Source organism: Mytilus galloprovincialis, chromosome 9 (genome assembly GCF_965363235.1).
Source record: "Mytilus galloprovincialis chromosome 9, xbMytGall1.hap1.1, whole genome shotgun sequence".
Taxonomy (NCBI): Eukaryota; Metazoa; Mollusca; class Bivalvia; order Mytilida; family Mytilidae; genus Mytilus; species Mytilus galloprovincialis.
Window position 1 is genome coordinate 56,154,918 of NC_134846.1, and position 72,089 is coordinate 56,227,006.

At 32.2% G+C, this 72,089-nt stretch overlaps 2 protein-coding genes and 2 long non-coding RNA genes across 6 annotated transcripts in view; all 4 read right to left on the minus strand.

Moving 5' to 3' along the window:
* Positions 1–3,587, minus strand: part of LOC143045372 (uncharacterized) — a 6,614-nt gene extending 3,027 nt beyond the window's left edge. The window contains exon 1 of the long non-coding RNA XR_012968939.1: positions 3,431–3,587. This is a non-coding gene — a long non-coding RNA (uncharacterized LOC143045372). The remainder of the gene's footprint in view (positions 1–3,430) is intronic.
* Positions 3,588–6,082: 2,495 nt separating this feature from the next.
* Positions 6,083–9,288, minus strand: LOC143045371 (uncharacterized). The gene is made up of 3 exons (XR_012968938.1): positions 9,130–9,288; positions 7,692–7,806; positions 6,083–6,315 (listed from the first exon to the last, which is right to left on the minus strand). It is a non-coding gene; the product is annotated as an uncharacterized LOC143045371 (long non-coding RNA).
* A 1,788-nt stretch (positions 9,289–11,076) lies between these two features.
* Positions 11,077–14,679, minus strand: LOC143045370 (uncharacterized). Its single transcript, XM_076217828.1, has 3 exons — positions 14,523–14,679; positions 13,728–13,842; positions 11,077–11,326 (listed from the first exon to the last, which is right to left on the minus strand). The coding sequence occupies exons 1-3, from the start codon at positions 14,580–14,582 to the stop codon at positions 11,139–11,141; spliced, it is 363 nt and encodes a 120-aa protein (XP_076073943.1). The 5' UTR covers positions 14,583–14,679; the 3' UTR covers positions 11,077–11,138.
* Positions 14,680–21,265: 6,586 nt separating this feature from the next.
* Positions 21,266–34,443, minus strand: LOC143045373 (U3-aranetoxin-Ce1a-like). Of its 3 annotated transcripts, none has more exons than XR_012968940.1 (3): positions 23,911–24,065; positions 22,668–22,794; positions 21,266–21,500 (listed from the first exon to the last, which is right to left on the minus strand). XR_012968940.1 is itself a non-coding variant. In XM_076217831.1 (3 exons), the coding sequence occupies exons 1-3, from the start codon at positions 34,331–34,333 to the stop codon at positions 21,286–21,288; spliced, it is 402 nt and encodes a 133-aa protein (XP_076073946.1). In that variant the 5' UTR covers positions 34,334–34,443; the 3' UTR covers positions 21,266–21,285. The 3 variants fall into 3 exon arrangements, 2 of the variants coding, with proteins under 2 accessions (XP_076073946.1, XP_076073945.1); XM_076217831.1 differs by lacking the exons at positions 22,668–22,794; positions 23,911–24,065 and adding exons at positions 33,877–34,003; positions 34,274–34,443; XM_076217830.1 differs by lacking the exons at positions 21,266–21,500; positions 22,668–22,794; positions 23,911–24,065 and adding exons at positions 31,857–32,131; positions 33,877–34,003; positions 34,274–34,443.
* Between the last annotated feature and the right edge of the window lie 37,646 nt (positions 34,444–72,089).

Consider the following 72,089-nt stretch of genomic DNA (forward strand, 5'->3'; position numbering starts at 1 on the left):
CTTTTATGAATTGAATATAATAAGACAGTAAGGAAGAGATTTATATCATTATACATAGGATCATGTATTTTATAGCCCAGTACTAAAGTTTTAAAATTAAAAATATGTGACCCAATTTTGATTTTGCTTACAAGTACATATATTTTCTTCCAAAATTCATGAAAGAATTGACATTTGAGAAAAAAGTGTTCGTAATCTTCAGACACATTACACAAGTCACACATACTTGTTTCTTGTATGTGCCATTGTAGTAATAATTGTTTACATGGTAGGATGAAATGGAGTAATTTCCATCTTAACATTTTATATTTGTTATTAATTAAATAGGTAAAAGTAAATTGAAGCACATTATTTATTGGAGTGATTGATTCTAGATTGAAGATGTTTTTCCATTTGGAGAACCCTAGTGGTCTCTCCTCATTTTTGTTATTTAAACAGTTATATATATCTTTGGATGACATGTTTTCAATTAGTTCTGTTTTTTTGTTAACAATCAAGGACAAGTTTAATTTTGTTTTTACAGAAGTTTTCAAAGATTTGTCAGATTTTAATGTACTAACCCATTCTTTTGGAATACAATTTTTCAATTTTAAAAGTTCTGAGATCCAATTGGTTTTTTAGGTTAGTTTCTCCAATATAAGTTTTTGTGATATGTGCCCTTTTTGGTCAATTATATCATTAATGAAAATAATACCATCTTTTATCCAATTTGGGTAAACTAAACATTTTCCTTTAAATTTTATATTTTTATTACCCCACAACATTTGCTGCCTAATATTTCTAAAATTTATGATAGGTGTATTACTTGTTGGTGTATTATATGCTTCATACCAGCTCTTTAATATGTTCAAGTAAAATGTGGGTAGAACATTACTTAAATTAGGTAATGATTTTATGTTGTCAGGCATCATATGAAATATAAGGTTGTTTTTACCAAATTTATTGAAATAATATGTTGGAATGACTTTCCAATTAGCAAATTCTTTTGCCGTTAATCGTTTAACCCATGAAATATTTAGTGCATTTAAGAAGCAATCAATGTCTGTCATTTTTAGACCTCCATTTGTGTAATCTTTGGTAAGTGTTGAACGTTTTACCTTTTCTTGTTTATTATTCCATATAAAATTATAAACAAGTTTTTTAAAATCTTTTATGTACATTTGGGGTATTGAAACAACCGAAGCCAAAAAAGTAAGATTAGGTAAAATAAGCGACTTAACAACTGTTATTCGTCCTATCATGGTTAAATTTCTTTTTTCCCAATCAAGTATTAATTTTTTTGTCTGTTTCATTGTTTTTTCAATATTTAATTTGTCACATTCACTGTTATCTAATCCAAAGTAAACACCTAGACTTTTAATTGGTTCTTTGCTCCAGTGTATATTTTCAATTTTTTCTTTACAATGTTTAAGTCTACCTAACCATATACCTTCTGTTTTAGATTTATTCAGTTTCAAACCAGAAAGTGTTTCAAATATTTCTATTAGGTTAAATGCTTGGTGTATTTCATTTTTTGAACTGAGAAAGAGTGTTGTGTCATCAGCCAATTGGGAAATTTTTAAACTGTGCGTTTTTTCATCAAGTTTAATTTGAAACCCTTTAATGTTTGAATCTTGTCTTACTCTACAGGCCAGGATTTCAACTGCCATAACAAAAATAAGAGAACTTAACGGACATCCTTGTTTTATACCACGGTGAAGACTGTAGGTTTCTGAAATCCAGCCGTTATTAGACAGGCATCCTTTAGTATCATTGTATAACGTTTTAACCCATTTTAAGAAGGAGTGTGGTATTCCAAATTTTAGTAGAGATTCATACATGAAGGGCCATTCTAAAGAATCAAAGGCTTTGGAAAAGTCTATGAACAATAAAACCCCATCTATATTAAATTTTTCTGAGTAGTCTATAATATCTTGAATCTGGCGAATGTTAAAACCTATGTACCGATTTTTTATATATCCATTCTGATCGCTATGAATAATTTTGGACAACACCATCTTTAATCTTTGCGCTAAGGCATAGGCCATAAGCTTAGTGTCTACATTTAATAAAGTGATTGGCCTGTAGTTATCTAATGATAATGGATCATTTTTTTTATATAATAAGGAGATAACACCTATTTTTTGGAGAGTTGTCATTTCTTCTTTTTCATAACATGTATTAAATACTTTCACTGCAGATTCTTTTAGGTATGACCAAAATGTTCGATAAAATTCTACACTGAGACCATCTAGTCCAGGGGATTTATTTAGTTTCATGTTAAATATAGCATTTGTACATTCTTCTAATGTTAGGTTGCCCCCCAATAGTTCACTGTCACTATTGGATAGTGAGTGATCTATCTTTGTTTGACTTATATAATTTTTTATTTCTGAAGGGTCCGGTTTAGTACTTTTATACAAATTTTGGTAGTAATTTTTCCCTAGAATAAGAATATCCGACGCGTCTGTAACAATATTACCATGGTCATTTCTAAGGGCGGAAATGGTTTTCTTGGTTTGTCTTGATTTTTCAAGACCCAAAAAATATTTTGTGTTTTTTTCCCCTTCCTCTGCCCATCTGACTCGGGATCTAATTTGTGCACCTCTAGTTTCTTTTACATATAAATTTTGTAAATTGTTTTCTACATTATTTATTTCTTTTTTAAGATGTTGAGAATTACTTGATTTTTCATTTAAGAATTTTAACTTATTTTCTAAATGTTTAATTTCATTTTTACTTTCAGCAGCCTTTTGTTTGCAGTATGCAATGGTTACCTCCCTTACTTCAGTTTTGAAAATGTCCCAATCTGGATTTTAAAGACTTTAAATTTGTAGTTGATTTAGTTTTTCGACTGTTTTATTTGCGAGCGCAACGAATGAGTCCTATGTAGACGAAACGCGAGTTTGACGTATATAAGTAACAAGTAAGTAGAAGCCTGGTATAATATGTGAATTGATAATTTTTTTTCTGACAGAAACAAATTAAACTTCAATTGCAGATATCCTTCATTAAAAATTAAAGTTTAAAAAATGAAAAATGTCATTATAAACTTTGAACGCTTATGCATGTGGGAAAATATTCTTTCGTGGCTTGATTTGAGAATGTATACTATAATTAATTAAAAAACTTGCTTAAAAGATATAATCATTTCCGTCTAGATTATTTTCAGAGTGAAATTATCAACCCTAGTTACATATAGAACTGCCGAAGAGTATATACACATACTAATATAATATAATGATGATATCGCTTAAGAAAAAGAAAAGGAAAACAAATGTAGTAAACTTAAAAGTTTTTCTAAAAAAATAATTTCCGTATATACTTGTATTTTTTGGGAAAAATATTTCTAAAACGACTTTCATTGGAATCATCGAAAATTTCATTTCTTGTAATTCTTTTTGGATAAGAACTTCAATATTTCTAAGGTAAATAAGGTAAATATCTTTACCTTTACTGAAGAAACGATTGAAATAGAAACCACTAAGAATACACATATTTCCTTTAACATCGTGATTTACCAACCGTTAAAACGGACGATATAATATTACTGTGCCACTATTATGAAGTCACAATCCCTCTTATGTTCACTTTTAAAGATAAGATATCATGCCTTATACATTATAACGGATTCAAGCATTTCTGATTAGAATATTTACATTGAAATGAATCTTGTGTCCGGAGCGTATCTTTTTTTTTGACAGGTTACCTACTCTGTTGTAGGAAATTCTAGTAATCGTAAAGAAAGAGCGACTCAAAGAAGTAGAATCAAGCAAACAATCGAAGCAATATCTGCTTTTTGTTTTATACTTGACAAAACCATATCGTGGCTTACAACTAGAAAAAAACATTGAGGGTCGGTTGATAACAAAACTTTACGACACAAGAGATGATTTCAGCTTTTTAATTGTGAATTTTCCTATTCTATGTACAGCCTTCTAGCAGTGAATGCATACGATATATATACATTTCCCAGTTGATGCGATAATCCAGGGTTTGATTTTCTAACTTGATTTTCTTGATTGATGATTGCTGCTCACGATGCAGTTCCTTAAGTACGTTATGACTAATCCCAATTCCTGTAAATTCTAAGGCAGTTTGACAAACTTATTAGCTATTAATTTTCCAAAATATTTTTCACCCATTTGCTCAACATGTGTTATATTTATATGATAATAGATGATTTACACATTTTGGAAATCTGTAAAGATTACAGCGGACATATTCATTAATCCCCTGTCGTAGCATGCATTATGACCGATAAAACTATTTAATTTGTAAACACATTAATACAAAAATATTGTATGTTTAAAAGCGTCACAAAAGGAACAAATCTTCAGAATACGTATATATATATATATATAGAAGTATTTCTTTGAGATCAATGAATGCAAATGGAAAATAATAAATCGATTTGACATTTTCAGACTTTTTTATCCGTAAGTTCTGGACCAAATCTTACTTTTAATTACTTAACCTTTAAAAAAATAAACTGCAAACATATTTTATTGTGTTATACCCCTCCCCGGTCACTTAATGATTAATAAATAAAACATAAAAAAAACATAGAAAGGTGTATGAGAAAACAAGTAATACATTGTTTACACTTAAAAAAAAGTACATTAAAAAATCAGAATAACGAAGAAATGATTTCAAAGAAAAATTCAAATCGGAAAGTTCCTTTTCATATGGTAAAATCAAAAGCCCAAACTCATCAAACAAATGGAAAATGACTATTCTGAACCTGATTCTGAACACAATATGATAGAAAATCAAGGGAATAGTATTTTGGTACTGACATACTGTGCTCCTTTTATTGTAAATACTTCTTGTTCCTTATTTTGATTTTCAATATTCTGATTGATGTATTTTCCTGCTTTCAATTATTTGTATGTTTTTGTTTTCCGAACTATTAACTTTGTGTATGCAGAGAACAATTGGATAGAAAATTACTATTTACGGATTCAACTAGGTCTACTTGATACCATGACAAACCAAAATTAGAAATAAAAAAATGAGAATCCGCCAAGAACATCTCTTGACTTGTCCATAGTAGTATGGATGTGTATTAGCTCAATTTGTAAGATGTAAAAATTTTTCTGAATGTTTTATATATTTTTAAAAAGAACTATTTGAAATGTATTACTATCGTGGTTTCAACAACAACCGACTTTCATGCGTTTCTATCTATTCCTGTTTAGGCCACAGACAGTTTATCTCTGTTTAATGAATATGATAAATTTACGCAAACGATATGCTATACGCTTATAATAAACGTTTGATTTTTTTTATTGAAGGACGTTCGCCTATAATACGGCCCACCTAACCTAACACTACTGCTCAGCTACGGGTGAAGGTTGGCGCCTGCTAAAACGTTTTAACTCGCAGCATTTTATGCACCTGTCAGGAGCATGTTGTTCAGTGGTTGTAATTTATTGGTGTGGTTCATAGATATTTCGTGTTTCTATCTTTTTTATATAGATTAGACTGTTTTGTTTCCCCCCCGTCACCATAACTATAATTGTTACATTTTACACATTGTTACTTAGATGGAGAGTTGTCTCATTGGTACTTATACTGCATTTTCTTATTCATAATGACGTTTTATCTGTGGTAGTAATATATAATTTATTAAACTCAAGTTTACACTGATGAGTCTTATGTAGACGAAACGCGCGTCTGACGTATCAAATTATAAGCCTGGTACCTTTGATAACTAATCACACAAAATTAACTTTAGTACAGTTTTAGTTTTAGTAAAGTAAAAGCAACTGTAATCAATCAGTAAAACAATTGCATTATGTCAACATATATTTGTAAAGTAACAAAAGTTCATGCACATATTGTGCAAACAGATTTGCTACGACGACAATGACGTACTAGTTGAAATCAGGTTGAGGGAAGGAATTACTGACGCAATGGAACAAACACATTTATATGACCTGCCAGTGTTAAATATTTAAAAAAAAAGTAAGTAGTATTGTCACTAGGGAAACATAGTACTAAATGGTATGTACTGATAGTATGAACACAATTTGTTAGTGTACTTTCACCTATTTATAGTAGCTTAGCTATGAAATAATATTTAACTCTGAACAAGGCATATGACATTTTATTTTATAGGATTAACCTGACAATGTATAGCTATAGCTGGGTTTTAATCTTATGTTTGACTTCGAAGGCACGTAGCAGGCAATTCCCTTCGTTTTTGAATTTTTGAATGTGTGCTGACAGTAACAGTACAAGTCAGGCCAGGTCCACACTCACAATGACCATTCATCTTAGCAATACCACTGCAAGATTGACCTTCAGTTTTGTACTTTTCACACCACCCACCTAAAATACATAAAAAATACAATACACATTATGATTAATCTTCTTTTATCAAATGAAACTTTGATTGACCTTCAGTATTGCACTTTTCACTACACCCACCTAAAATACATTAAAAAGTACAATACATCATAATCAACCATATTTTATCAAAGGAAATTTTGTATTCAGTAGTTTGTTTCTTCTGTCTTATGTTAGTGCATTTCTTTTGACAGATTGTTCTATTATTCGAATGTTGTACTATGAAGCCAAAATCATATGTTAAAGATTATCAAGCACTTACACACATGTTCAATCCCCCTACGTTCTTTGTGTATCTGTCCCAAGTCAAAAGCCTGTAAGTAGGGAATCGTCATTAGTTGCTATCTTCCAATGTTTTTGTTAATTGTTTTGTTAAAAAAACAAGTCATTAGTTTTTCATTTGAATTAATTGATATTGTGTCATGACTGGGACTATTTTATTGCCCATCCTATTATGTGTTTGTCTTATCGTTGAAGGCCGTACAGTGACCCGAAGTTGTTTACATTGGTTTCTTATCTTTAGTTGTCTCAATGGCAATTATTTTACATCTCCTTATTTATATATTGAACTCAATACAAATCATTCACATGTTTACGTTTAAGAGCACACTCGTGGATACTGTAAACAGATACTTTAGGCGAAGGATTTTAGGCATACATTGGCACAGAAATTGGATATAAGATACAGAAAATGTGCGTTTGAATGTAAATAGGCTATTTTAACAGAATTATGCTTCTATGTAAATATCTATTTTGTGAAAATAGATAGTAGTTGTCAGCTTGTCTTAAACATATAAGTTTGAATTTCCATTTGATATTATCCGGCTCTATGTTAGTTATCTTTTGAATTTGATTTATTTTTGATATATGCATCTTTGGTTATTTAAGTCAAGAAAACAGTGTGTTCTTCGAAATTAGACAAGCTTCTGAAAACACCAAATTAGAAAAAAGATACATCGGTTTGCATACTAAAAGAAGTTACTGAAACCGTTGTGTATTAATTTTTGTTATTGGCAGATACAGTTAGTCCGTTTTAACCTCTCATTTCATAGCTGCGAGAATAAATTTTCACCAAAATCCTGGAAAAGGCACGAACAAACCAGCTGTAGAAACGAAATTTATCAAGGAACCATGCCATATCCGTTTGGAAATATATATATACTATATCCTTATCATAATTTTAAGGTCATCATATGGGAAAACCAAACAACTGTTATTGATAATCAAACTCTTCTTAAAATACACAAGGGGCAAGTAGGGACTTACATTTGTTTTCTACATACACTCAGGCTGCAGTCGAAATATTAGACATCTAGTGTGGTTTTTTAAATATTATTTTTTTATAAAGGCGTACTGACCTTGAATCATACCAGAGACAGGTAAAATAGATCGTTTCTTGCTAACAAGCATTGGGCCTTCATGATAATAGCAACACTCGTCTGAACCACATTCCGTATCTTGTCTACATTGAACCTGAAACATTAAACGGTTGAGCCTTTTCCTAAATATTATCTTATAAGCTTAAAACTTTGGCAAATGGTATACACTTCGGCAAATATTCGACAATTTCGTTTTTGATTCATCCTTTCGAATGTTTGAATTTGAAATCCACAGATGAATCGTATGTAGTCAAATCCCACGTCTGATGTACAACAGGCTAAGATTTAAACAAAAAAAAAAACCAAAAAAACAACTGGATTTTGTGTTTCGAGAACACATTTTGTAACCCATAAACTGATTTACTAGCTGTCAACATATATGAGCTAACTAATTGGCTGGTGATTCTATAACTGATTATGTTCATTTTCTGTAAATTTACAGTATAGAAATTATTGTTTTAATCGAAACACTAAAGTGTTTTTGCCCCCATGTATTAGTTGCAATACCGTATTGAGTACAATTTCAGAATATTCTGTTTTGCATTTTTATTGTGCCACATTTGTTTTTATAATTTAAGCGCCACTGCGAGTCTTATGTGAAAGAACGCGAGTATGGCGTTCAAAATTAAAAGCCGGTTATCTTTCATCAGTTTGTTTTATGCCAAAGTGAGTTTTAGAATATAACACCACCCGTCTCGTCCTGCTAATTGCCTAGCATAGGTTTTCTATTTAACACTTATACTGAACGACAGCTTGTAAATGTCTATAATAGATCACAAGCTCGGAAGCTGGAACCGAGATTACTATAAAGATACGAATATTCAGGAAACATCCAAAACTTGACTGTATCTCTCGTGGGATTTTGTCTATATGTGTTACATTTAAGTGTTATGTCGTTGTTCTCCTCTTATATTTAATGCGTTTCCCTCAGTTTTAGTTTGTTACCCCGATTTTGTTTTTTTGTCCCTGGATTTATGAGTTTTGAACAGCGGTATACTACTGTTGCCTTTATTTATATACAGCTGTTCCTAGCAAAGAATTGCTCAACTATTCGTTGACAAGAGCATTGCCAAAGCGATTTTTTTTTTATAAAGAATATGAATTTACTGCACTAAACAAATACTTGTTTAAGGATATTATAACTGGTTTGTCAGCCATAATTCCATGGAGAACTGACAAACATTTATTACCCACGAATTAAATTTTTCACTGTTAAGTTAATACCGCCTAATAAAAAGGAAAACAAATATACTGAACTTCAAAATTATTCAAAAATAATAAATCTTCGTATATATACCTGTATATTTACGGAAAAATATTTGTTAAACGACTTGCATTTGAATCATTGAAACTAACAATTTTTGTAATTCTTGTTTAAAATGAACTTCAATATTTCTGAAGTTAATATTATCTATACCTTTAGTGAAGAAACGATTGAAACAGAAACAACTAATACCACACATATTTCTTTCCACATGGTAATTTGATCAGTGTTAGAACTGACGATAGAATATTACTGTGCCACAATTACGAAATGACTATCTCTCTTATGTTCGCGTTTAAAGATAAGATGTACTGCTGTGTACATTATGACGGATTCGAATATTTAAGATTTCGATAAAAGAGGGGCGATAGATACCAGATGGACAGGCAAACTAATAGATCGAAAATAAACATACAACGACATGGTTAACAAAAAAAAACCATACCGATAAAAAATAGTACACACGACACAACATAAAAAACTAAAGACTAGGCAACACGAACCCAACCAAAAACTAAGGATGATCTCAGGTGCTCCAGTAAGGTTAGGAGATCCTGCTCCACATCTGGCACCCGTCATGTTGCTTATGTTATACCAAACACGGTAAATAGTCTAATTCGGTAGGTCAGATTCGTGAAGGGAAAGGAATTGTTTTTACGACATAATGTAGATATCATCTGTGAAACGGTTATTCCATAACGGTCAACCAACTCGTGACGGCGTCCGTAAAATTCACGAAGGGATGATTTCAATTTCACATATTGGAACTCTTGGTTTAATAACTTCCCTGTGAGCAGCAAACCTCTATCAAGGAAATCATGTTAGGAAATACAAGCCCACGAATATCGTATCAATAAGGAGATATATACTACGATAAGTGATAAGTATGTTGTCATTCACAAAGTTGAGTGGATGGTTACTTATTGAGACATATTAAAATAAGGAATTCCGCTGAATTCTGAATATAAAGTTTATAAGTATATTTCCCTTCATTTTAACAATAAGATTACCAACATGAACAACAGCAATAGTAATCAGCAATTAATATAGAATTAATAGTTTTGACTAAAAGAAGAAAAAAACAAATGGAGTTTAGAATGTAACTTTCACTTTATAATGACATTAACATAAATTTAGTAAGGAACATTTCTGTAGTACAAATCATAGCGTCAATATATTTCGAGAAGATTGTTACAATCTCAGGTTGAATATAAGGTAAAAACAAAAACAACAGTAGTATACCGCTGTTCAATTGTCATAAATCGATTACGTGAAGACAAATCCAGGTCACACACCATAACTGAAGAAAAATAAACTATAAGAGGAAAACAACAGAACAACAGAAACACTGAACTGCAACAGAAACAAACGCTAACATACACAGAAACGGACTATTTGATAACAACTGACAAGCAGTAAAACAAATGCATTATTTAATACATACACATTTGTAAAGTAACAACGGTTCATGCACCCATCTTTGCATCAATCAATCAAACATTCTATAGGTATTGCTCATTATGGACTATTCAACGCAGTTTTAGACAAAACTGTATGTTTTTGGCAAGTTGTTTTGGGATTCGAAACAGGGCATACGGATGCTACGAGGGCAAATATGGTTTGGTTCAGGGAAGTTCAACGACTACTTTATGCCATGCCAGTATCAAATATATAGTACTAAAGAAGTAGACCTATTTCATTGAGCCGTAACTCATCTGAAACCGTACAAAGTCGGAAATATTTGTAATATAACGTATAAATGTCGCGTTTGTACTTCCTGAATTTGTCTTTTAAACAATCTTTTTTTCCACATAAAACGCCACATTTGGAGAAAATATCCATATTCAGAGACCGTTATCGATCCATGTCTTATACACATTCGCGTATGCTCAGTCGACGTACTGCACACGAAATTTAAAAGCTCTTTTTTTCAACAATTGTTCAACAATTTTGCGGCCATCTTATAATATTTCTAAAATCAAAGTATAAAATATCATCTGCATGGATTCATACCATTAGAAGTCATGTACTTATAACATGGACAGTCTTGATGACTTTCTTGTACTTATGATAGCTTAACCATAAAATAATTTTTAACTCTGAATAAGGAATATTTCTATTTAATTTGTTATTATGTATAGGACGAATCTACTAATTTGTAGCTATAACTGCTTTTGATCTAATGTTTGACTTCGCAAGCATGTTGCAGGCAATTCGTCTCGTTTATGAAATGATGTATGTGTGCTGACAACAGTACAAGTCAGGCCAGGTCCACACTCACAATGACCATTCGTCTTAGCAATGCCGCTGCAAGATTGACCTTCACTTTTGTACTTTTCACACCACCCACCTAAATACATAAAAAAGTACAATAAATAAACAATAACAGTAACCGTGTTTTATCAAAAGAAACTCTGTATCCAGTAGGTTGTGTCTTCTGTCTTTATGTTTGTCAGTTTTTGTGTTGCGTTCCAATTCGATGAGTCAAACTATTTCTAATGTTGTTTTTCTCTTTTTTTCTTGTGTTCGTATGTTGTAGTTGGACCATATTCTCATTTTTTAAAAAGGTATTTTAAGTGCTTACAATCATGTTTTTAACACCGCCACATTTTTATGTACCTGCTGGAAGTGAGGAACAGGTCAGTAGATGGTTGTCATTGGTTGCCATATATAATTTTTTCCGTAAATTGTTTGTCAAAAGTGAGTGCGTAAATTTCGTTTGAATTCTTTCATGTTTTTTTTCATTACAGGACCTTTTATAGCTGACTTTCCATTATGTGTTGGCACATCGCTGAAGGTCGTATGTTTACTGAAAAATACTAATATTCACTCTATTGGTTTCGTGTCAAAACATTTTCATAGGCAATCATACAACATTTGCCATTTTTGTTTTTATAAATCATAACAAGTAGGTCATTTTATGTTTACGTTTAAAAATCTTTTTTTGTGTGCATACAACAGGGATGGGATAATGTAAAGAATATGTGCTTTTGAAAGGAAGTCGATACTTTTAGTGGAATCATAAAACTTCTATTAGTGTGATAAAGGTAATGGTTGTCAGTTTGTCTTCGACTAGCGAATTTGAATATTCCTTGCTGTCTCTTTTAGTCATCTTTTTAATCTATTTGTGTCTCTTTGTTTGTTTTAATGAACAAAATACTGTTTTTCTTTAAAATCTGACATGCTCCTGCAAACTCGCAATAGGGAAAAAAAGTACAAGAAATTCCTAAAACAAGGATAAGGGTAAACTAGATCAGACCAATAACCAATAACCGACTGAACAAAAAAGAAGAAAATGAAAAAGGAAGAAGAATATTTTGATCTACAAGCCATATCAAATAAAAAAAAATTGATTTTTTTTGCTAAAGTTGACATTGCATTTTAACATACCAAATTGAGGAAATTGTTCATTTTCATTACAAGTTTTAGTTATGACTTATACTGTCAATCTTCAAAATAAAATAAAGGCAAACGATAAGTTTTTTTCGACTTTGAAAATATACCTATCCATCAGTTTCAGTTTTAAATGTAATTGTATCGATAACAGTACAAGTTTTTATTAAAGGTTTAGTCTTATTTACAAATATATAATTTTCTTGTGTAACAATAGCATTTTATGTAAATAAAAACTCTGTATATGTTCTCCTAGCACATACCCCAAATTGACCCACTGCGGTTTGTGTACAAATAGAAGTTACAAAAACCATTATAAACCAGGTTCAACCCACCATTTGTTCTAAAAAAATGTTCTGTACCAAGTCAGGAAGTTGCAATTGTTATCGTATAGTTTGTTTCTGTGTGTGTTCATGGTGGGTCATTGTCGTTTTTTTTTTGTTCACTTCAGTGTTTCTGTTGTTTCGTTGTCGAAATGTACTACATTATATTGTTAATTGCGTAGTTTTCTGTCCTGAATGTTCTTGCATTTATTTGAACTGTATTCCTGTCATGTAATGGTGTCATCTCAGTGTTATGTTTAACATTGCTATAAAAGCGCGAGGTTTGGCTAACCACAAAACCAGGTTCAACCCACCATTTTTTTCTTAAAATGTCCTGTACCAAGTCAGGAAAATGGCCATTTTTATTTCATAGTTCGTGTCTGTGTGTGTTACATTTAGTGTTGTGTTTCTGTTGTGTCGTAGTTGTCCTCTATATATATTTGATGTGTTTCCTTCAGTTTTAGTTTGCAACCCGGATTTGTTTTTTTTTTCTCAGTCGATTTATGAATTTCGAACAGCGATATACAACTGTTGCCTTTATATATATATTTTCTTATTAGCATAAACAGTTACTCTGTTATTATCCCTCATTTTATAGCTACGTGACTACATTTATTTTCAAATATACTGGAAAGGCATGATAGTAGTTATGATTGAACAATCGAGCTGTAAATATGAAATTTACCAAGGAACCATGCCATATCTGTTTGTAATATAGATAAACTATAAAGAATATCTATCATGTTTTTAAGTCATCAGATAGGAAAAACAAAATTAACAATCAAACTATTCAACAAAAAATCACATAAGTGTCGAACATAGACTTAAACAAATTCTACATAGATATAAGAAGATGTGGTATGAGTGCCAATGAGACAACTCTCCATCCAAATAACAATTTATAATGTAAAACCAAAATTACTAGTGTAAAACCAAAATTACTAGTGTAATACACTGTCAACTGATCAAGCAATCACAATATAAGGTAGCTAGTGTGATTTTTGAAATAATATCTTATGATAAACGAGTACTGACCTTGAATCATACCAGAGACAGGTAAAATAGATCGTCTCTTGCTTACAATCATTGGACCTTCATGATAAAAGCAACACTCGTCTGAACCACATTCCGTATCATGTCTACATTGAACCTGAATTATAAAACCACTTCCCATATACTATCTTATAAGCTCTAAAATTTGGCAATTGTATACACTTCGGGAAATATTGATCTATTTGTAAATATTCGAAAGTTGTCATTTCGACTGTTTTAATTTAAAGCCACTGAGAGGTCTCATGTAGTCAAAACGGTCGTCTGACGTACAACAGACTAAAATTTTTAATCAATAAAAAATGCGGGAATTGGTGTTTCGAGAACAAATTTTGTACCCCTTTAAATGAGTTAGTGTCCAAACAGATGTGCTAACTACTTTGCTGATGATACCATTACTGCATGTACTGACTATGTTTATTTTCTGTAAATTTACAGTATAAAAATTATTAAATCAATCGAATCACTTAAGTTTTTCTACCTCCAGGTAAAAAAAATGCGAATTTACTTCACCAAACATATACCTGTTGAAGGATATTATAACTGTTGGATCAACCATAGTTCCATGGAGAACAGACACACGTATATTAACCATGAATAACCCATATTCTCTGTTAAGATAATTAAAATTATCTAGAAATAAAAAAATTCCGTATATACCTCCATGTTACGGAAAAATATTTGTTTATTGACTTTCATTGGAATCATCGAAAGTAGCATATTTTTGTAATTCTTGTTAAAAATAAACTCCAAAATTTCTTAAGTAAACATTATCTCTACCTTTAGTGAAGAAACGATTGAAACAGAAATAACTAATACCACACATAGTTCCTTCCACATGGTGATATGCCTAGTGTTAGAACTGACGATAGATATTACTGTGTCACAATAATGAAGTGACAATCTCTCTTTTAAAGATAAGATATAATGCACAACACATAATCATGGATTCGAATATTTAAGATTTTGATAAGTATGACGTTATTTACGAAGTTGAGTTAAAGGTTGTTTAGTTAGGCATATTTGATTTGGAATTCCGATGAATTTTGAATGTGAAGTTACTAAGTACATTCCCCCTTATCTGAACAACAACATTACAAACACTCACAAAACACTAACCATCACTAATCAATATAGAATTATTAGTTTTGATTAAAAGAAGATACGACCAAATGAACGTTAGAATCTAACTTTAACCCAGATATATTCAGTAAGACACAATCATCGAGTATAAGTCATATCAGCAATATATTTAGAAGATTCTTACAATCTCAGATTGAATAAAAGGTACAAAATAAAAACAAAAGTAGTATGCCGCTGTTCAATTGTCATGAATCAATTAAACGCAGACAAATCCAGTTAACAAACCATAACTGAAGAAAACAAATCGACTACTGTGGATTCATTTATTTTCGTGAGTATCAATTTTCGTGGATAGAGAAAAAAAGACGTTTCGTGGTATACGTAAATTTGTGGATTGCTGATTACAACACCAAAAAATTAGATACGTAATTCGTGGATTTCCTTTTGATTTAGGAGATCAAATAACCTCCTTGGTTTGATCAATAATAAAACAAAACAAAAAAGAAGGAATTCATTGAATTGTCAAAATCCTCGCTTGGTCATTGTAGGTTAAAGTGCTCATTGATAACTTCGATTACAATTATGGGCAGAGACAACTAATTAATTGTTTGTTTTACAATTTATAAATTCTTGTCTGAATTCTATAAGGCATTCAAAACTTTATGATTGAAAGCTCATTTCCCTAATCACGATATAATAAACAGTGATATAAGTATAAGGTGTGAAAATAAATGTTCCTGTCATAAACAATATTACCTACAGGCAATATCTCCGTACTTAATCCTATTGATTTTTAATCACTGGTAATCCAAACTATGACACGGTAATTAACAACCTGCAGTTTTAATCAATTTTAAAAAGTAAATTATCACTGATATTCGATAAATTTATTATAGATTTAATCAAATACTTGTAATATTTTCTTTCAATAAAAAACACGTGTTATGTTACAATGTTTATCGCTAGTCAACACTATACTAGAACTGCCTAACATAATCGGAAATAAACATCCGACTCCCTACACATTTCTCGGGATTATTCTTCGTTGAATTCTTAAATTCGTGGTTTGCTGTGACCCACGAAACCCACGAAAATTGGAATACCACGAATGAAAATGAATCCACAGTATGAGAGGGAAAGAACAGAACAACAGAAACACTGAACTGCAACAGAAACAAACGTTATCATACATATAAACTGATCATTTGATAATAACTGTTTTATATTCCTGACTTTGTACAAGAAAAAATGGTTTAAACCTGGTTTAAAAAAGACCAAAATGACACAGACATTAACAACTATAGGTCACCGTACGGCCCTCAACAATGAGCAAAGCCCATACCGCATAGTCAGCTATAAAAGGCCCCGATAAGACAATGTAAAACAACTCAAACGAGAAAACTAACGGCCTTATTTATGTAAAAAAATAATTATGTTTGTATTTATGTTATTATTTATATTTTCTTACCATGTCGGATTTTCTTCTAAGTCAAAACTGTGTTAAAACAAAAATAGCGTGTGCAAATAGTTGCTTATAGCTAAAAATCATGTCATTCACAGCTGATTAATTAAATGAACTTTACAAACATGTAGAAAATAAAAATGAAATAACTGTAATATAAATCAAATAGTACAAACACTCGAAAAAAAACCAACATAAAACAAAAACACTGTAGGCGACCTACAAGTTATTTGACGATATTGACATATAAAACATGTGAAATGCACCGAAAAAAACCAGAGTTCAAACCACAGACGATAAGACATAACACAATATTCAATCAGACTTACAAAAAAAAAGAGAAGTAAAATCACAAAAAAAAAATGAATTCAGAGGAAAATCAAATCGGAAAGCCCCTAATCACTTTACATACAAGATACTACTACATTATAACCAGAATCAATGTACATACATGTCGGATGTAAGAATCTCACTAATACCACTTAACTATTTATTACATTTTTTTAAAAGCATGAGATATGAAAAACATTGGTGGCAGGTTCCAATAGGACGCTAAAATTTCACAAATCGAAGAGACATTGCCAACGCCTTGGCAACAACGAAAAACGGTAAAAAAACTAAATGACAAAACTCCTCTTTCTTAGAAATATTGGACAGCTGAAGGTAGCATAACTGGTTCTTACAAATAATTGTCCAATCACTGGAACAAATAACATTTACAAAAAACATTTTATCAAAGTCACCTTTCAATACAATAATTTTGTCACTCACCAAAACGGTATTTTGAGGAAAAAAGCACTTTCAAATTGATTTTAACACTATCAATACTAATATTTCAGCCATTTTTTCATGTTTGGGGTTGTTTCATTTAGCACTAGTTCAATTGGTTGATAATGCTCTTTGTAAGTCTTGTGTTTATTGCTTTTAGGTAGTTTTTGTTTTTAACTTCGTCCGTCTTTAGTTATCAAAATTGACCTCTGGTGATCTCTTTTCTACTAAAATCATTTTCAGCTACAATGTAAATGAAAAAAAATAATTCAGTTATGCTTCTAACATGTGATAGATCACGCCGCAATACAATGACCATAAACAACCTTAACCTCATTCTGTATACAAAGTGCAAATCTAGAGCTTGCTTCATGGACTACAATAATATTTATAATTTTCAGGTTTCGGCGGTGATTTACAACATGTTGTTTTCTAAGTCTGATATTATAGCTTAGATATGAATATAATTTTTATTTAACACTTCGCTCATGAACGCCATTCACTATGGGAAGTAAAATAAAGGAAGACGTTATTGCATGTTATCTGTTAAACAAATCAATTGTGTGTCCGATTCGCACTTTGTTGTTTATGCTATAAAAAAATATATGAAAAAAGTTGAAAACAACACGTTTTATAATTTTATGCGTCCGAAGCGTTTCGTTGAAAGAGATTTGTTTTGCAGAAAGAAACCGAGAGACAAAATTATTATGGGTGCAATCAACAGTTTTTTTCTATGACGTCACATTTTGAAGGATCATGCATAGTAACCCTTAGTGGTGGACTGATTAATAAAGATACTTGTATAAAACTAGATATCACTGGAATCAGAATGTTCTCTAGTTTATAATGAAATAAAAATAATGTGTACTTTTAATATATTAAAAATATTCCATCCAATGAACATAGGGAAAAAAAGGTATAATTTGAACATAAAAAACTTGAAACCAGGTCATGTGCACACCCATGAAGACATGATCCATGCACATTTTACATAATCAAAACTGTATGAAATTTGTAGGTTTTTACCTGGCCTTTCAAAAAAAATCTTGTTTCAGGGTACGGTTTCTTGCTCCGAAAAGAGCTACAGTGGCTGTAAATAAGTTTTCAATTTTCACTGCCAAAAAAAAAAAAAAAAACAGGATGTTTACAGTGTTGTCTCCCCTCAAAACATGTAAAGTTAATATAATTTTTAAAATTATTTCAATCATTCAACCTGTTTTAATTGAAAGCTAATTAACTAATTTTTACAAGCAAATACAAAAAACATGATACTTTTTCACCAATTGAGTAAATAAACGGGTTTCCCTCCATGGTTATTTTTAGTCGGGGAATAACCCCTAGTTTTTTTTTATACGAAACTGTTTATAGCACCCTATGTTTCAGTATCATTAAAAAAAACACACCGGACATCAATACACGAATAAACGAAACAAGTGCGCAACCACTTTCTTGAAGAAAAAAAACGGGTAAAAAAGGGGGGATATTCCGGTGGTACCGTTTTGTAAAACAATAATAGTGTCTCGATATGGTTTAACATGAACTAGTTTTCTTATATTTTTCTTTTTTTCTCATTAACTAAGTAAGAAATAAAACGAGAAGAAACAAGAAAATGATAGGAGATGACTACTTTTTTAAAAAGTAAAGTATAAACTTGCCATTATTAGCTCCTACAACAATATCCTCTTTGTAATCTACACCGAAATCGAATATAACTGAATACACATTATTATGGTTATGCTAACAAGCAATTTACGGAACGAAGAGTTTGTTCATGATAAAGGTAAAGTTAACAGTATCTCTTTTAAGTATCTTGTCTTTGAGGAGGGGGGGGATAAATCCTACTTTGTAAAGAATCACTCTGATTCATACAAAAAACTTACATTAGCAAGATGCTTGATTTTTTTATTGACAACATATTTGTTACGTTTTGAGAAAGTGTTTTTCAAAAGACTGTCGGAATTCCAATGGGAACCAATTGTGCCCCTCTTCTTGTCGACTTGTTTCTTTTTTATTATGAGGCTGACTTTATACCGGAACTTCTTAAGAAGAAAGGTAAGAAGTTAGCAATATCCTTTAACTTTACGTTCCGCTATTTAGATGAAATTCTCTCACTAAATAATACAAAATTTGGTGACTATGTTATACGAATCTATCCCATCGAACTAGAGATAAAGGATGCTAAAGATACAGTTAAATCTGCTTCATATCTTGACTTACATCATAAAATTGACAATGAGGGTCGGTTGAAAACAAAACTTCACGACAAAAGAGATGATTTCAGCTTCCCAATAGTGAACTTTCCTTTTCTATGTAGTAGCATTCCAGCAGCGCCTGCATATGGAGTATATATCTCCCAATTAGTACAATATTCCTGGGCTTGTATTTCCTATGATGATTTCCTTGATAGAGGGTTGTTGCTCACAAGGAAGCTATTCAACCCAGAGTTCGAAATGGCGAAATTGAAATCACCCCTTCGTAAATTTTACGGACGCCACCACGAGTTGGTCGACCGTAAAGGAATAACTGTTTAACAGATGATATCGGGTATGTTCTTCATGTCGTAACTACAATACCCCTCCCTTTCACGAATTTGACCTATCGAATGACAATATTTACCGGATTTGTAATAACACAAGCAACACGACGGGTGCCACATGTGGAGAAGGATCTAATTACCCTTCCGCAGCACATGAGATCTACCCCAGTTTTTGGTGGGGTTCGTGTTGCTTAGTCTTTAGTTTTCTATGTTGTGTCTCTTGTACTATTATTTGTCTGTTTGTTTTTATATTTTTTAGTCATGTCGTTGTCAGTTTATTTTCAATCTATGAGTTTGACTGTCCCTCTGGTATCTTTCGCCCCTCTTTTTTAACCTTAAGATTGCAAATATGTGGACATGTTTTATCAATGTTATCAATGAACTGTTACAAGATTGAAACAACATGTTTTAAAAGTAGAGCAGCAACTACCAAATTTTTAAGATTACTTGATATCTATAGCTTTACATGTATCTCAATTGTTGATTCTCGTATGCTGATTTGTCGTCTTTTATTTGTCTGTTCCTATGTTTTGTTTTGGCTAGTAGTGTTGTGCTCGTTTCTTCGATTTAATGGCAACTCATTGCCCTTGAAAGAATCATATCCCACGTTTTATTACCCAAAGGGAATTTTTGAAAACTATTCGTTATTGATATACAAATACATACGATTTAGATAAAAAATCACCAAGGATACAAGATGAAAAAACATCAAGCACCAAATTACTGAATGAAACATCACTGACATATTCAGAAAAGAGTGTTAAACAAATTGTTCAAGTTATGTCGCTTCTATTTCAATAAGCTAGATCATGTCTGTAATCTAGAAGAACATACACGCTAATCAAAACAGTTATAAGGCTAATTAATTACAAAGTTCAAGAGCAATTTAAAAAACGTAAGATAAAAACATATAAGATTTATTTCAGTAAATAAACTGGTAAGGGGAAGTTAGGGGAGGGTAGGGACCCCGCTAACATGTTTAACACCGCCTCATTCTCTTTGAAAATGCCTGTCCCAAGTCAGAAGTCTGTAATTCAGTGGTTGTCGTTTGTTTATGTGTTACTTATTTGTTTTTCGTTCATTTTTTGTACATAAATGAGGTCGTTAGTTTTTTCGTTGGAATTGTTTTACATTGTCATTTCTGGGCCTTTTTAAACTGACTATGTGGTTTTGGCTTTGCTCATAGTTGAAGGCCGTACGGTGACCTATAGTTGTTAATTTCTGTGTCATTTTGGTCTCTTGTAGAGAGCTGTCTTTTGAGCAATCTTACCACATCTTAAAACTTACCAGATTGGCAGCATGGTAAATTTCAAATGAAAAAAGCAGTTAAATGTTAGGAAACTTTCTAACATTAACACATACCTATAGTTTTTTTTTAAGTTAAATTCATTCAGGTTGCCTATTCATTTTGTTTTGAAAGTATGACAAAAAATTCAATTGCGAAACAGTTATTTTTGTTCATGACAATAGCTAAAAAATGGTTAAAAATTGATGACAAATTGGAAAATCATCAGATTTGTTTACCTTTAAATGGCCGTAGCCAAAACAGACGTGCACCGCCAATATATTTTATAGTCATGTAAACCGCAAAATCAGGATAAGGAAAAATGTTAAATTTGCCTCCTAAATGGTGAACTTCCTTAAACACTTTTTGTTAATTATCTGTAACACAAATAACTATATTTTTTTAATTTTTATGATAAAGGTACTGGTTGGCATTCAGAATGTCCACCAAAAAACAACATGCGCTTGTGTTCTGCTGTCATTATTCCAGACGGGGTCATTGGAGGCAATGTCGGATCTGCTATGAAAGCGCAACTCAAACCGGCTCCGCATTCACAGTGACCATTCATCTTGTTATGGTGATTGCAGTGTTCACCTTGTTTCAAGTATTTTTCACACCATCCACCTTGAACATAGAGAAAAAAATAAAATAATAACTCATTCATGGTAGCCTTATTTAAAAAACCTTACGTAAAATGAATATATTTGTTTAATATATAAACCGAAGAAATTTAAACGCATAAATGCATAATGTCGTCTACTGATTTTGCATATACTTTGAAAGGTCTTTTCTTGTCTGTTCCATGTCAGGAATATGACAGTCGTTATCCATTCGTTTGTGTGTTTGAGCTTTTAATTTTGCCATTTAATAAGGGACTTTTCTTGTTGACCTTTCAGTATTTTTGTGATTTTAACTTTTTATGATATTTGCAAATATTATGATAACTCATTTTTCTATAAAACATAAAGTTGTTTGCTTATTCTCAAAAGAATAATATCTAGAGCTCCCAGTGGATCTATCAAAAATGCGTATACATTCTTGAAATCCGTCTAAATAACTGAGTTTCCCTCGGTTCTCGTATTTCTTTTGAGGGTTTTGCGTTATTTTGTAGGATTGTAAACATGTAAACTGTAACATAATCCTGGTACCTTTGATAACTATTGCAAACATTATTTATTCTGCACTTTATAAATGAAGTATCGAAACACACCTACAAATGACATTGAAATTACAGTATTCGAGTGGTTTCGACCATATTACCAACAGAATAAAATGGTTCATACACATCTGTACAAACGAATATTACAATTGTAAAAATATCAAGAGACTGTCAAATCAAATAGCACTTGGAATGCCATTAATGTGTTCTACTTATAATGTTGTTTGAGAACGAATACTATAGAATGTCAAAACGATTGGTCATGCACAGTCTCTTTATATATCAGATAAGGTCTATGGATGTGAAACGACATATTTTCCTTCATAAATCAGTACACGGGTTTGTTTTAATCGTGATCTTCAATGAAAAAAGTAAAATCATAAAAATACTGAACTCAGAGGAAAATCAAATAGGAAAGTCCCTAATCACATGGCAAAATCAAATGACAAAACATATAAAAAACGAATGGACAACAACTGTCATATTACTGACTTGGTACAGGCATTTTCAAATGTAGAAAATGGTGGATTAAACCTGGTTTTGAAATATGTTTTAAATAAACAAACGTCATAGATTTAGTTGTTACGGTTATGACCTGTGCCATATATAGATTGGTAACGGTTGAAACTAACCTTGAAAGATAACCATTGGTGTGACATTTATAAAATCAACCTGTCTTTTCTTACTAAGCAACAATGGGCCCTCGTGGTAGTAACAACATTCATCTGAACCACACTGTGAATCATGTCTACATTCAACCTGTAATATGAAAATTAATTCATATACTGTAAACCAACTTATTTTCGCGGATACTTTATTTCGCGTTTAATCATTTCTAGTCCATTTCCCGGCTATTTAATTTCGCGATTTTTAAATTTATATTATGTAGTTTAATAAGGAAAGATCCAAGTTTTACATTTTCGCGACGATTTATATTTGCGTTAATTTTCTACTTACGTAAGTCGCGAAAATAAATTGGTCGGGAAAATAAATTTGTTTACATTAATTATTCTATTTTTGTTACGTCTTAATGCTCTTCAACTTCGTATTTTATTTGGCTTTCAAAATGTTTTGAATTGAGCGTCAGTGATGAGTCTCATAAAGACCAAAAGTCTGCAATCTTTAACAAGTTTACACACACAAAAAAAAAAATGCATTAAACCTTGCGATCATTAACATTTCAAGCACGATTATCGTATTTCTTAAGTTTGTTTTGATGATTATTTCTATTTAAAATTAACAAGTTGCTTCCATTTGTGGCAAATATAAGCCTACTATTTGTCCATTGTTTAGGATTGTATAATGGGTGCCACACTCTTACAAGGTTTTGTTCTATTTAATCAATAGTTACAGAATCACTACAGAATTTGTTTTGTACTGTTATATTTATAGTAATAAGTTCCTTGAGATGAATAGTGGTAGAAAGCAATAATTACTTATTATTGAGACGACGACCTGACATACTTAAAAAATAAAATAAGTCAATAAAAAAATCTGTCTGTGATATTATTAATCATATGAAACATATGCGGGGTCATCTGAGTCACAGAAATTTCACAATAGTCCACCAACTCATGATGGCCGTGTTATAGCTTGTATTAATTGATATAATAGCAATTAAGTGTTTAAGCACTCTATATTGAATTTACATTAAATTACAAACAAACCAACAAAATCTTAAACAGATATCGAAGTGCTTTTTAAAAACATAGACAAATCATAAATAATAAGATCAGTTTAAAACGTTATTAAGTTGAATTGCTCGAAAGGTAAATAATGCATTGTATCGAAATTTTTAAATGCTTCATATACACATTTTTTAAAATTTCGATACCATGCATTTTTAGACTTTCATAAATATACCGTATTGCATACCTTAGAAGCGGTGGCAACTGTACAAGAAATAACTAACACCACTAAAATTTCTTTCCACATGTCGACTTTCTAGAATAGTCAAATCAAAGAGAACTGATTCTATTACTCTAATCTCTTTATATCTTTTGATACGAACCATGTCTGGATTCCAGTACAAAACTGAATATCTATTTAAACCTTCAAGTTCAAGATATAAGTACGATCCTCACCCGAAAGAAACCAGATATGTCGTTTGTACTGTTCAAAGAGAATATTGGTATATGTATATAGTTTTTGAAATTAAACATTTGATTGATCACGAAACGCGATTATAAGTGTCCAAATTCATGCAATAATCTGATCTTAATTGTCCCTCCCGATAACTGGCTAATCCACTTCCATATTTGACCATAGCATACATTGGCCTCAGGCGGGAGATAAAGGTTCTACACTCGTGATATACAATACGACCCTAGACCCCAGACGGCTAATCCCCAGATAAAAATTACTACACAGTAGATATTACTTAATCCTCAATAATTTTCTGAACTTGCAGACAAAAATGTTTTTATTTCAAATACATTTATTTAATCTTGAAAAACCCTTTTCCCTTACCCTGTCGGAGAACATAACATGTCCGACTACAGATATTCCATACAGCAACAACTTTGAAAAAGCGTTTTTACTTTACTGATCCGCATGAGCGTAAAATTCCAGGTCCAATCAAATATTTACTTGGAAAGTGTGGTAAACCTGCAATGACAAATCAGGCTATTTAATGTGAAGATAGTCTATTCTGGCACCGCATTTAAAGCATTAGCACGTATATACAAGATTACTTGTATTTAAACATCAACGGCCTTCTTCATAAATATGACCCATTAAAGACTCAACGCATCGAAGTCTAGTAGATGTTCACTTTTAACCAGAAACTAAAACTGATATACCATTTACCAATGCCCAATTTTGCAATTTGGCGTGCTGATAGAAAAATCAACAAGGTGATGGTCTTATTGCATATGTCAGATCTGATCGTTGCAGCTGATAGAAGAACTAAACTAGAATTCTAAGATGCTGAATCCATTGGTATTAAGGTAGTTATTTGAAGCACAAAATGATTCTTTAACGGGATATGTAAGCCTCCTAGTATATCAGATGACCATCTCAATACAGATGGTAGCAAATATAAGTTTACTTTTACTGGTGATTTTAATTATGATACGCCTAATTGTGATAAGAGAGATTCGATAAGAGAAAATTGTGATATTGTTTTAATTTGATTAAAAAACATTTTAAAGACAGCTTCATGTTGATGAATTTTGCTAAAGAACCTTTTTTAGACTTGATTTAATGAAGAGTGAATATGAGTTATTATGGAACTGGTACTACGGATGTGCACAACTTTAAACCGGTTCAGTTAAATTGTGGAATACTACTTTATCAAAAAAGAAGATATGCAGAAGTTTAAAGAATTTTGACGAATCAATGTTTCAAAGATTGAAAAAAATCAGAATTTAATGATGTTAATGTAGCTTATGACAATTTAAGTTATTTTTCAAAGAGGTAACCGAACAAACATTCCCCATTGGAAAGAAAATATAAAGTGCAATTTATAGGAAGAAAATGATGTATGACAATACTAAAAAAAATAATGGTAGTAAGAACTCAGAAGCATATAGACGTCAACGCAACTATGTTACAAAATTGAAAAATAAATCCATGAACCAAGATTAGAGAGGTGCACTAGGGGCAATAGGGAAACATGTTCTTACAAATAAAGGACTTGTTCTCACTAAAAAGAAAATATTTTCTCTTAAAATAATGATTTAGTTACAAAAAAGGGAAGGTTCGTGAAATATCAAATTTATGTTTTGCAAATGATTCAAAGTATATTGGAAACAATCGAGTAAAGATTTATGATGATCACCAAGTCTCTTGGCTATTAAAGATAATCTACCCGATCTTAAAAAAAAACTTTTTCCCCTATCGATGAAGATGTTGTTCGGAAACGAATACGTAAAACTTTAGACTCTTTTAAAAGAACTTCTCACTAACTTGCATCTGGATATTTCTCAGAAATTAATTCAATCAAAACATATTATTTTTTAATACTGTAAACCACCGTTCCCCATGTGAAATTTAAGAAAAAATCGTATAAAAGATACAATCCACAATGCTTTCAATATAAAAAAGGTAGCATACGCTATAAGTTTATTGCTTTTAGATACCATATGGAATATTGTATTAATAGTGAACAAAAGCTTAAACATTGTACATAAAGTAAAAGGTGATAAGTATGCAGGAGTTTCAATTAACAGCATATTTTTGTTAAATTTGGAAATAGACTTTTTTAACAGATTGTCGACGTTCCTATGAGAATGAACTGTGCGCCATTCCTTGCCGACCTCTATCTATTTCGATATTGAGTTCCTTCAGACATTTGTCAAAACAAGATAATGAAAAAGCCAGATAACGTTGTTTCACATTCGGTATATTAATGATGTTCTTTTCGCTGACAATTATTTTTTTTTATTGGGTTCCATTAATATTTTCCTTAGAACAAAGGCTTCCTCTGCCTTATTTTAAGATGATTCTTTGAATATAAAATAAATCTTAATGACAAATGTGATTTTTTTTATTTTGTAATTATTTTCTCCCACCTTATTAGCAATAAACAAACTTCACTTGTATATGGAATATACATTTTCCAACTCATTCGGAATTCAAGAACTTGAAACTTCTATTCAGACTTAATAACACTGTCTGAGCAGAGATTTGATGAACTAGGGTTGATTCAAAAGGTTCTCGTCCTTTTTCTTTAGAAGAGTTCATCGGAAGATATTATGAACTTGTTGATTGATAAATATGCCATATCAACGTCATAAATAATAACTGATGGTCTTGAAATGTAGATTTTATGTACTGATGTTGTTATCTTTATTACGTGTTGTAGTTTTTTTAGTCTTTGTACATTTTCAACCTTTACTATTTAGTCATTTTGTTTAGCTCAAAATCTCACCACTTGGAGTCCGTCGTCGTCGTTAACTTTTTATATTTTAAAGGTTCTTATAAAAAACCACTTGTTTTTATAGTGTTTACGATTTAAACAAATTGTTGAATGTTGTACCCCAATTTTTGTCAATGTTCTTTGTATGTCTGTTAGTTTTGCTCAAACATTATTGTTAAAATAATGGAATGTAATGCGACTGTCAAACAAGTGTGATGGTTAACTACCAATAAAACTATGTTTAATCCACCATTTTTTACATAAGAAGAAGAAGGGCACCACAGTCAAAAGAAAAGTCTACCAAACTCAGAATAATAGTTTTCGGTACAAGTGGCGTCGTAGATTTCTTTTATAGTCATAAACAATGACATAAAGATTAAACTACAACATTATTTTACAGCAGCTTGTGCCTCAAACGGTCGGACACAAAATGAAAGTCTTCATCGAAATTTAAAAAAAAGAAGACATTAAGTTTAGGTACCTATGTTTTTGTTTTCATTCAGGTAGAAATAGTTTTACAAGAAAAATCTTGATCGGTGGCACACACTTTGGAATATCTTTTAAACTGGGAGATATACATGTAATTCAAAGAAAAACAAATCTTCGTACAACAAAGAACTCTGAGGCATTTAGCATTGATGATCCAAGATTTACTCGGTGATTTCCTTCCAATATATACCGCATAATTTATTGAGATCGTCCGCTGACTCTAAACGTAGAAATATTAAACTGATACGCAAGTAAGACGACTTGAAGGATATCACCAGCCCAGTAGCCAGTACCTCGGCAAGAAAAAACTAGTTCAGTCAAACTAAATTTGTACCTCAAACTAATTGCAACAGGCAATGTTTTAGATCTAATCTATGGCATTAAGCCCCAAATATACACAGAGAAAAGTCCCATAAAATCTAACTTAAGGAAAACTCAAATTTTGCATTTTTAATTTCTTATGTAAATAAGAATTGGAAAGGGAGATAACTCCGCAAAAATGAGTCTTTTTCTTGTCATTTGATTTTCATAAAATTAATGTAAAATATGATATTTTGATGTTCGTATTTGACTATATTATATAATTTTCTGCTCATGAAATGTACCAAACCGAAGTATTAGGGGTATTTTTTTTGGGGGGGGGGCATATTTTTTGTTATAGAAATGTGATCATTTTGAAAAATAATATGAATATTTGGTACTGTTTATATCTGTAAATTATATTTGTTCAGCATCTTCCTTGTTTGAAGAAACTTTAAACCACGAAAAGTAGAATACATGCTTAATTAGATTTATTCAATTTAAGATTCTTTACCTTAACATGCGAAAAAATCTAATAAATGGTCAACTAATGAATTACTAAATCTATGTTGTAGCTTGGTAAAAGATATGAAAACAACTTTTAAGTGGATTGTTATACTCTAAAGAAGACTAAAATATCAAGAATCAATACATTGTGTTGAATAGAAGCGGTAAAGTTATAATTTTGTATCAATTTATTTTGATATTTCTGCCTTTTTGCAGAGTTATCTCCCTTATCAATGCAAATATCCTTAGGTTTCAAATCATATTTTTTTTAGCTTCCTCAAGTTAGATTTTATGGGACTTTTGTGTATATTTGGTATATATTGCTAAAGATAAATACTTTAAAATGTTCTGTTGTAATAATTTCAAGGTCAGGGTCAAATGTATACTAGATTTACTGGACTATACGGATTTTGTGCTATTGAAATTTCCTATTACAAAATTTTGGAAATTTAAAAAAAAGAGGAATGTATCGCCAATTCGTTTCCTGGCTTTTGCTATATGTTTTGTGCTTTTGGGTTTATAAATCTTTATTTTTTTTATCAGCTTTTGGATACTCAAATAATTGAGTAAGACTTAAAAGATATTGATGTTGAAATGCTCATCAAGTGCAGAAAAATTGGTATAGTTTAAGTTATTGTATTACAGTCGCAAAAAATTCATTATATTGATAACGCGCGTCTGGCGTACTAAATTATAATCCTGATAACTATTTACACCACTGGGTCGATGCCACTACTGGTGGACGTTTCGTCCCCGAGGGTATCACCAACCCAGTAGTCAACACTTCGGTGTTGACTTGAATATCAATAATGTGGTCATTTTAATAAATTTCCTGTTACAAAACCTCTGAATTTTTCAAAAAACTAAGGCTTTTCTAATCCCAGGCATAGATTACCTTAGCCGTATTTGGCACAACTTTTTGGAACTTTAGATCCTCAAGGTTCTTCAACTTTGTGTTTGTTTGACTTCATAAATATTTTGATATGAGCGTCACTGATGAGTCTTATGAAGACGAAACGTGCGTCTGGCGTACTAAATTATAATCCTGGTACCTTTGATAACTATTTACACCACTGGGTTGATGCAACTGCTGGTGGACGTTTCGTCCCCGAGGGTATCACCAGCCCAGTAGTCAACACTTCGGTGTTGACATGAATATCAATAATGTGGTCATTTTAATAAATTTCCTGTTACAAAACTTTGAATTTTTCGAAAAACTAAGGATTTTCTTATCCCAGGCATATATTACCTTAGCCGTATTTGGCAAACTTTTTGGAATTTTGGATCCTCAATGCTCTTCAACTTTGTATTTGTTTGGCTTCATAAATATTTTGATATGCGCGTCACTGATGAGTCTTATGAAGACGAAACGCGCTTCTGGCGTACTAAATTATAATCCTGGTACCTTTGATAACTATGTGAACAGAACAAACAGACATACTAGATAAAATTACCAGAAAAAAAAATGGGCACAGAAGTTATCACTGTTTTAATTAACAATTTCTACATAGGAAGTACCCAGGTCATTATACCTCTACCAAATCAGGAATAGGACAGTAGTTTTTTTTTTTCTAAATTTCCTGTTAACATAAATATGAATTTTTCGAAATACTAAGGATTTTCTTGTCCCATGCATAGATTACTTTAGCCGTATTTGGCACGTAACAACTTTGTGGAGTTTGGGGTCCTCAATTCTCTTAAACTTTGTACCTGTTTGGTTTTATAACTATTTTGAACTGAGCGTCACTGATGAGTCTTGTGTAGAAAAAACGCGCGTCTGGCGTATAAAATTATTAGCATCGTACCTTTGATAACTATTTACACCACTGGGTCGATGCCACTACTGGTGTACGTTTCGTCTCCGAGGGTATCACCAGCCCAGTAGTCAGAACTTCGGTTTTGACATGAATATCAATTATATAGTATTTTTTTAAAATTAATTTCCTGTTTATAAAAATATTAATTTTTCGAAATACAAATGTACTAAGGATGTTCTTATCCCAGGAATAGATTACTGTGACCGTATTTGGCACAACGTTTTGGAATTTTGGGTCCTTAATGCTCTTCAACTTTTTTCCTCATTGGCTTTCTAACTATTTTTATCTGAGCGTCATTGATGAGGGTTATGTAGACGATTCAAGTGTCTGGCGTATTGAATTATAAGAATGGTCCCTTTGATAACTATTTGCTATTTCACTTTTTTATTTATTCAAGAAAAACTGTTCATATAGTTTCAGGTATGTAAACACGGCCGAGGTACCTAGACCTTGAACATCACGTTATGGTAAATTGTATTTTAGATTTGAGACAGAAAAAGGATGGAATTACCTTTCAAATGAGGCCAGAACTATGACCTCTTTTGGTTTTTTTTAGGAATTTTATAGTTCTTGGTATGGGGTTAAACATGTATTCGCAGTTCATGCCATTTTTAACCAGTGCTGCCTCATAGCTTAAACGTCCTCCATTATATTTCTGTCGTTTCGCCCTGCTTTTATATTTGTTTTTATTCATAGTTGTTATTAAGTGCAAGTGATTAATTTATATATCTTATGGTCTTGAGTGTGTTAGTATGTTATAATATCTAAGCGATTGCTGGTTCCCCAGTCAATACACATATAGTTGTTTGTCGTATGAGCATTGAGCAGGAAGGTCAACAATAAAAGAAATGCAGTCATAATATTTGCCTGCAGTTGATTTTTTTTTATTGGTATGTGCAAGAAGCTGGACGATTTGTTTATGATAGTAGGTTAAAGAGCTTCTCAAACCTCATGTATACTATGTACACATATGACTTTAAATAAAATGTACTTACTGACGTTCAAGTAGAAATAAAATGTCAATGAAATCTAGGCCGGGATGCACAAACTTTGAAATATCTTATATCCAAAGAAATAAAAAATATGATTAAAAGAAAAACAACGCTTCGTACATCAAAGTGATCTGATGCATTTCACATTGACGATCCAAGATTCCACCTGATATACATATCGCAAATAGATTGAAATCTTCCACTAACTCAAAACGCAGGAAAAAAAGGCTATACGCAAGTTAGACGACGTGGAGTGAAATCCTATAAAACAGAAGTTAAAAACCAACGACCACCAATATTACTATGCTTCGTATGCTGGTCTTATGCAGCTGGAATTTGGTTTCATAGATATGGAAATTTCATTTATCTAAAACTGAAGTCAGTGTTTTAACATAAGATTAATTGCATATCGGATCCTCATTTTTTATTTGAAGGTAATTGTTGGTCATGGTATGAAGTACATAAAGCTGTACTAGTATCTTTCAATTGTGCCGTTTTACCATCTGTTCTTGGATGCACAAAGGTTACAGATTAGACATTCAAAAATATACGAAAACAACTGAATGCAAAAATGCAACAACAAACAGAGTATAAAAAAACGAAATCTGACAAGAACAAGATATATCTACAATTTCGAAAGAAGTCAAACAATCATACCAGTATCGAAATAGTCTGAATACCATGATATTGGCTCAAGCAACAAACAACAATTTCAAACTTGCACTTAGTTAAACTGATAAATAAAGGCAACAGTAGTATACCATTGTTCAAAACTCATAAATCCAGGGACAAAAAACAAAATCGGGGTAACAAACTAAAACCGAGGGAAACGCATTAAATAACACGCACCAATAGTATTAGTAAAAACTGATTTTATTCTTGTGAATGATTACGAAAATATCAATATTTTTATTCTTATGTTGAAGGTATTGGTTGGCATTCAGTGTGTCCACCAAATAACACCATTCGCTTGTGTTCTGCTGTCATGACTCCGGATGGGGTCATTGGGGGCATTGTCGGATCTGCTATGTAAGTGCACTTTAGGCCGGCTCCGCAATCACAGTGACCATTCATTTTGCTAAAGTAATTGCAGTATTCACCTTGTTTCTTGTATTTTTCACACCATCCACCTGAAACAAAGACGAAAATAAAATGAAAGGTCAATCGTGGTAGTCTAAATTTTATTATGATTTTTTTCAAAAGCTGTAAGACTAAAAGGATAATCTAGTGGTTTGGTATTTCTTGGAGGACAACACTCGCAAGTCGTAAATGAAAAAAAGTCAACAGTTTGACTATAAAAGACGGAGCGTCATAACCCCAAATAACCTCCTCAAACATCTCATGTGAGAAGCATGATATGAAAAATTATTACAAAAACAGATAAAAATTATTACTTTTTTTATTATTGATTACTTATCAATAGCTAAAGGTTCTGATCATAATAACAGGCGATCAAAATGAGTGAAACAGTGTTGACATGAATATCAATAATGTGGTAATTTTTATAAGTTTCCTGTTTTACAAAAAAGTTTGAATTTTTCGAAAAACTAAGGATTTTCTTATCCCAGGCATAGATTACCTTAGCCGTATTTGGCACAACTTTTTGGAATTTGGGATCCTCAATGCTCTTCAATTTCGTACTTGTTAGGCTTTACAAATATTTTGATATGAGCGTCACTGATGAGTCTTGTGTAGACGAAACGTGCGTCTGGCGTACTAAATTATAATCCTGGTACCTGTGATAACTATTTACATCACTGGGTCGATGACACTGCTAGTGAACGTTTCGTCCACGAGGGAATCACCAGCCCAGTAGTCAACATTTTGGTGTTGACATGAATAGCAATAATGTGGTCATTTTTATAAATTTCCTGTTTTACAAAAAAGTTTGATTTTTTCGAAAAACTAAGGATTTTCTTATCCTAGGCATAGATTACCTTACCCGTAATTGGCACAACTTTTTGGAATTTTGGATCCTCAATGCTCTTCAACTTCGTACTTGTTTTGCTTTACAAATATTTTGATATGAGCCACACTGACGAGTTTTGTGTCGACGAAACGCGCGTCTGGCGTCCTAATTTATAATTCTGTTACAATTGATAACTATTTACACCACTGGGTCGATGCCACTACTGGTGGACGTTTTGTCCCCGAGGGTATCACCAGCCAAGTAGTCAACATTTCGGTGTTGACATGAATATCAATAATGTGGTAATTTTTATAAATTTCCTGTTTCACAAAAAAGTTTGAATTTTTTTCGAAAAACTAAGGATGTTCTTATCCCAGACATAGATTACCGTAGCCGTATTTGGCACAACTTTTTGGAATTTTGGATCCTCAATGCTCTTCAACTTCGTACTTGTTCATTTTGTTTGGCTTTACACATATTTTGATATGAGCGTCACTGATTAATCTTTTGTAGACGAAACGCGCGTCTGGCGTACTAAATTATAATCCTGGTAACTTTGATAACTATTATAAAGACATGATTATTGTATCAACTGTACCAACGACTATCACATTTGTCAAAAATACCAAAAGGCTGATATAAATTCACATTTGAATGTTATTCATAGATATTCCTTATAAAGGCTGTTCGAGACTGATCTTTTAAAATGTTAAAATGATTGTATTGAACAGATTAATTTGAATATATTTTAGATCAGGGTTAGTTAGGGATGTGAACTAAAATCTATTATTCTACAACCAGTCACTGTAGTTTTTTTAGTTTGTTTGATTGAGTGGTAACAGTTATACTTGACCCTAAAAAACGCGAACATATATTAAGGGGTAACGGTTAATACTGACCATGAAATAACACGTGTCATAGATTATTAACTACCCTTGAAACATAACCTGTGTTTTAAAAACTAACCTTGAAACACCATCGGAACTGTGACAGGAAAGAAAATACTCTGTCTTTTCTTACTAACCATCAATGGACCTTCGTGATAATAACAACATTCATCTGAACCGCACTGTGAATCATGTCTACACTCATCCTACAAAATTAAAATCTAATTAATATATTAATATATTCTATATTTTTCGATTCGTAATGGTCTTCAACTTCGTATTTAGTTTTGCCATTAAAATGTTTGATTTGAGTCACCAATGAGTATTGTGTAGACGACATGGGCTTCTTACCACAAAAGGTAGAGCCAATTTAAAGCATCAATAAGTTAAGTTGCTGAAAAATTCTAAACACATTAAAAAGTGCGGATACATGCATTTGTATACATTTGGTGTAATAAGACTATCCTGTTTCATACCTTAGAAGCGGTGGCAACTGCACAAGTAATAACTAACACAACTAATATTTCTTTCCACATGTTGATCTTTCTTGTCTAGTCAAACTATTATTGTTATCTCTTTATATCCTGAGATACAAAACCTGTTTGGATTCCAGTACAACACTCAACATTCAATTTAACCCTTCAACTCTATAGATAACTTCAATCCTCACTTGCAGGAAATCACGTTTAATTTTGTGGCTTGTAGTACTAAAAGAGAAAATAGGTCTATGTATCTAGTTTTTCACTTTTAAAATTTACTCTACACGAATATCATTTTTGTTCAGTCTGTTTTGATATGGTTGGATATGGACTGATTTAAGCAACCGCCTCCCCCTAAAAAAGACAAAAAAAAAGGAATTCTAAATATTCTCATAATTTCTATGTTTTGTCTTGTGAATTATTATTTGTCTGTTTGTCTCTTTATTTTTTAGCCATGGCGCTGTCGGTTTGTTTTCATCTATGAGTTTGACTGTCCCTCTGGTATCAATCGCCCTCTTTTATGACTGTAATGCCATAAATCAAAACTTAATCTTTAAAACGAAATTTACATATCAAATCACAAGAAGCTGAGCTGTTTACACAAATGTTTAAGTAAATCGAACTTATGACAAACGCCGTATTTTTGCTATCAAATTGAAAGCTGTCATAGAGAAATAGAAAGTTCGAATAGAAAAATAGAAAAAAATAACCAGTAAATACTAGATCTATAAGTAACTCTCAAGCTTTCGAAAAGCTATGAACTGCTTCGCTCTATCCTAAATTGTGCATGTGATTGCTGATTTAGTATTGGGAATGTGGTATTTTTGGATATTCATTAATAAGTAATGGCTTTACTTAATGAGTCTGCGTTATACACCCATGCTTTTAAAACATTGTTCACTTTACTTGATGGAAATAAAACATTTACAAAAAGACACTGCTCATTTGGTGTGATTCTTTGGTAGTGTGCCTAGATTGGCAGTACATATAATGCATTTTTGTAAACATTCCAAATATAATTCGTGGATATTGCAGATTAACAAAGCAAATAAACACAGTTTTATAATTGATATTTCAATATTGAATTATAGTGTGCAATTTATGCATTATAAAACGTACATGAACTAATGACTGTTGATCGGAACTGAAATACACATAGTAAATGTTGCCGCATTTGACGTCTTATCCTGAGACGAGAGAGTCTGTAATTCTATATATCATTTAAACAAATAGCTACTGCTGTATTTCAACTGCACCATAAAGCACCTAATCCAAATATATATTTGATGATTTATTATTTCAAGATGGCGTGTATGTCGACTGACACAAATAGCTCCGCAATTTGATGCAAAGCAAATTTTTGTATGCTTGTCTTTCAATTTTGCTTATGTGGTTTGTCTAAAGAGTGTATATTACATGCCACTTGTTTTGCTTTGTTGACCTACTTGTTTGTTTTCATAGCATTTAAGATTATAAAACTATTAAAACACACCCGCGTAATCGCCAGAATAATTTTTATGTAAAATGTGTGTAGGTCCTTCCCCTTTTTTCCAGATCCGTTATTTTATAGTTTTCAATATTTTTGTCTGTATACTATGAACATTCATAAACTAAAGTCTCTATATAATATATGACCGCCGTTGATCGTAAATATATAATTGATAGAAAATAGCAAATACACTTTATATATAGTAACTGTATGTTCACAGTGTATAGAAAAAGCGAAAATAAATGTTCTGCCCAAGTACCAAGGAAAATTACATGCAATTTTAACCAGTCCTACACAGAAGTCTTGTCTACGACTAAAAAGTCCTCCCCATGACGGAAAAAATATCCGGACGCCTTTATTTTCGTTTTTTTCCAAAATAACAGAATAACCGTAAGCGATTTACAACATGTATGCCATTATGAACCAAAGTAAAATATATTGTGTTAGACAATACTCTGTCTTAAACAATAACTGAGATGCATCATACTTTCAAAGAAAAAAGCATGCCATCATGTAACTATTTATATTCTTTTTTCCTTATATTTTGGCGAAATATGATATTTACAACTGTCAACAACGTAATTCATTCAGGCAACACATGATGTCATATGCAACTTATATATCAATAGTTTTCCTATTTAAAGCTAAAAGATGAATTAAGCTCAGAAAACAAAACTTTCAATGGCATATAATTTTGTTTAATAATTTTAAGGTTGACACTCTGAATGTCCACCAATTTGCATACTTCTTGCATGGATGACAGGTTGCAGTAAGATAGATACGGTTGGATCTGGAATCCATTTGCATTTTAGTCCAGGAGCACATCCACAATGCCCATTCATTTTAGCTATGCCGCTACAATATTCACCTTGAGGTTGATACTTTTCACACCATCCACCTAAAACAAAGTTTGGATTCTGATTGCAATCATTCTACATGGTACGATATATACTTTATTGTAAGCAAATTACATTTTAAGGCTATTTTGAAAATGTTTGTAGTTAAAGTAGGTTAAAAATTTCAATTCAAATATTAGAATATTAAATGGAAAATGCAATATCCGACTAACACAAAAAATCCAATCCTATTGACTGTATTAGATCAATGTGAACTTTAAACAAACTTCAGGAAGTATATATCAAATCAAACAAAGGAATGAATCATCCGGTTGTTGAAAAAGAATACTGTTAGGAGGACTCTGTACATGAATGTTCACATACAATTGTATACAATAAATACACATGTTAATAAATGACCTCAATGGGAATAAGAAGTGCTATAAAAAACAACAACAAAAAAATATTTATAATCACAATATATATTATGTATATTCAAAACATCACCTTGAGTTAATCGTTAACATTCTTCAGTTTCCAGGAAATGAATGAAACAATCGCTTACATCAAATTAAAGTCAGATACTTTGATGAAAATTTCAGAAATATAAACCTTATTAAACCTTTATTACACTGTATTTTTCTCTCTCGATATATTCGTACCCCAGTTCATTTGCTATGGTCAATTTTTTGTTTGTTTTTTTTAAATACTAAGGATGTTCAATCAAGGAAAAGATTAAGACGACGCGCGCCTACCGTATAACATTTTAATCCTGGTATCGAACCAATTACAGCAGTCCCTTTCAAAAAGAAAATGTGTCCTTTACAAAAACGTTACCTTGATGAGCCATTACAGGAATAGGGACAAAAGTCTGTCTTTTACTCATTACCATCGGCCCTTCGTGATAGTAACAACATTCATCTGTTCCACATTCCGTGTCATGTTTACATTCAACCTACATATATTAAAAAACGATCTTAGTATGCGATATTATCCACACAAAACACCTAGACGATATCGGTTTAATCTTCAAAGAGACAATTACCTTATCAATGACAAAGAGCAATAAATGTGTTTGTCATTAACGTCTCCGATGGAGACGTTATTAAGAATTGAACGATGGACAGTCAAGTCAGTGTGATGAATTATTCTTACTACCTGATTGGAAGATATTACGAGACGTGAATAATCAAATTTTATTGATTGGTTAGGACAATACAAACCTAGTTAATGTCTTCCAATCACGTAGACTATCGGATTTGTCATCTCTATTTTAGTTATTAGATTTGCTTGGTCATTAATCCTGCATTTTCATGATATAGGCACTCAGGTAACCTTTATCTATAAAAAGCCGAATATTCTGGAGTTTGTAAACACACACAACGTTAAACGATATACTACTTCAGTGTGACTTCACGTGTGTGGTAAAATATGTTGATGATATTCAAGGCTATTCTGAACGAATTAATCGACAAAGCGAGAACACTTTCCATTTTCATCAGCTAAGAGACGGCTAGCCTTTTTTAAAAATCTTTTACTTGTGTGTTTATTTATTTTTAAAAGTTTTTAATTGCATTTGACAAATGTTGGCAATTTTGTAGAATTTTTTTTGATGTTCCACAATGCAGACCTTCAGTGTATATTTAAGAACTAATTGATGCAAGCTATACTTTATTGTAGTTTACCCATGGGTAGGCATTATATTCGTGATTATTTTCGCCCGATCGATAGTTAGGGCTAAAATAACACGAATATAATGCCTTCCCATGTTGAAACTAAAATAAAGTACAGCTTGCATCAATTATTTCGATTCTAATTAGAACAATTAAGTTAAGTTCTATGTTCGATGTGTATAGGTGTGGAACGTTTGTATATGCTCTTCCATAAACCTCCCCTTTTTGATTGTAAACAAGCAAACGACTGTCAATGTGATTTTTTAGAAGGGGAGTTTTGAACAGCCAGCATGAACGGTTGTCGTATCTAGGTCAAATATGTCAATTTCGAAGTGCAACACGTTACAGTCATAATAAATGAATTGGTTACAACATGTGCATCATTTAAGAGGTTGGAAATGTTTATAGTTAATCAAATATATATTAAATGCATGCAATTTGATAAAACTCATTATTCTGTAGTAGTCAATATACGCATCTGCAAACACATTTTATTGGATTTAGAGCATAGGTTTATTCATAAAGCGAATGAAGCACGTCCTATAAGAATGATGATTTAACAAAAAAAACAACAAAAAAAACCAACATGTATCTGGGGTAAAAATGACAATGCTATACAAATTCGGAAATAAATAAAAGGGATATAAAACCTCTGCAGTTGTCATATTTGTACAATTTTCATGTAAATTACAAAGTAATGACAACTTAATTTCAAAGTGAGTTTGACATACACACCATGTATCCTATATAAGAAATTTTCTCCAAAACTGTTTAACAACTGGTTATTTAAAAAACAATGTGCCCCTAAAAACCGCAATCATGTTCTTATGCTTATCTTCAAGTAGATATAAGAAGATGTGATATGAGTGCCAATGAGACAACTCTCTCGTCCAAATCACAATCTGTAAAAGTAAACCATTATAAGACGAATCACGGTCTTCAACACGGAGCATTGGCTCACACGAAACAGCAAGCTATACCGAGCCAAAAAATAAAATGACTAAGAGGTATGAGCATGCTCATTGTTGATCTATAGTTGTTAATTGTTTGGTCTATTTTAATTTGCTCTTATGAAGAGTTGTCTCATTGGCAATCACACTACATATTCTTATAAATGTGTAGTATAAATTTTTGATTGAATTTCGCTACCCTATGACCAGTGATAAATATTGTACAGGTACAGGACAAAAATAAAATCAAAAATGAATAAAATACAAAGATAGGTCATTGCTTTATGTTCAGTGACAAATATTTTATGCATGTTCAGTACGGAAAAGAAAACCAATCAATACAATAGATTGGTCTTGTACTTATGGTTGTTCAGGATAATCAGCAAGATATGTGAAATGCAAAATAAAAAAAAGAAAGTATAATAGATAAGGACAGATATTTTACAGGCCACATCCAGACCTCTCAAATATTTGTTGCAAGAGTTTTTAAATTCCTATACGAGGCTTTAAATTTAACGTCCCCTTACTGAGCGGACGTGCCAACGAATGCATCTGTCAAGACTAAACTAACGTACCGGGTTGAAAAAGACCAAGAATGACCATAATCATATACCCCAGGCCATTTTGGGGTTACAATCTCAGTCATGTACAACTGATTTACAAAATATAAGCTAAAACTTAACTTCGGAAACTGTTTGAGTAGTGGATAAACTGTGTATATTTTTTTCAGATTACCGGAGGGACTAGGAAAAATATATATGTGCCCACCTTAACCGATTTTTTTTGTCACGTGAACGAAATAAACAGAGGTTCTTTGATTGTTAAAAATCAGATACACAATGTATAATTTAAATTGAATTTCCATGATTTCCCTATCAATAACTTCCTCACCATAATAAAATAGTAGTTGTTTTGAGATTGTTTGACGTTTGCTGTTAGTCCAGAGGAAATATTATATGCATATCACCCAACTGTAAAACCAGTAAATAAAAAAGGGAAATTGAGAGTTCATAGATGTTTAATACTGAATTTTGTCTTACTTAACCCTTTCCCTTTCACACCGGTACAGCTTACCGGTGAAGCCAATTTCAAGAATTTTTGGGTGCATTTAGACTTGTTCCGTCGCCATTTGCTGACGTACAGATGTGGTTAAGGAATCACATTAATCCTCATATAACCAGCAATGCGATTTAAGGTGCATCAAACCTCTATCATTATTAGTTAATAAACAAGTCGCCCCTTACTGATGTGTAATCCTTCTGTAAAAACCATTTATTTTTCTTCGAATTTTGAGGAAAATTCTCAAAAAGAAGGGCAAAGAAAACTGCTCTTTTAAGAGGATTTATGACTTTTCTCAATAACTGTGCAGCGAGTTTTTGAAGAATAGTATTAAACTAATAGTTCTAAATTGTACATTAGTTGCAAATGTAATTTTTATTGTAGCAGCGCAATCACAAACTTGAAATGCGCTAAAAATCCGAAGTCATTTCTAAAAGATATTACGAGAAAAGAGACAAAAACCACTAAAATATTCTAAATTATTTTGGCAAAGTTGAAATAGATGTAACAAAACATGGTTTCGTAAGTGTTGCAGTGTGCTAAAGTTGAAAACAGTTTTGTTTGAATAAAGGAACATGTATATTTCAATGAAAAAATGACATTTTAAAGAGTGGATTCCTCCCAGATTTGCGTAAAAATCATGCATTTGGCAACCAAAAAATATCATCTGAACACATAATTCCAAAAAGAAAACAAACTGGGTGAGAATCTTTATATTATTATTTTTTTTTAATTTCTTCCGTAGTAGTAGACTTAAGTACTTAAATTTCAATAAAATCATTACAATGTCAGTGGAGCAGGGGTACGATGATCTATCCCAAGGCGCTAAGATTGAGAGTTCGAATCTCACTGCCGGAGGTGGAAAAACAATTTCCTATATTAAATGTAACTTAACTTAACTTTACTTTCAATTTCAAAAAGAAAACCTACGGAATTTTTTAAAAAGAATGTGTGTGCCAAATTACCCCCCCCCCCCCTTTTTACCCCCTTTGCTCCATCGGGCTCGGTCAATGGTGTCCCAGATCAAGCTAGCATTGGTAATTCAATGAATTTTTCCTTGTTAAAACAAAGTTTAGGTTGCTCATTGATTGAAAACGAATTAGACAAATAACTAGGGTCCAATTTTGAAATCGGACAAAATTGCCGTCTAAAATCAGTTATTTTGAATGTTACGGACATCTATATTTCAAGGCCTAAAGCACTTTATGCGTCTATTTATACCACTATGATAACTTATATGGCTTCAACAGACTCGAGGCATTGTGTTTCCACCAAAACCTGACCCTATTAGCCCACCAATATGCCTCTGCATGACTTTTTGCCCAAGGATTTCGTATTTTTTCACCTTTTCTCCAACAGTCACGTGATTTTGGGAAATATACCACGTGACCAAAAAATGACGAATTATCTTCAAACTTAATTTTTTGAAATATTTTACCAATTATCTTTCATTTGAGCCCAACATGGCATGTGTATGACCATTGATGCGAATGCAGTATTCATTTAAACTTCAATAATGTCTTTTCGATAAGTAAAGGTCTAAAATGCCTGAAAGGGAAAGGGTTAATGTATACCGAAACCCGCATCTGATTTTTTTATTCAAAATACAGATATTTTTATTTACCTTTAATGACGAAGTATAAGTAACAGCAATACCTGACAATAATATAAATTCCTTCCACATTGTTGTTTGGCGAATTTGTTTCAAACGATAAATATTATTTTCTTATCTGAAGGATGTATTCATCTAGTTATAAAACTGATAAGAATAATGACCTCTCCCCTAGATAGATATTTGCAGTCACGTATAAACTATCCCTAAATACAATTTCAATATTGTGAAATAGTTGAAACTGCAAAGATGATAAATAGGCCTAAGCTACAGCTAATCAATTAACAATATGAAAAGTGTTTGCAAGTATAGGACATTTAGTAAACCCCTTTTCGGAAAAATGAGTTAGTTCAGCTGTGCAGGATGTATGAATACACAGCCCCTCCCGTCAGAATGGAGACGCTAAATTCAGTGCCTCGTGTATAGATAATACCATGCTATATAATACATGTATATGCGAATAAAATCAACAGTACCAATTTTCCTGCAACAGATGCGCATTTCGACAATACATGTCCCTTTAGTGATGCTCGTGGCCAAAGTATTTGAAATTCAAAGCTTATATAAAAGATGACGAGCTATAATCCAAAAGGTCCAAAATGCATAGCCAAATCCGTAAAAGGAATCAGAGTTTTGCATGAGGGAGATACATTTCTTAATTAATAACAATTTCTAATATTTGTTACAACAAATTCTAATCACACAAAAAAAATCCGTATTTTCATGCCAGTATCGAAGTACTGGCTACTGGGCTGGTGATACCCTCGAGGACTGATAGTCCACCAACAGAGGCATCAACCCACTGGTAGTAATAAAATCAACCGTACCAATTTTCCTGCACCAGATGCGCATTTCGACAATACATGTCTCTTCAGTGATGCTCGTGGCCAAAATATTTGAAATCCAAAGCTTATATAAAAGATGAGGAGCTATAATCCGCAAGGTCTGTAGAGAATTTTCAACAAAATCTTTAGAGTGTAAGTATGAAGCCTGCTGCATTGTTATTAGCCCATGCTATTTTTTAAGTCGAGACCATTTGTGTCTTTTGGTTTCTGGTGGAGAGTTGTCTCATTAGCAATCATACCACATCTTTTACTTTTTATTCTGTATTTTATCATTTCGGAGCCAAATAGCTTAGCAGACTAATCTATACGTATGTGTACCCTACAATCTGCTCAATACAGAAGGCCATTTGCTGACCTACAGTTGCTAATATTTACTACATTTGGATTCCGGTTGAAAGTCTCATTGGCAACCATAAAATATACAACAAAATATAAATATTTATCGGATCACATTACATTTAAACATCTTTAAGCATTAAAGGTATTCACACGTAAAAACCATGGTAAATAGAATGGGTTCTAAAATCAATCTTAAGCATAAACTTTAAAAGGGTGGTAACATACCACACACAAGACCTGTTCAATGTCAAGTTTGTCTTAGCAATAGAGGTCCATGCGCAATTACTTCATACTGAAGATAGGCTACATCTACAAAATTCGCCTTTCTTCCCACAAGCTATCTCAGTATATATGTAAACATAATCGCTAAAATGTTTCTTCAATTACAAGCAAAATAATGACATGATCGCTAATACCAGATATGATGACCACTTAGGAATTCAAAGCTCATTGTTCCTTTTTATGCTTTATTTTTCCCTCTCTTAACTTTTCAGAAAAACGTAGGATTTCTATCTCAGGGATAGAGCGACAGGTTTTTAAACAGGAAACGCGCATCTGCCGCACACAATTTTAATCGTGGTATCTATGAAAGGTTTATTATTACATGTATTCAAAAACATAAAAAAAGACAACATGAATGCTATATCGAAATAAAGACTTTTGTGTTAAAATTTAACGAGTTCATATACCCCTTGCCTTTGAAAATACGTTACCTTGAACCAGGGACTTTCTATAATCCCTGCTTGATACATTACAGGAAAAGTCTGTATTTAACTAATTACCATCGGCCCTTCGTGATAGTAACAGCATTCATCTGTTCCACATTCAGTGTCGTGTTTACATTGAACCTAAATGTAAAAAACAAACGATCTATGACAGATCAATAACAAAGTGAAAAAAAAGAGGATCATTCTTCTCGTGTTTGTTTGATTTTTTATGTAGTTTACTTATTTTCGACGGTAGCATTTTAAAGAAAAAAAATTCTAAAACATACCACACTGCAGATCCTAGGTGAATGTATTACATATTTTTTTCTTAAATGAAGTACAATTTACAAGCCTATAGAAATTCTGAGATAAATATCAAGAATATAAAAGCTCTGTCCACAAAAACCTCTTCATATTTGTTCAATTGTCATGCGAATTACAAAGGTATTTGCAACTACACTTTAAGGTGGGTTGAACAGATAAACCATGTATCGTATCAAGAAAAAATTCCACAAATTATTTCTAAAAACTGGTCAGATAGTAAAAATTGTGCAAAAACACTCTGTTCTCGTGCATATCTTCAAAGATTGTATAACATTTTGTATTAAATGTAAATTTTCTATTTTATCGATTGGCAGAAAGGTTATAAAAACCATGGAAAAATTACCAGCATCAATGATTGATTGTATGCCGTAACTTTATGTCCAGTGACAAATTTTTCATGCACTTTTAGGACGAAAACAAATTAAAAATGAATATTATAGGTAGATCCTGCAGTAGAGCGTCCTCCAAGATGATCGGCCGGAAAATTGGAATGCCAGTAAAACATTAGGGGATATTAGATAGGAACAGATTTGAACAGGCCACATAAAGAGGAGTCTCATTGGGGGAGGGGGTCGGTTCTGATCCCAGATTCAGCTTACTGTTCTGTCTGATTCCCGTATCCCGCTTACACTATGTACGTAAGCAATTCTCATTGTTTTGTAATTTTCATGTCCCGCTAGACTTTATTTTCCGTTTTCATGTCACAATAATTTGACTTTCACGTGTCACGCTTACAAAAAATCTGCAATCACGCGTCTCGATTAGACCCAAATGAGACCTACTATGAACCTCTGCAAGATTTATTGATTTGGTTGTAACGTGCAGAAATCGTGTCGTTCTCTATAAACGAAATTAAATATAACGTCCCCTTTCTGAGCGAAACATTTCACTCGGCCAAATGGACGTCCCACTTCGGAAAGGGCTTTACAACCGGTTTGAAGAAAACCAAGGAATAACCATATTTATATACCCTAGTCTAATTTTGGGCTTACACGCGCATCTATGTACAAACGATCTACATATAAAAATGGTTGGTAAATACACTGTCTATGTCTGATTACATGGGCGAAGTGACTGCGGTGAAATTAAATGAATATGCTCATCCACCCCGAATTGTTGTCGTGGGGACAAACTAATCCTGTGTTGTTAACGTTCTACTATTGAGGATTAGATGCACAACATACAATTTAAATGTAAGTTTACTTTATAATCGATAATTTCATTGCTATAAAATACACAACAGTTGTTTTTAAATTGATTGATGTTTGCTTACTGTCCGGTGGAAAATATCTTATGCGTACAATTTCAACTATCACTGGTGGTAAGCGGATGGTCGTAACTAAAAGTTACGACCATCCGGAGATGGGAGACAACTCTAGGGATAAGTTTTTCTTTTGCGATTTTCGTGCAGTAAAAGGTTCATTTGAGTCAAACCGCTTGTCTCATACATACTATTCGATGGTTCGCTGATATTGAAACCAAATTTGATGCATTACAACATTCCAATTTTCGTAAAATAGTCATTCAAAAATTCGAGCATGATGGTCGTAACGAAAATTTGTGATGGTCGTAACTCTGTTTTAAATAAGACCGAATAAGGCAATAAGCAAAAGTTTTAAACGTGTCTTTTATTGTATGCATATATTAAATGATGTATTTCTCAAGATTTTTTATTTTTTTTAAATGCAACGTAAAATAAAGCAATTTCAATCCGTGTAACACTTATCAATTCAAAATTAAAAAAAAATAATCAAATATTAGTTTGGGGGAATTTTGATTAAATTGGTTTAAAATTCCAAATTTTTTAAATGTTTTGGACCGAACAAGGCAAGTCAAGAGTTTTAAACGTGTCTTTTATTATATGAATATATTATATTATATATTTGTGAAGTTGTTTTCATCAAACTAAAAGGGGTGAAGAGAGGGTACCTGTAAAGTGCGAAACGGGAGAAAATTGGAACGAATCGAACGAAACAATACAAAATGAAATGACAGTCATATATACTGAAAATATAATGTATAAAACTAACCGAGGCAAATAGTTGAATTAATGTAAGCGATTAAATTCATTAACAATGTAAAGTTCTCAAAAGTGGAGAATTCATTTTAAAACAAGAAACACAACCTTGGTTATGATAATTCTTAGTTAGAAATAAAAAGCACAAAATGTATCAAATCATTTTTAATTACAAAATAAATGATTTTAAGGAAAGGCATTTTTAATAAATTGGACATCACATGAAATAACAGTATCCTTTTTTATATTCTTTTTTTTTATTCTTCTTTAGATTTTGCATATTTTGAAAAGATAAACATTGTAAAAACTTTTTGAGGATGTACCTACTAGCTGATTTTTTTTAATCTACAATTTAAGATTGATACATTAAGTCGAAAGAGCATTAGTTAGGAGTCAAATAATTTAAAAGTTAATATTGATAGGTTATGAAGGTCGTTATCTAGACTAGACCATTCCCGTGAATAATTCGCAGGTCCGTACCTGAGTTAAAGAACATACGCTTTATTTTTAGTCTGGACTTTTAGAAGTCATATTGTTATTTGGTGAAATCAAGCTGATAATAAGGTGGACAGTTATGTCCATCACGAACTCCATGAGTAGTGTGTAGCCATTCATACAATATAAACATATAACATACACATAATGTTCAACCTGCATACCGTGGGGTTTGTTTGTGATACTTGCCGCAGTACATTTAGTTCTACCTAAGTCTCTGACATATTATCCTGGTTACAAGCTTAAGCCTGGCTACAAACTAGTATTTTATTTTACTCTTAAATTCAGCGCATGTAGCAGTGTAAAATATATATCAACAATATTCCTACTTTCGATGTCAATACAATTTTCATTGCGACACAATGGATTCAGTTTTCATTCCGTACCAATACTATGTAGCTGCTTTCAATTTCTATGTAGCAACTAGTCTATATCTACACGTTCAATAGTCAAATTCTACGTAGCACTATACGTAGCTGTTACGATATTGAACTCAACCCAGGACTCCGGAGTATATTTGTGGATTTAATTTCCGCATGAAGTGTCAGAACCACCAAAAGCCGAATATTTGAACGCCTATAGTTTATAAGAACTGCAATAGCTGATTAAAAGTTAAAGATGATTGTTCAGAATTGTACGTTTAATAATTTCATCTGCCGACATGATTGTAGATAAAAAAAAAGTCGAAAATAAAGAAAATGTGAGGGAATACACGTGCATTTAATAATTTTATGCCTTAACGTACAGTAAAAAAAATATATTAATACTCAACCTTAACATACTTTTTGGCTTAATGCGAGTTGATAAGTTTTCACTGTTGCTCCTAAATGATGAGCGTTTGGAATACATCAGAACTGTGTGTGTTTAATAATTATCTAGCTCAATTTCTGCATACCATTATCATAGTAACAAATAATATTGTTTGTAACAAATCAAATATGACATCTGAGTTTATTACTCATCAATACAAGTTTGTCTAAATACTCGAGTTACGGTCACCTTTCAAAGTTACGACCATCATCCAAAATATTATAGTTGAAATTACGACCATCACACATTTAAAGTTACGACCATCATGCTCGAACTTTTGAATGACTATTTTACGACAATTGGAATGATTTTGTCTATCAAATTTGGTTTCAATATCAACGCACTCACGATAAGTGTATATGTGACAAGGGTTTGGCTCAAATGAACCTTTTACTGCACGAAAATCGGAAAAGAAAAACTTATCCCTAGAGTTGTCTCCCATCTCCGGATGGTCGTAACTTTTAGTTACGACCATCCGCTTACCACCAGTGAACTATTGAAAAGAAAATATGAAAATTTGCTTTCACCTTATAACAAGTTAAAAAAAAGGAGGTTCAATTGATATAAATATTTGTGTAAAATTTCATGGGAAATTAAAGAGTGTTTCAATGTAAATTAAACAGATCCTAAAATTACATCTAATGCTTTGGATCAAGATATATCTATGTGAGGTACGTCAAGAATACAACAATGGCTGACTAACAATTCTTTCATATCTAAAGGGGAGTAACTCTGATATATAATGCATATACACATATTATGGAGCACAATACAAGACGTCTCCCTTTTCAAAGTTTTTAAAGTTCATTCTCTAAAATTTCTATTTCTTATTTACTAAATTAAACAATTTGAATATCATTTCTAAGCACAATTAATGTCTTTCTTTGACTAGAAAAATTAAGAAAAATGTAAGTATCTGCTATCAACTACTAAATTGAACACATTAACAGTTTTTGAATTTACACAAAATGTTCTGGGAGGTTTTGTTGAGATGCAACCCGATCTTGTTACAGTTGTCGGATCGGTCGGAGCGGAAGCTTGGTTTAGTGTTTTTGTTGTTCGTGATTTGTAACTTTTGGCGGTTCGCGATCTGTTGAATTGTCCACAATTGGAAAATCAAGGTCATTTTGTGAATTGTCCTTGTGAAACCCTTTCGTTGGTTTGTTTTCAGTTTCGTCGATAAAGTTTATCATTTTCGGCGCGTAACATATAGAAACGTTCACTCTGTTCTGTTTCAACTGTTGCTGCTTCCCAAGTACTTTTATCTTCTTTTTTAAAACGGAGAATTTCTCCTGGCGCAATACTTGGTAAATGTTATGACGTCTTGTCGTAATAGTGTTTTTTGACGTTTTTGACGTTCCATTAGTTCTTTTTGTTTTGATACAACAACTTTTGGATCGAGAAGTTGCGTTGATATAGGAAGTTTTGTTTTCAACTGTCGGTTTAACAACAACTGTGCGGGTAAAAGTCTTACTCCCTCGATAGGAGATGCACGGTGCCCCATTAAGGAAATGTCAATGTCACTTTGTCCTTTTTCGGCTTTGTTGAACATATCCTATATTGTTTGTGCGTAACATTCAGCTTCTCAGTTGGATTGATCATAACTTGGACTAGAAGTTGTGTGAATAAAGCAATATTCATGTGAAAAGTCATTGAAATAAGCTCACGCAAATTACGGTCCGTTGTCACTTACAACTTCTGATTGAACACCATGTCTGGCAAACATGGACTTAAATGCTGAAATTGTCGATACACTAGACAATGACGGATATTAAGAATAATAGCCTACACAGAGTAAATAATGCTTTCCTTTGAAGACCAGTAAATCTGCTCCGAACTTTGTCCCAAACGCGACTGAATATCATGAGATTTGAGCAGTTCTCTATAGTTTGCCTTCCTAAACTGATTACATATGCTACAATTTTTAATGAAGTTTTCAATATCACTGTTCATATAACGCCAAAAAAGTATTTCACGGGCAATCTGTTTTGTTTTAACAATGCCAAGATGTGCTTCGAGCAATTTTACTAAAGCCCTGGTCACAACGAACCCACGACACATCTATGCAGCGTCATGACATAAAATTTGATCAAATCGCGGGTCATCTGTGGTCGTCGTCCGACAATCGCACGACAGTCGCACGATATTTTGAGTATCTCGGCGCTGCCGTGTGTCATGAGACGAAAATTTGACATGCACCTTTTTTTCTCTGCGATTTTTTGTCGTGTCACTGTCTTGTGGCGGTCATGAAAATGTATAACAACCATCGTGCGATAAACATATTGTCGTGAGTATAAACATAAACCATTTTAATCAAACAATCATCCCAAGACTGTCGTACGACAATCTCACGACTGTTGCAAGACACTCGTGATACTGTCCATGATTGTCTCACGAATACCAAATTTCGTACGATGCTCGCCCAACATTAATTGTCTGTCGAACGACAGTGGTACGTTCGCCATGCAATATACTTTCGTTTTACAAGCATTTAGAGTAATACAATCGGTGAGAATGAATGGTTTGAAAACAAACCGTCTACCGTTTAAAGAGGATGGCTATTCCATCAGAACGATTATGCTTAGCCCGGCTGAATAGGCGCCTTAACGGGCTCCAGCAAGGGAAAAATATGGTTCTTTAAGCGTTGATTCGATCCCGTGAACAGTAAAGAACAGTATATTACAATCCTTTTTTTCTGTCTAGTACCCATCGTGGAACCATCGTGGACATGTCGAAGCTGATGTGATCATTCGACATATTGTTTTTACATTTTGCACGACAAAAAAAATCGTACAATCTGTTGTGACCGGGGCTTAACATCTCTCGTTGAACTGATTTAGGTATGAAATACGTTGGCTTTTATAAAGTAGTCCATCAATCACAATTATTTCATTAGGTAACATTTCCTTACTGTTTGGCCATCCTGACAAAACGACGGAACTTAACTTTCTCAAATTTTCATTGGCTTCGGTCGCGTCCTTGATTTCCGCTAGCTTTCTAGACGAAATAGGTAGTTGTGTTGTTTTTCAATGAAACCAATGTCAAGTTATCTGGTAGATAGGCTCTGTATAGCGCGTCGGATATAAACATAAGTTTTCCAGGAAAGTACACAATCTGTAATTCATATCGCTGTAGTTTCATTAACATGCGTTGTAAACGTGGTGTAGCTCGATAAAGCGGTTTGTCGTAGATTGCAACTAACGGGTTATGGTCGGTTTCAATAACGGCTCGGCGACCGTAAATATAATGATCAAACTTCTCGCAACCGTACAAGATTGCTTACATTTCACGCTCATTTCTACTTTGCGTCTCTGTGAGAGTTCTGGATCCGTATGACACTGGCTTTTTATTTTGTAGAAGTCCAACTCCAAGACCTTGGGAGCTTGCATCAACTGATTTCGTAACAGATTCATTTACATTATAAAATCGTAAAACGGGAGCTGGCGATACTAACTGCTTAAGTTTTTCAAAACTTTGCTGTTGCTCTTGATCCCAATGCCTCTGTATGTCACCTTTTAGCAGTTTGCGGATCGGATTGGAAACATCCGATAAATTAGGTATGAACTTGTCCAAATACTGTACTATACCAAGGAACAATTTAATTCCTGCCATATCGGTCGATGCTGGCATTTCCTTTATGGCACGCACTTTTTCGGATTAACTTTAAAGCCATATTTGTATATTACATGTCCAACGTAATGGACTTCCGGTACGCGCAACATAAATTTCGCATTATTTAGCTTAATGTTCATTTGCTGGCACCTGTTAAGCATCTTACGAACGCGGTCGTCGTGTTGTTAATCATTCTCTCCCCAAACTAGAATATCATCAACGATACATTCGACCCCCAGAAGGTCTACAAAAATTTCTCGGACAGCTTTCGAGAAGACTTCCGGTGCGGAACTTATACCAAACGGTAATATATGGCATCGATAACGTCCGAATTGCGTATTGAAAGTTTTGAACTATCCTCATAGAGTCAAATCTGCCAGAACTCATGTTTTGCATCAAATCGTGAAAAGACGCTTGCTTTAGGTAATCTTTTAACAATCTCATAAATTGTTTCTAAGTGATAATGTTCACGCTTGATCACACGATTCAAATCTTTCGGATCTATACACACGCATAGTTTTCCGGGTTTCTTAACTACTACCCTACTATGAACCCAATTGGTTGGCTCGTCTTGTTTTGCGATGACACAGAGGCTTTTCATACGGTTTAATTCTGTTCGAACTTGATCACGGAGTGCTGCAGGAATTTTACGCGGCAAATGAACTACGGACAGAATCAGAAGATCTACTTCAATATGATGTGTTTTATGCAATGTACCTAGTCCTTTAAATGTGTCTCCATAATCACTTATTACTTCTTCTTTTGTCAGTGATTTTTCTACTGTGCGCACTCGTACAATTGCTCCTATATCGCTACATGTGTTGGCACTCACTATTGGCTGTGAATCGGTCGGTACTATGACAAATTTCAGATTGCATTTTCTGTGAGCTTACCTCATGTGAACAACATGTTTCTATTGCTTTTGCTAATGTTAAATCAGCTTCCTGTAGAGCAGAGCTCGGCAACCTTCGTTTTGTATGCCACAAACGATACGATTTCTAATCAAGCCATCAAATAAATGTTAAAACTCACATGGTTTAGCTTAATTCTTTAGATCCGTGGCGTAACTATATATGTTTTTATGTGGTCCTTGATTTCGGGTAAAGAAACGTGACGAGTGTACGTGAGATTCTTTCTCGGCTCACAGTGACCCTTGAATCTGTCTTTTTCTCTTTATCATCCGCAATAATGTTAAAAGTATTGTAAACGCGTTGTGCTTCAAAGCCTGCGACATGCAGACAAGTAGCTACTTGTACCTTTCCTGAATTTTCTTCAATTCCCGTTGAGGTTAGATAGAGTTTGAATGATTAAATTCATTCTCAGAAGCCTGTATATTCAGTGGTTGTCGTTTGTTTATGTGTTACATATTTGTTTTTCGTTCATTTTTTTTACATAAATAAGGCCGTTAGTTTTCTCGTTTGAATTGTTTTACATTGTCTTATCGGGGCCTTTTATAGCTGACTATGCGGTATGGGCTTTGCCCATTGTTGAAGGCCGTACGGTGACCTATAGTTGTTAATGTCTGTGTCATTTTGGTCTTTTGTGGATAGTTGTTTCATTGGCAATCATACCACATCTTCTTTTTTATATTTGTAGTTTTCAGCTAAATTCCCTTTCAAATTAAGTGTTCCTGGAGACTTTAGTTGCTCCATTATTCAAGTTTTACATCTGACACCATGTGGGGTACGTCAAGAATACAACAATGGCTGACTAACAGTGCTTTAATAACCAAAGGGAGTAACTCTGATACAGAATGCACATACACATAATATGGAACACAATACATGTTAATCTATTTTCAATTTCCTTTAATGACGATATCAAAGGAATAACTGACAATATCATAAATTCTTTCCACATTATTGTTCCTATCCGAAACTAACTTTTTTGTTTTATAGTTCGTAAATTAAGAAAAGTAACAGGTCAAGTACAGACCCTTCAAAAATTTGATGCACTTATTCGTTTACATGATGATAATGCGACTCTCTCCTGAGAAAATGCATCGGTTTTAACGTGTCCATTCCGAACGACCAGACGTGGCTACCTATGCTACAAAAGTTGTAAGTAGAACTGTTAGAATCAGTTCTAGGTAGAACTGACCACCTAGATCTAGGATAGCGTCGTACTACAGTACATGATATATAAGGCATGGAGATGTTATTGTTACATATCAGCTATCTATAGTAAAGCTTCCTACAAATTAATGCAAGATACAGTCACAGAAAATAATTATATTTATAAGTACGTCTGAGTCAGTGACAACTCTACAACAGATTTATCAATCGGATCACCAGCAATGATGGTGATACATGGCTGTGTACATTATGTATATACAACTCGTCTAAACATCAACCCAACAATGTTAGATCTGTAAATTTGCTTTCGCAAATTTGTTGTTCTTCCCTCGCCGGGATTCGAACCCATACTACTGAGATATCGTGACACCTAATCGCCTGCACTGTAACCGTCTCGCTAGATATATAATTCATAAACATGAAGTATATCTGTATTGCATGCCATAAGCTGTTTAGACCAAAGGATTAAATTTTAGAATGGATTTACCATGTTACTATAGTTAAATATAATTTGGTGAACATTCCTGATACATATTGTTTAACGAAATGTTGAGAATCTAGGGCGAAAACTTATTCAAGATAGAACTAAAATGATACAAGAAACATTCATTTACTGTATGTACCAAAGGGTCATGTGAGGTATAATTGTAATGATTTTGCTTCCTTCGTCGTGAGTATACTTCTTACATTTTAATCTTCCTTGTTTGCAAATTTGAAACAAACGGTCAGGAATATTATAATGAGTTTTTAAAATTCAAAATGACAGACAAGTTAAACAATAGGGTTTGTTTGTACGAGATCTTCAACGTTAGTTAAGGAGTTCCTACGCACAAAGAATTTTGATCTGGTCGGAATGATCCCTGGATGGAAGTTACAATTTATTTTGTAGGAACGACTGTACTGGTCTTTTTGTGTCTATTCCAAATAACTAAAATGAGCTGACCATGATCTGACGTATCAAATTATAATCCTGGTACCTTTGATAACTAATTAAATAATTAAATAACACTGCTAGGAAGGTAATGCAGTGTGCACCATATTTTTGATGGTATATTTTCAGACAGAAAATAATATTACTGTCAAACTTAAACAATACTAAAATTGTAAACACTGTAAATAAACATTGCAATACACATACAAAAATAGAGTAAAAGGACTAAAATATAAGGAAATGCCTCCATATTTCTATTTAAATAACGTCATGTAGCATTCAACAAATAGTGCATACACTGATCTGTTTTGACACTTGTTTAATGCAAACAAACAAATCATTATATATACAGTATTATCAATAAAATAGAGTAATAAAGTTTTTAATACATTCATATACACTAAGTTTGATACATCAAAGATTATCCAAATAATTTCCTCTTGAACTGTCATATTCAGTCTGTAATACTAAAACAAAAAAGATAATGACAGTTGCTGAAGTAAATTTGTTTTCTAGGTCAAATCAAAATAACCAAGTATAATGAATAATTTGTAAACAAAAAAATCATTTTTAGAGATAAATAAGTATTCACTTAACTATTGCAAGTGTGAAGGTATAAATTGTATAACGTTAAAGAGGAATCTTTTACCTTGTAGCTTAATATGATGTCTATTATATGCCGGGACATGCATTTTCTTAGAGTCAAATTAGCTCACAGACACATTCATTCTGCAATTCCATAGCCGAACAAGGCTCATTCTATGACAAGTCGAGATTGGTGTGAGAAACATAAATATATAATAACAATATAGTGCGAGTGGTGTGCTCAAACGGTTATTTAGTGCGCTAAGATAAACGATTGATTGGACCAAATATTCACCAAGTACTATGCATAGCAAGAATAGTTTTATGATAATGTTTCAATGAGTATATAAAAATTATTGTTCTTAGCTTAGACAATCTAATTTGGAAATCATCTATCGAACATAGTTATAAAAGTGCTTGTACAAAGTCAGGAATATGACAGTTTTTATCCATTCTTTTGATGTGTTTGATCTTTTGATTTTACCATTTGATTACGGACCTTCCGTTTTGAATTTTTTTTTTTGTGATTTTTTGTGATTTTTTTTTTTTAACTTTTATTGCAAATTGTGCCCCTACATGTAGCTTTGATGCAAGAAACGCCAACCCTAGCATGGTTTTTATTTGGTAGTTTATGTACGTCTTAAATTTACAATCAATAATATTTTCCCTATTTAACGAATAATAAAAATCAAATCAAATAATTCAACACTTGAAACTTTCGTTATTGACATTTAATAAAAGGGCCATATGCTACATGATTTGTAAATGCAATTTTGTTTCTTCGTATTATGACTTTTTCCATATAACACATTCCGATTTATTGTAACACAAATTAATTTGTGTGCTTAAAATCATTAATATCTTTGACTGTAGTTATATATCTTCATCAAAGTCATATACCATCACAATTCAGGACCAACATTCCGAGTTGGAACCACATAATTCTACGAAATTTGGATGACGATTTAACTTGTCGCGGTGGCACCAAATCTCTTTATCATTATACTAATACATTTTCCACTTATATTAGTATTTTAAATACTACCAGATACTTGACTGAATGAAAGTACCTACGCTTTATTTTAAGCCTGCATTTCTAGTTTTCGGTTTATCATCTTATTGAATCATTCTTGTTAAAAGTCATAATAATCTCTGCTTTAAAAATATTTCTGTTTGATCCCGTTCACCCGGAACTTGTAAGTTATTGGAAATCTTAAATTATTATGTGGAAAACAAATGGATTGAAATGGTGTAATTTTCAATCAACACCGTTATCCTATAGGCTATTTCTTATATACAAAGTTGAATTAATCGTTTTCACGTCATACCAGCTAACAGATTGGACCGCATTATTTGGGTAGTATGGATACGGTTAAGGTTTCGCTCTTCGTTGAACGTAGCAAGGTGATACGTAATTTTTCATATCTTTATCCTTTGGTTATGGATACTAATAGTTGGTGCATGTGAAATCATACCACATCTCTTTTTTCATGCTTATCTCTCACGTTATGATGTCGTCATTTTAATGCAAATACGCTTCTAAGGAGTCAATAGATAGTTGGTAGATTTTGGCCTAGGTTTAATCTACTTTGCACAGTATTTATAGAGAAGAGGGTTTTGTAAAAGTGAACGGACGAAAAAGAGAGAAGAAGAATAACGACGACAGGCAATAGCTTATACAAGAGCTATGGACCAAATCAGCTAAAAGGATGACAATTTCTGGTTATCATCGTTTTCAGGTGACGGAAGGATAATAACTTGTTGAGGACAATATATATTTTGAGAATTTTAGAGTCCTGTTAATTCACAGAAAATAAAAAAAAACACACATTGTATGATACAAATAACAAAAGTAGCAAGATTTACAAAAATATGTATGTACGGAAGGAAAGCACAATGAAACTAACGTGATTTCCTTTAAAGTTGTTCCATCTATTCTGATCAAGATGGAATATAATAAATTACATTGTTCTCCTTGTTTTTTTTTCGAATTTGCAAATTTTCATTTACATTTAATTGCCATTTTATCTTAACTCCTAAATTATAATCCTGGTACCTTTGATAACCAATCAACATATAATATGTTTGCAAACCAATACCTGTACTTTGAAAGCAAATTAGATATACAAGATTTGTTTTTGAAATATCGTGGTTTCATACCTGCTTTCTCTGGCAGTGCCTGAAACATAAAGTACTACAACAATGATGCAAATCTACACGTTGCCAAATATATATATATATAAAAAAGAAATCAAACGTCATTTGTATTGGAACGCGAGGAAACATCAAATTGACTCTCATGTTTGGGAGATTTACGTGGGTTCGTTGTAATAAGTTACTCAGTATATATTCTTCATTTTGATAAAAAAAAAATTAATGTTACTTATCTTCAGAAGTTTATTTAGAATAAATCGTCTTTGCTTGTTATATTAGCTTTCTAAAAATTACAAAAATACAATAAAGGAGAACAAAAGTAAAGTTTTCAAACTGTATATTGATATAAGAAAAAGCCTGATGTACGTGTATAATCATTTGCCTTCGTCATATAGAAAATAGAAAAATGGGGTAACTAATTACACGAATTTACTAACATACGAAGTATCTATTTGGTAGATAATTTTACCAAATAATAATTTTCCAACTTCAATCATTCATTTCTCAAACACTATTGTTTACAATATCAAAATATTCCAAAACAATTTAAAAAGGTTTCGTACAGTGAATGTTCATTCGTGTCACTTCGTTTTTCAATTGTAAGCCATTCCAATTGATATTTTATAGTGTGTATTTCTATGTTGTGATGTTTAACTATTGTTTCAGATAAGGGTGAAGGTTAGGTACCATTTAAATGTTTAAACCCGCTGCAATTTTTTGCACCTGTCCTTAGGCAGGAATCTGATGATCAGTAGTTGTCGTTTGTTGATGTGATTCATAAGTGTTTCTCGTTTTTCGTTTTTTTATGCCCCACCTACGATAGTAGAGGGGCATTATGTTTTCTGGTCTGTGCGTCCGTTCGTCCGTCCGTTCGTTCGTCCGTTCGTTCGTCCGTTCGTCCGTCTGTCCCGCTTCAGGTTAAAGTTTTTGGTCGAGGTAGTTTTTGATGAAGTTGAAGTCCAATCGACTTCAAACTTGGTACACATGTTCCCTATGATATGATCTTTCTAATTTTAATGCCAAATTAGAGATTTTACCCCAATTTCACGGTCCACTGAACATAGAAAATGATAGTGCGAGTGGGGCATTCGTGTACTGAGGACACATTCTTGTTTTTATATAGATTAGATAGTTGGTTTTCCCGTTTGAATGGTTTTACACTAGTAATTTTTGGAATCCTTTATAGCTTGCTGTTCTGTGTTATGCAAGGCTCCGTGTGTTGAAGATCGTACCTTAACCTAGAATGGTTTTCCATTAAAAATTGTGACTTGGTTGGAGAGTTGTCTCATTGGCACGCATACCACGTCTTCTTATATCTATTAAAACAATAGAAAAAATGTGTCTTTCGATACATCTATTGTGGCGTATCAAAATGTTTTGTTTCTCGTACTGTTAATGCCGTTATACTGATTGATAGTTTAGTTTTGTACACATGATTTTTATCAGTTATCATTGATTTTGAATTAGTTATCTGTAACTGCGAGTACTTTATAATCTGTACATTGAGTATTTTGTTTTAGTTTGTTGCTTTTTGTGCTCCGTATCGATCTGTTGAACGCTAGTTAGGGAGAGGGTTTTGCACCAGGAAACATGTGAATCCCCGCTACATTTTGTATTTGTATGTCCCAGCTCAGGAGCCTATACGTCACTTGTTGTCGTTTTTGCTGAAAATATTTTTTTTCGTTTATTTTTGTGTATATATGCATACACCACGCCAATTTTTCAAATTGCTTTACATTTGTCATTTTGTTGCCTTTATAGTCTACTAATCATTACGGGTTTCGATCAATGCTGAAGGCCGTATGATGACCTTTAGTTGTAAACTTCTTTGTCATTTGGTCACTGTTTAAAAATTCTCCCATTGACAATCATATATAGATATAGGAAGATGTGGTGTGAGTGACAATGAGACAACTCTCCATCCAAATAACAATTTATAAAAGTAAACCATTATAGGTCAAGGTACGGCATACATGTCTATGCATACAACATCTTCTTATTTTCATATCTCTCAACTACAACTAAAAGGATTGCTCCTACAATTAACAGTGGTATTCCAACAATACTGCTGCAAACAATTATCAAAGGGATGTTGACATCTTGACATGAACCAAAAGCTGAAATTAACAAGATTTAATAACAAGTCTATACGAATTTGGAAAATTTTAATTAGTTCATCAAATGAAATAACACTTCATAAATTTTGTTTGTCATAATGTCTTTCTTTTTTTTTTTTTTTTAATTTATCATATTTTATTGAAATCTGTACATTTGTTAGTTTAAAACATCAAGTACTGGTACCTTATCCCGGCCTCGTTAATATTAGTAGATAAACATATTTATACAGTTGTTAGTTTTTGTTAGTATTATACCTACAATAATAATCAAGTATAACAAATGAACAGGTTTTGAAAAAAATATATCTATATATAGTTTTTTATATTAAATTTCAATTTTTTCTTATTTGCACATGAACATAATGAGTTATACACACTTGTATGCAAAATAGTTATATACACTAAATAGAAGATATATGATATTTTTGATAGACACAGCTGTTTGATACATTGCAGAAAATGAGTTTAAGACATAGGCTGTTTGGATATGAAATATATATACATTATATGTGGAGTCTATTTGTCTTTTGTTTTTTGTTTTTATGAAAGTAAAGGAGTCCTGGGGTTCCAGCAGTTTTGTGCCCTACTGAGTAATTTATTTTTATAGAATATATATTTTTCTATTAATAAGTTTTCTTTTAAATAATGCTAGTGCTATTATATTGGTCTGATGTAGACGAAACGCGCGTCTGGCGTACTAAATTATAATCCTATTACCTTTGATAACTATTTACACCACTGGGTCGATGCCACAGCTGGTGGACGTTTCGTTCCCGAGGGTAGCACCAGCCCAGTAGTCAACACTTCGGTGTTGACATGAATATCAATAATGTGGTCATTTTTAAAAACTTCCCGTTTACAAAAGTTTGAATTTTTCGAAAAACTAAGGTTTTCTTATCCCAGGCATAGATTACCTTAGCCGTATTTGGCACAACTTTTTGGAATTTTGGATCCTCAATGCTTTTCAACTTTGTACTTGTTTGGCTTTATAAATATTTTGATATTAGCGTCACTGATGAGTCTTATGTAGATGAAACGCGCGTCTGGCGTACTAAATTATAATCCTGGTACCTTTGATAACTATTTACACCACTGGGTCGATGCCACTACTGGTGGACGTTTCGTTCCCGAGGGTAGCACCAGCCCAGTAGTCCACACTTCGGTGTTGACATGAATATCAATAATGTGGTCATTTTTATAAATTTCCCGTTTACAAAAGTTTGAATTTTTCGAAAAACTAAGGATTTTCTTATCCCAGGCATAGATTACCTTAGCCGTATTTGGCACAACCTTTTGGAATTTTGGATCCTCAATGCTCTTCAATTTTGTACTTGTTTGGCTTTATAAATATTTTGATATGAGCGTCACTGATGAGTCTTATGTAGACGTAACGCGCGTCTGCCGTTCTAAATTATAATCCTGGTACCTTTGATAACTATTTACATCACTGGGTCGATGCCACTCCTGGTGGACGTTTCGTCTTCGAAGGTATCACCAGCCCAGTAGTTAACACTTCGGTGTTGACATGAATATCAATAATGTGGTCATTTTTATAAATTTCCCGTTTACAAAAGTTTGAATTTTTCGAAAAACTAAGGATTTTCTTATCCCAGGCATAGATTACCTTAGCCGTATTTGGCACAGCTTTTTGGAATTTTGGATCCTCAATGCTCTTCAATTTTGTACTTGTTTGGCTTTATAAATATTTTGATATGACCGTCACTGATGAGTCTTATGTAGACGAAACGCGCGTCTGGCGTACTAAATTATAATCCTGGTACCTTTGATAACTATTTGTTCCATAGATGGTTTGCTTCTATAAATGTAGAATTTTGTTAACAGAAGTATTAAGTTTCTTATATCATTTTTATCTGTTTTTGTTAGAATACCAAATAAAACCAAATCAATATTTAAAGTTAGTTCTATTTCTGTCTTCTCAAATATCCAGGAGTTAAGGTCTTCCCATAGTCTAAATATATATGGACACGTCCAGAATATATGTTCTATTGTTTCAACCCCGCCGCACCAAAAACTACAAATATTTGTATCTTTAATTTTTATTTTAAGGAGAAGTTCATTCGTGCCTAAGATTCGATGTATTATTCTGTATTGAAACCACTGCAATTTTGAATTTTTTGTTATATAAAAGGGCAATACATGGATATTTTTCCAATTGAAATTTGCATTGAGAATTAATTACCATTTTTGTTCACATTTTTGTTTAGGATTTGACTTTTTACCATTCAAAATACATTGTATTATACATATCTTTTGAACCTTTCTGAGATTTAAAAAAAACCTTTAACACTGAGGGCAAAACTGGTCCGTTTTCGCTCTTTAAGTCATTTGGACATACTTGATATTCTTTTAAATACTTTTTTTATTGCCGAAATTAGACCTTGATATGTGAGAAAATTAGTTTTAATGTTGTATACATTATTAAAGGGATCAAAAGTCATAAAATTTCCACCTTCCTGTAACAAGTCATTGATCAGCCAAACCCCTTTTTTAGCCCTATCTTTATATAAAATTGAATGGTTACTAATCTTTATTCCATCATTCTTCCATTAAGGGTATTTATTAATGTGAGAGTTATTTTGTACATTTTTAAGATCTTGCCAAGCATCAAATACTTCTTTCCAAAATGGATTTTTTAACTTTTCATAAGGACCAAGAAACTGCATTTCCAAAAAAAATTTCCAAACTAGTTTTAAGGTAGCACAATACAAAGACATAAAAAGAACGAATTTTATACCACATTGAATTTAGTGATCCCTTATGAATTGATGTTGCAAACTTCATTGAAGATTTATGAAAGAATGAAATACAATAGGAAAAATCTGAGACACAGTTTTGGAGGTCAAACCGTGTTGTGCAAGAATCTATATAATATTTTGGGGTGCTATGAATAACAAAGAAGCTAAATTCATTCAAGTATGGACATCACAATATAGCAACTAATTACATAACAATTAATTATGTAATAATTATGTCATAATGAAAATATCACAATTTGAAAGATTAATCATTCTTCTTTCTTTTGGTACCTCATTTATAAAATTTAAAGAAGGATGAGTGGAATTACATCAGTTTAAAGATGTCTGATTGGGGATGAAAAATCTTTGTATTGTGTTACCTTAAATTATTTCTATTACTTCTTCTTATCCAGGTTAACTTAAGACCTTTTATGTAGTTTTCAATATTTATCATTTTTTGTCCTCCTAAACAGTATGGTTTGGTTAAGGTGTCTCTATTGACTTTATCTGGTTTGTTATCCCAGATAAAGAAAAATATTTTTTCAGTAACATTTTTAGAAGTGTAAATCTGCTGGAACCCCACTCCAATCCCCACTTAATACACATAGTTTCTTGACTAAACTTTGTCTTCCCGATCCAAACAACCTTGGTCTTGTCTAAGTTTATATTAAGACCTGATAAATCTGCATATTTATCTAGAGTACGAAGAGATGCATCCAAAGATTCGGGTGATTCAGGTGATCCATTAAGTATAAAAGAGAGGTATCATCTGTATATTGTGAGATGAGATACTCTGAGTCATCTATTGTGATTCCTTTAACTTTGTCATTATGTCGTATAAGTATACCAAGTTTTTATGCACATAGTAAAAATATATAAGGTGACAGGGGAACCCCCTTGTCGGCAGCCCCTTTGAATCTCAAACAAATCTGAGAGATGGCAACTTTAAGGTTACTGCAGATTGAATTTTGGTATAAAAAGTAGTGACCCAATGTTTAATAGAAGGTTCAAAATTAAAAAAGTCTAATACACTTTCAATAAAACTCCAAGAAATTGAATCAAACGCTTTTTCAAAATCAATAAGGAGGAGAATACCAGGTATATCGTTTTCTTCTGTATACAATAAAATATCATAAATTAGTCTAGTATTTTCCCCAATATATCTTCCAGGAATGAACCCTGTTTGATCATTCCTTATTAAAAGTGATAAAATAGACTTTAAACGCTCTGCGATACAGCTAGACCAAAGTTTATATATTGTGTTTAAAAGACTTATTGGTCGCCGGTTTTCATATATTGTCTTGGTTTATCTCCCTTTGGTATATAAGTAATTAACCCTCTTTTTGGGGATACTGACATTTCACCCATATAATACCCATAGTTGATTGATCTAAGAACAAATTTACCTAAATCTATCCAAAAGAATTTAAAAAACTCACTGGTGTACCCATCAGATCCTGGGCTTTTATTACTTTTCATTCTTTTAATAGCAGCTGTTAATTCTGAATAAGAGATGTTTCCCTCAAGGGTATCCCTTATTTCATTTGTTTACTTGGGAACGTCTAAAAATGGAATTTCCTTATTTAGATCAACACTATTTGTTGTATCTTTCTTTGAATATAATTCCTTATAGAAGTTGTTAGCTTCCAATAAAATATGTTCTTGTTTGTTTATTAAACAGCCTTCATTATTGACTAGTCTTGGAAATGTTTTATTAACAAAGTGCTTAATTTCTAAGTTGAGAAAATATTTTGAGGATCTTTCTACTTCTTTTACCCATTGCATTTTTGAGCGTACATAATGACCACGCATTTTCTCTTTTCTTAAAATTTGTAATTCAGATTTCTTTTGGTTGAGATCTTCAAGAGCTTCTGTGGTTTATATATTTTCTTCTAATTTTTGAATTTCATTTACTAAAGATTTTTCCAATTTTTTTTAATTTTTTTTTATATGATGCAAAGGAAATTGTTTTACCCCTAATTTCTGTCATTAATGTTTCAGCTGATCATTTATTGTAAATTGAATATCTGAGCAATCAATCTGGTCTAGTGAGTCTCTATTGTATACTAAAGTTGCATATTGAACTTTTACTTGTTTTATTTTTTCTTTAACAGATTTAACATAATTATTCTATGTCATACAATAAACTATTATTAAATTATCACAAACCCTTCCCAATATTGAAATCACTTATTTTAAAGTGTAGCACTATTGGTAAATGATCAGATCTGTAGCTGTTTTGAATTTCTACTTCTTTTACATTTTGATAGAAACTCCGAGATATTAGAAAAAAAATCAAGCCTAGCTTGCTTCAGAGGATTAACTTTTCTCCATGTAAATCGTTTCTTGTCTGGGTAGTATTCTCGAAAGGGATCAATTAGATCATCAATTTCAATAAGTTGAAAGATTTTTTCTCTTGCTCATGGATTATTTATATTTAGGTAAAAATCAGTACTAAAACAGTACTGTCAAAATCAGTACAGAAACAGTACTGACAAAATCAGTACTGATTTCATTGAAAGTATAACATTATAAGTTTTCAGTCTTTCCTAACAGTACTGATATGCACGAGGGTAGAAATGTACCAAAAAAGTGTGGGTAAATTATTGGTAGTGTAGTTGTATGTATCTAATGCCTGATTTTGAACTAAGTTAAAATCTCATGTCAGAATAACTTGTTGGTAATTAAAGTTTTCTATTATTTCATTTACCTTATTAAAAAAAGATGGTGAGTCATTATTTGGTCCATATAAATTAACAATATTTTTACCTTCAATTGTAATATCTACACTAAGGAAATGTCCATTATCATCTTTCTTTATCTTATTAATTTTATATTCAAGATTATTTGCAAATAAAATGGCAACTCCTCTTTGATTTGAAGCAAAAGAATTAAAAATGCATTCTCCTCCCCATTGGTTTCTAATAAATGATTCATCTTTTTCAGTAAAATGTGTGTCTTGCAGACAGTAAATATGACAGAGTTTTGATTTCAAGTATTCGAACACATCTCTCCGTTTCTCTCTAGAATTTAAACCTTGACAGCTGTATGAGAATTTTTTTAATGCATCCTTAGTTATTTAAATAGCTCAGATATAGCATAAACTTTCCATTTATGATTTTCATTCCTTTAATTATACTTTGACTCATACAACTGTCTATGAAAATACAAAGCTGTAATATTATATCTGAATAAACAAGTTGATATATAAATCCACTTTCATGCATAAATAAATCTTTATAAAACATTGTGCAAACATCATAAGGATGGAAATAAATAAAAAAAAGCACGAGTAATAACAATCATGATTGTCATATAAATAAAAACAAATTTTGAATTACCTGTTTCCAAAGAAAGGGGTTAATGGAGAAAATACCCAACAAATATATACCCACTCAGACTAAATTTCAACAATCAAAGAGAGAAAATCTAAAATATTATCTCCCCTTAATAGTAAGATTGCAAACCATATGTGTTTGTCAAGGTTTTAGACAGTATATTACTGTTTTTTTCAATGTCTTATTTTGATTTCATTTTTTCCCTTTTGTCCAAAGAAAGACATTGGTCGCATAACCTTAAAACGGACACATATTTTAACACTTTTAAATGTTTTTCTTATATATGTGGGTTAATTATAAGAAGGATGCAAACTAAAGGTACAAAATGTACTATAATAACAACAAAAAAATAACCAGCAATGTCTTTCTTGATTAATCGTCATGCGAAACGCTCAAATCTTAAAATATTGAAACCAATGGTGTGTAACGAGTTGAATTCTAAAGGAGCCATAATACCGAATCGGACATAAAATAATAGCCAAACCCTTCTCTGGTCAACTTTGCACGAGGAAGTTGTTATTAAATAATTTACCAGCAGTGGTAAATGAGTTAACACTAATATACAAGGATTTCAATGATTAAAATATAAATTCTTTTTGATAGGTTACAGATACCGAAAAATAGATTGAAGGCATTTTCGGGGATTGACAAAAATCAAATTCACCAATCATTGTCTATCAAATTAGTTTTTCTTTTAATGCTTTAGCATCAAGTTTCTTTATTCGTTTGACATGTTTCATATTGTTTATGCCAGAACCTATTACAATGTATGGCTCACTGTAGAAATGTGTTCATTGCTTACATCAACGTCCGTTATAATCCGTCTCTGGTGGAAAGTTGTGTCATCGCTTATATTACCACATCACCATTTTTACAAGTATGGTTCATTCTATGAATCGGCTACGTTTGTTAAGCTTTCTCGGTATTCTGTACAGATATGCTCTTGTTTTCAATATTAATTCGGTATTTGTGATGAATTATATTTGACTTTGATCTTTCATTTTTACATTGCTTATAGATTTCACCTTGTAAATATAGAGGTTTCACAAACCAGACAGTTTTGGGGAATATATATATACTACTCATAGCTATATTGTATTGTTTATCTCATAGAGAGACACCATGGGAAGATTACTGGTATAAACGCTGATGGATAGTAACAAAATTGAAATTTGAGGCAGACTTAAAATGAAGAAAGGGGTAGTAAAAGACTTTAGTTAAAATTTTCACTCTTAAAAACTGAAGGTATATAAATGTTGGAAATATGCCTCACATCTGTTTATTTTATCCTTTAAAAAACTAGTTGCATAAATACTTGACGAAAATGTGTAACTTACCTGTTAATTCCAAGTTTATTGTGTATTCTGCAGGACTTCCATAATTGTGTTCTATTTTAATTGTGTAGGTATTAAAGTCATCAATTGTCAAATTATTAATTTGGAGAGTCAGAATAAATCCATCGAGATCAACTGCTGTGTTATGAAAGTTGCCTTTCACAATTCCGGATAGTTCGGTCAGACTGTACTTAGCAGAGGGATTTATCTTGAGATCTCTATTTATTCCACGGTACCAACTAACCGAGTTATACTTAGGAACGCTAAACACCTTGACTTGTATTTCTACCGTTTGTTCAAATGCACCATGAACAATGGATGTGTTCACACCTTTGGTGTCCGGCATAAATACCGGTTTGGCTGGAAAAAAGCCATAACAGTTTTATTAATATCAGTTTTTTTTTGCATCCCCTCAAGTTCTTTTCGCAAAATATCATTCAATTAGTCAAATAGAAAACTTAAAAAAAACCTCATTATAAATAATATCCCAATTTAAAACAGTAAAAGTATATCAGAACACAAATTGACAAGTACACATAATACACTGAAAGTTGCATGAACTACTTATATCACTTTTTTTCTCTAAACTGTCTTTTAAGGTTAAGCAGTTCTTCTTAATGGACATGAGCAAAAGTTAGGATCAAATTTATAGCTAAAATTAATTCAAGTTCCTATTATAGAAAATAAATGCCAATTTAATTTCCTTTTTGAATAACTTAATTGTAACCCATACGCTACCATGTATTGTAACATAACCATATCCACTCTGTTCAGTAACTCCGTTATCAGCTTTGCACACATATATTCCGTTGTCTTGATACCTATCTTCAGTGCCAGTGACTGGTAACACCAATATACCTCCGTCGTTTCCTGCTATTTCTCTTATCAATTTCCCGTTTAAAGACAAATGTTTCCAAGGATAGTATGCATAAATTGATGGGTTACCTATAGCGATGCAAGTAACTACTCTTAACGTCTCCTCCTGGTTATAGGTCATATTGTTGACATGTATTTCCAAGTCTAGGTCATTTACTATAATGAGACTTTTATGTTTACTGTTTTTGTTTCATACAAATACTTTTAATATTAACTAAATCTGTATACTTTTGGAAGATAGATAATATTTATACATATATGTTGTTTTCTTTACCTACTAGTAGATATGATATGATCTCTATGTTTCAATCATACAGACATAACTTAGAGGAATGATACCAATTAGTACAAATGTATCCACATGCATATCGGTCAAATTAAAATCTGTTGAAGACCCAAAGTGAAGGTCGTGGTAGAACAGAATTTTAGTATCTATACTTCTGATGAAAGAGAACGATTTCATTGATAAAATTGACAACGGAAATGGGAAATGTGTCAAAGAGACAACAACCCGACCATAGAGCCGCTTTTTCTTGGAAACTATACAAAGTCAGAATATTTGTGAAATGACGTATAAGTGTAGTGTTTTGTACTTCCTAAATGTGTCTATGATACCATCTTTTTTTTTCACAGAAAACGACAATTTTTGAGAACATTACCCACTAATTTCTGCTGGAGAAATTTAGAAACTCTTCTTCTTGTAAGTTTAAACTATAAGAATTTCGGGACAAAGCAATGAGTAAAATATGCTGCATAGCCCTGCATTTTTGCCTTTGATAAAAATAGAAGTGCATATGAGTATAAATAAGGCAACAGTAGTAAATTCTTTTCGAAACTCATAAATCGATTGAGAAAAAAAACAAATCTGGGTTACAAACTAAAACTGAGGGAAACGCATCAAATATAAGGGGAGAACAACGACACAATAGTATCCAAATTTATCATATAAAATTCTAATGAAACTTCAAAGTAATAGTGGTACGGTTTTAGCTTAAAAGGGAAAATTGCATTGTTTATATCCAAAGAATTGAAACAAATTATTACTAGATACTAAATATATATTTATAGTAGAACCATTCTTGATTTTACTGAAATTGAATCCCATATATTACTAAAACTATGGTTAGTATGATTTTGAATTCTCCTGGATTTTATTTTCCATTTTCCAAGTAGAAATACAAAATGAAGGATAATAAAATTTCGCTATTTATATGAATTAATTAAATGTTAAGAAATTTCGAAATGGCTGCTACTTAGTGGCAATGAGCAGACCAGGGTGACATCCACTATTGTTCGCAATGGCAATTGTAGTTTTAATTGTCTTTGCAAGAATGTCTTGAAGCAACCTAAGATGTCGTTTCACAGAATCACTTTCCCTTTTCTGGTGTTGTTTTTGAGTCATGTTTTGGCGTTATACTCTTTCATATATTTCAATATCCATTGCAGTTTTACATTTTATTTCTCAACAGTTACATACGTTTATGTCTATAGTATGTTTGGTTACACTCAAAAATGTAAAAGCATATCTTTGTGAAAAAAGATCCGTTCGGAACAAAATGAGCACTACCAAGACTCGTGCCTCAAGACATATATCTTAACAAGAATAAGTGTAGGACAAAGAAGGACTTAATATTTAGAAATACATTTACACCGAAGTGTTGTTTTAACCTTAAAGTATTACATATAAACCTTAACTACTGTGCATTTTGGCAAAAATTGAAGGACGATCAGAAAAAAGTTCAGCTGTAAAATAAATCAATAAGTAATATTCCCGACCTGTTTTCTTTTTGATTCAGTCAAGTTTGATTTTTAATAATAATTATGCATGAATTATATCACTTACATTGCATTTTTTTTATAACAATCTTATACAATTCATGACTCTCTTTGTACAAATCAGGACTCCCATTTTCACCAAGTAGATACGTGAACTCTGCTTTGTAGAGAATTTCAATCAGTACAAATCACAATTCTAATGTCTTATAGTAGCTATTATAATTACCATATGTTTTAGGATGGTTGTGAGCATTATGACATTATAGACTAAAGTTAAAATACTCCTATACTTCGACTTATTGACTTATAACGAGATTTATGTAAGAATAGTAAGTAAACATTTGTCTCTCAGAAGTACATTTAATTTTTCATTTTCATAAAATAAAAAAGTAACTTGTTTGTTGTGGCTGTTTAGAACTTTTTTCAAACTAATAGACTTATTATCGTTTAAACTGTTTTTGTTGGTTAGTTTTATTTTGTCTGCTTGGGTTTATTTTGTTTGATTAGGCAAGTGTTTTCTTTACATATACGATAAAATATATACATTCATCACAATCTGCTCCTGAATAACCTTCACAGCAAACAGGGTATGTGATGTTCACAGTCCTAAAAAAAAATATGTATAAAGCGAAACGAAAAAGTGTTAATACAGTAAGTTTAAAATGTCCTGTATCAAGTCAGGAAAATGGCAGTTATCATCTCATAGTTCAACATTGAATCAAATTGCCATAATCAGGATTAAGAAACTATTGGCGAAACTACATATGATTCTATTCTATTCTGCTATACATGTATACAAATCTAAGACCACGCTTAATTAAGTTCAGCAACCGACATCGACCGGCGCTTACATGTATGTCAAGGAAATTGTTAATGTTACCACAAAATAATTGCAAAGTCGATCTTTCTCATAACTACTCTGGATCAATTTTTATATGAGAATGATACCGCTGTTAATAAAATCCGTCAAGTGTAAATAAGAATAAGCATTACGTATCATTATGGAGTTACATTACGACTGAACAGATTATATGTTATTGCTGAGAAACAGAAAAGTGAATGGAAATTTAAAAATCGCCACGATTGTTAAAAATTTGAGTTTGAAGTCGTTCATCTGTGTAAACATTGAGGAAATGATATGAAGCAGACCTTATACTTTTAGTAGTGCCATTAATACCAGGGAACTTGGATGTAAGAGATATAAAGACTTTAAAATGCTTGGCAATGAGCGACAAGACGGTATAATGTATAGGAAAGTGAAATTAAATAGCTCTGCAATATGTTATATCTATTTATCTTTGAGATGGTTGCGCTTGAATTCTTCTTTATTTGAGTAACCTAATTGCCAGTAGTGGTGCAGAACTCCTAATCATTTGAATGCTTATTGTATGATGTCATATTAATCAATAACAATAAACCAAATATGTTTGTCAAACAAACTATCCAGTATTGTGATACCATCTTCGATGTATTTGTTGTGAGAAGAAGTGTGGTCTTTCACAAATTAAGATTTTTCATAACTAAAAAAAATTTTTTTTTATAGAAAAGATCGTTAAAATTGATGATGTAGTCAATCTTTAAATAGAGCATAAGAAATACGAGGCCCAAGACCACAATAAATGAGCCCGTATTTATGGTTGAAAATGAAAGAAGAGAGCTGAAATAAATGTCTTAACAACCCGCAACATATCATTATGTATATCAATTATTATGAGGTTGATGAATCAAGTAGAGGGGTCGAAGATTTATTTTCATCATTATTGGTATTTTTGTTTATGTAAATACAAAAGATGAGAAGGGAGGAATTCATTTCATTTATTTTCTGCTTACCACCTAATACTTTACATATGTAAATTATATCCCCTTTGATTCACCAGACTCATACAAAATGTATCTTTGTTTCAAATAAAGACACACGTGGCATGAGTACATTTTTATTCTGTCAAGTATTAAGTGTATAGCTAAAATTTTAGCAACCTAAAATGTCGTTTCACCAAATCACTTTCCCTTTCCTGGTGTTGTTTGGTTTCCTGTTTTGGCGTTATACTTCTTCGTACATTTCAATATCCCCTTCAATTTTACATTTAATTTCTGAACAGTTACATACGTTTATATCTGTAGTATATTTGGTTACAAGAATTAGTGTAGGGCAAAGAAGGGCTTAATATTTAGAAATACAATCCGCAGCATATCATTCTGTACATAACATTTCATTGCATATAAGATAATAACCATTACCGTAAGTAAACAAATCAATTTAAACTTTCATTCTTTATTTTCCTGCTAACAACCTTGAGTAAATAGGTTATTTTAAACCCCTCATTGAACTTCAGATGAGGATACTATCAAAACTAGAACGTCTCCCGCTTTTTTTTACATTCTTTTCAGTATTGACACAAATGGACGTACGAATTAAAGCTAGAAAGTATTACAAATGTGATGATTTAAAGTTTCTAATTGTCAAGTTTCCATTTCTACCCAATCGTATGAAGTTAAAATAAAGCTTCGCATTTCATACGTCACGCTCGTGCGTACTCATATGATACATACGTCTTTAAATCAAAAGTGTGTTTCCATCTTAAGTCGTCACGGAGTTGATTATTTCACCAATACAACGTGCCAGTATCTCAATTCATACCGACATGCTTAACAACCTATATAGGTACCAGAATATTTTTCTGATCTAATATATTATCCCACACAAGTCTCTTCGAAGAACATGGAATTTTGTAAACAAGATAAACCAGACGCGCATTTCGTATTTAACGCTTTCTTAATTTCCATTTTTAGATTGTGAGTGATTGTTGATTTTCATTGCGACTAATAAATGCAAAGCAGGAAACATTAACTCTGTTAACACACATGGTCCTGCATCTTTAAAAGTTCATGCCATTCTCTCTGATTTGTTCATGCCCTTGGTTTGTATTTTAATCGGTTATTAAATTGAAGATAGGTAAACTGCTGTTGAATCAAATCATGGGGTAAACAAGGTGGTTATACAGATGTTGGTTTGCTTCAAATGCCAAACATATCTTAATAAAAGGAATTGTTGTCCATTGCATTAGAAACCTGGTTTTGATGTGCTTATGAATAGCAGTAATCA

Bases quoted from the DNA above. Each gene is read 5' to 3' on its own strand.
- LOC143045373 (XM_076217831.1), bottom strand. From the start codon at position 34,333: ATGTGGAAAGAAATATTAGTTGTGTTAGTTATTACTTGTGCAGTTGCC. The intron at 34,004-34,273 runs GTATGAAACAGG...TTAATTTTGTAG, and splicing joins CAGTTGCCACCGCTTCTAAG to GATGAGTGTAGACATGATTC. The intron at 21,501-33,876 runs GTTAGTTTTTAA...TCTATGTTCAAG, and splicing joins AGTTCCGATGGTGTTTCAAG to GTGGATGGTGTGAAAAATAC.
- LOC143045370 (XM_076217828.1), bottom strand. From the start codon at position 14,582: ATGTGGAAGGAACTATGTGTGGTATTAGTTATTTCTGTTTCAATCGTT. The intron at 13,843-14,522 runs GTAGAGATAATG...TTTATAATTCAG, and splicing joins CAATCGTTTCTTCACTAAAG to GTTCAATGTAGACATGATAC. The intron at 11,327-13,727 runs GTCAGTACTCGT...TTATGTATTTAG, and splicing joins TGTCTCTGGTATGATTCAAG to GTGGGTGGTGTGAAAAGTAC.